Source organism: Protopterus annectens, chromosome 13.part0 (genome assembly GCF_019279795.1).
Source record: "Protopterus annectens isolate FY-2018-M chromosome 13.part0, PAN1.0, whole genome shotgun sequence".
NCBI classification, from domain to species: domain Eukaryota; kingdom Metazoa; phylum Chordata; order Ceratodontiformes; family Protopteridae; genus Protopterus; species Protopterus annectens.
The window spans coordinates 934,520,843-934,592,931 of NC_056747.1; the positions used below are offsets into that span (position 1 = coordinate 934,520,843).

At 39.0% G+C, this 72,089-nt stretch overlaps 1 protein-coding gene across 2 annotated transcripts; it reads left to right on the top strand.

The window, feature by feature from the left end:
- Positions 1–25,959: 25,959 nt before the first annotated feature.
- Positions 25,960–44,590, top strand: LOC122787798 (T cell activation RhoGTPase activating protein). Of its 2 annotated transcripts, none has more exons than XM_044054702.1 (10): positions 25,960–26,073; positions 27,347–27,432; positions 27,541–27,597; positions 28,460–28,526; positions 28,951–29,114; positions 30,883–31,044; positions 31,872–31,981; positions 32,912–33,101; positions 37,211–37,322; positions 42,618–44,590. In XM_044054702.1, exons 2-10 carry the CDS (start codon positions 27,406–27,408, stop codon positions 43,946–43,948), a joined length of 2,220 nt encoding a protein of 739 aa, XP_043910637.1. In that variant the 5' UTR covers positions 25,960–26,073; positions 27,347–27,405; the 3' UTR covers positions 43,949–44,590. The 2 variants fall into 2 exon arrangements, with proteins under 2 accessions (XP_043910637.1, XP_043910636.1); XM_044054701.1 differs by having other exon boundaries at positions 27,351–27,432.
- The last annotated feature ends 27,499 nt before the right edge of the window (positions 44,591–72,089 follow it).

Here is a 72,089-nt window from a genome sequence, read left to right on the forward strand (position 1 = left end):
TTTTTGAGGTAGTCACGAAAGCTGTAGATGAGGGAAAGGTGGTTCACACAGCCTATCATGACCTTGCCAAGGCTTTCGACACCATCCCCCATTCTGGAATTATAGCTAAACTCACTAAACTAGGTATAAATCCCTATGTCACAAGATGGGTTGCGAACTAGCTCACTGACAAAACCCACATTGTAAAAGTTGCAGACTCCAAATCTGACTTCAAACCAGTGACAAGTGGAGTATCACAGGGTTCCGTCCTAGGACCTCTCCTGTTTGCTATCTACTTCTCTGAAGTACAGGCTAACACAGAAGGCCTCCGGCTAACGAAGTTTGCAGATGACTGCAAACTAGGAGCCATAGTCAAGTCCCCAAATGATGTGGACATCCTACAGAAGGGCTTCACTGAGACAGATGCCTGGTGTCAGAGGCATGGCCTCAAGCTCAATGCCAAAAAGTGCATTGTCATCCCCTTTGGTAAAAACTCTGTACTCATGATCTACCACATAAACAGCAGTCTACTTAATGCCAAATGTGTGATAAGAGACCTTGGGACTCAGGTGAACAGTAGTCTCTCCTTTGATAATCACATCACCACAGTAGTCAGGAAATCCTTCTATGTGGCACACCTCATCACAAAAGGGTTCTCTTCCAGGAAAAAAAGAGGTCATTGTTCCCCTCTACTCGGCACTCATTAGACCCATTATAAAGTACAACGTCCCTTTTGGAATGTACCTCACAAGACATCTACAGCAACTGGAAATGCCACAGAAGTACCTCACAAAGAGGATTACTGGCCTCAAGCAGATGCCCTACACTGACCATCTCAAAAAACTCCAGCTTTTCTCTGTAGCATATTGCCTACTCCGAGGAGATCTCTGCCTAACATATAAAGCTATGCTAAACCCAGAACTGTTGGACATGCAGCACCTAAAGAAATCCCAATCCCTCCAAGCTACATGCTCTAGGGACCTAAACCTTGTCACCACAATAAACAGGACATGCTGGAGGGATAGATTCCTGTCCCAGAGACTTCCTATACTCTGGAACAAGCTACCCATCTATGTCAAGCAAAGTTCCTCATTAGCACTCTTCATGAAAAATCTTGATGAGTGGATGGGAAATAGAAAATACACTCCGGGGATCACTTCTGTGGCTCTGCTCGACAGCGGCACAGGAAATTAACTTTCTTGGGTGGCATCAGTGAGGGAGCCTTGTTGGCTAGGCTTAGTTAGGCCCTTGGGCCGATAGCCTAGTACCTACCAATGAACCTATGAACCTATAGCCTTCACTGGGAACCTAATCTTAGTTTCCAAGCTTAACTGGACAAAGACTATACCAACATGTCTCAGAAATATGTCAGTTCTGTGGCATAAAAGAATAAAGTCCTAACTGTATCTTAGAAGGCCTGAGATCAAACAGTGGTCTGCATGCTGGAGGAGGTCATTAGAGAAAGAGAGGAATTAAGGGACAATGTCCACTCTCATATATCGGTATGGGAGGGAAGGGACATGTTTGACAGAAGAATATCCCTTTATCTAACGTGTAATTTTCTAAGAGAGGAATCAAGGGACAATGCCCACTCCCATATATGTACATGTGAGGGGAGGGACATGTTTGTCAGAAGAACATCCTTTTGTCTAATAACAAGTGCCATTTCTTAAGACTGAGACAAGGGACAATGCTCACTCCCATATATTTGTATGGGAGGGGAGGGGCATGCTTGACAGAAGAACATCCCTTTATCTAATAACAAGTGTCATTTTCTAAGAGAGGGCTTAAGAGAATTACATCATAGGCCTATCTGAGTAACAGTCTTGTACAAGGCCTGTTGTATACTCACCCCTTAAACATTGTTGGGAAAGTGCAAGGAAAATGCAGAGACCAGACTGAGGATGAAAGCACAGATATGAAGCAGAAAAAGTATAACTGCTGAAAATCTAACAGTTCTTAACCACCATTAGTCTTGTTCCATCCCACTGCCAGTTTCAGAACAGTTTCGGAATACCCATGGCTGAAAGTCCAATGATGGGTCACCACTGCATTGTTTCTGCTATATTTACTGCTAAAATCTATTGTAACAAGGGAAAAATCATATACCATAGAACCTTTTGACATGAAAGTACAATCGAAATTATGGAACAAAATGGCATATGCTGACTGAGTCTGCATTACTCCAGGACAGAGTTTATCCATCCAAAGGAAAAGAGTCAGTGTCACCTAGCCCTGTGGATTAGCCATAGAAAAAATATTCATGATTTTTCTACTTGTAAACCAGTCTGGATGCTGTGCAAATGCTCCAGTTTGCAAAGTGACTTAAATGCATTCTGTATTCAAAGAAAAAAGGTGTTCCAAAAATGTCGAAGCTACTCTACTAAGGGGTGCCAAGAATCCCCACTGGACAACTCCAGCTGATTTCGGGGAAAAACAAACAACTTTGTTAAGAGAACAGTATAACAATAAAGCTGTTCTTTAACTTTCACGTGTGAATCAATTACTGACCCAAAATATAAAGCTGAACTCTTTTCTCTATGCTTTGCAGACTTATCAGTTCTTGCTCTATTATGACTAATCCAGGCTTGACAGCACAGACGTTTTTGGAGATTTTCCACCAGTCTCCAGTTAAATAAAGTCTCACCATCTAATGTAAATGACTGGAAATGTGAAACACTCTGGTATTAATGAATCAGTCCTCTGAAGCATACCATTTATTTTTCTATGAAGCACATCAAACTTGAAAAAAGTACAGTTATGTAAGTAAACTTACCATAACAGTAAATGTTCGAATGATCACTGCTTCAGTAACCTTAGCTATATGGGTTATATCCTGCTATGGATGAAACAGCCAGCCAGCTTTCAAAGCTTCAGGGTACCTTCCCCATATCCAAACTGTCATGCAGCTAGAGATGAGCTGACTAAAGAGACAGGTTTGTGCACCAAGCCCTTCAGAGTTTACTTGTCAACAAACAGAGGGAGACTGAGCCTCAAAAGGATGATGCTAGGAATAACAAAAAGTAAATATCTCCACTATAGCACAAACAACACACCAGAAAACAATGGGGAAGGAGGGAGGTAGTGGCTGCTGTAACACTGCTCATTCAAACATCTACTGTTATGGTAAGGAGAAGAGTCCAGTAGCCCCTAAAAAATAGCCCTAGCAAAGCCTGAGCTAGACCTGGAGAAGGAATCAAGCTTATAGTGTTTTGTAAACATATGTACAGAGGACCAAGTTGCTGCTTTTAGAATACCTCTAGAATCCAACCCTTTCCAAAAAACAAGGCTCCGGTAGAGTGGGCCGTGACCCTGCCTGGAATAGTTTTGTTGTGGTGAGTTTAACAAAAGGTAATAGCCTTAGACAACCATTTGGAAATAGTTTGCTTTGAAACAGGTTGTCCCTTCTTACCTTCAGGAAATAAACAATTGATCCAAAGATCTGAAAGATTTAGTTCTGTCAAGATAGTACCTGAGTTGTCTGAGGACATCCAAGGTACCCAACATCCTTTCTCCCTCATTTTTAATTCAGGAAAGAAAATGGTGAGGTGGATAGTTTCATTTAAAGTAAACCTGGATACCACTTTAAGTATAAAGGAAGGATTAGTCCTCAAGAAAATGAGATATGGTTGAGTCACGATAAGAGCTTGCAACTCAGATACATTCTTTTGCTGAGGTTAGACCAATCAGTAAAACAGTTTACCTGTTAAGAACCTCAAGTCAGACAGATTAGCTAGTTCAAATGGAGCAAGTGTTAGCTTCTCTATCAAAAAAAGTAAGATCCCAAGGAGGGGCCACCAGTTTTCTTGGAAGTCTGTTATGCAAAACACTTTCAGAAACATTTTGATATGAGATTGCATTGAAAGAGGAGGATCCCTGGGAAGATATGCTGAAATGGCTGATAAAACCCACCAACCCCCCCTCCCCACCAAAAGGGCAAATATCTATCCCAGCAGAGTGCTTCCCCCCTGACATCTCAGATGCTCAGGTAAGAGCCGCCCTCTCCAAAGAAAAAACACAGCATCAGTGGGACCTGCCTCTTAAACCTGGTCGATTTCTTTGAAACAGTCACCAAGGCCATTAACGAGGGGAAGGTGGTCCACACAGCCTACCTGGACCTCGCAAAAGCCTTCGATAAAATACCCCACTCGGGCATTATAGGTAAGCTCACCAGCTTAAATATAAACCCCTATGTCACTAGATGGGTTGCAAACTGGCTCAAGGACAGAACCCACATGGTTAGAATTGCTGGAGTCATGTCAGACTCCAAACCAGTTACAAGTGGCATCCCACAAGGCTCAGTCCTGGGACCTCTCTTGTTTGGTATATATTTCTCGGAGGTACAGGCCAACAAGGAAGGACTGTGGCTGACCAAGTTCGCAGATGACTGCAAACTGGGTGCCATAATAGACTCTCCGGCCGACACAAGCATCCTCCAAAAGGGCCTCATAGAAACAGACAACTGGTGCCGGAGCAATGGCCTCAAGCTAAATGCCAAAAAGTGTATAGTCATCCCCTTTGGCAAAAACAAAGTGCCCACAAATTACCACATAGGTGGTAATCCATTAAGTACAGAAGAAGTAATTAGGGACCTGGGGACCCAAGTTGATAGCAATCTCTCATTTGACAACCACATGGCCAAAGTGGTTAGAAAAACATTTTATATAGCCCACCTAATCATGAAGGGATTCACATCTAGATCAGGGAGGTCATCGTGCCTCTTTACTCATCCCTCATCAGGCCCATAATTGAGTACAATGCCCCTTTTGGGATGTACCTTACCAGACACCTGCAGCAACTGGAAAGACCCCAAAAGTATCTCACCAAGAGGATCAAAGGGCTCAAACAGATGCCATATGCTGCCCGGTTAAAGAAACTCCAGCTCTACTCAGTGGCATACCGCCTGCTCAAAGGCGATCTGTGCCTGACGTATAAAGCCATGTCCAACCCGGAATTAATGGACATGCTGCACCTCAGAAAATCTAAATCCCATCGAGCTATGCCTCGAGAGACTTGAACCTCAGCACTGAAATAAATAGGACATGCTGGAGGGACAGATTCATAACCCAGAGGCTCCCTTCACTCTGGAATAAAATCCCAGTCCAGGTTAGGCAGAGTCCCTCATTGACTCTCTTCAAGAGGAATCTTGATGAGTGGATGGGAGATCATAGGCTTACCCCAGGTATCACTTCTGTGTCACAGTTAGACAGAGGCACAGTATACTAACCTCGAAAAAGGACATAGAAAAATTAATTTAAAATGGGTGGCAAAAGCCAAACACACTCTGGCTAGGCTTATAAATGCCCTAGGGCAGATAGCCTAGTATGAACCTATGAACATAAATGAACCTTGATGGAGGAGTAAGAAAGCCATAGAATAATAATGCACACAAATATTGTAAAACCAGAGAACAACTAGACCTGAATGGGTGATGGTTATGTTGTTGGCACCTACTAGAATATCTGTTCTGTTTCCTAAGATATAACTTCTAGTAGCAGGCTTTCTTGCTTCCATTACTACCTGCTGCACATCCTCAGTAAATAGGTACCTAAAGGAATTAAGAACATATAATACAGGCAGTCAGCTGAGGTTGATTGGGGTCAGGGTGTATCAAACATCCCTGTTTTTGTGTGAGTAGATCAATTCTGTAAGGAGGTTTATGGTAATTGCACTTGACCGTTTCCAAAAGAAGTGAGAACTACTGCAGCCTGGGCCAGAAGGGAGCCACCACAATCATCTTGAGGATTCCTTCTGAATCTTCAGAAGTATTCTGAATATCAGTGGAAAGTTTGAAAAAGCATACAGGAACATTCCTGTCCAAGGAAAAGAAAATGCATCTGTATTCCAGGCCTTCTGGTATAGAGTCCTGGAGCAGAATGTTGTCAGACGATTATTTAGAAAAGAGGCAAATAGGTTTACTTTAGGAACTCCACACAGATGGATCAAATATTGGAAGATTCCCTGATCTGGTTTCCATTTGTGAGGGTCTGCCCTTGTTCTGCTCAGCTTGTCTGACACACTGTTTTGCTCTCACAGAATGTAGGATACCTACAGAGTGAAACTGTGCTGTGAAGATATATCCCAAGCTAACATCGCTAGTTTGCAAACGGGGTACAGTCTGGTCACCCCTTGTTTGTTCATGTACTATGCGCCTGTGGTATTTTTTGCAACAATTTGAAGAGGTCCCAGGAACCAATGATTCTTCAAAGAGTTGAGTGCCTTGATTACAGTAAAAATCTCTTTTATATTTATGTGTTTGCATCTGTCCTTTGTGTGCCACACACCTTGCACTTTTATGCCTTCTGACACTGCTCCCCAAACAAAGTCACCAGCATCAATGTGACTGACTGCTTTGAAGTGTATGTGTGTGTGTGTGTGTGTGTGTGTGGGGGGGCTAAACGGAAGACCTGGATTTAGGGCAATTTGCTTTTTTCACCAGCTGATTTCTCTTCTGGCAAACACCAGCACTGGGATTTGAAAAGATAAATGATGTGATAAGTGACCTTGGGACACAGGTGGACAGTAGTCTCTCCTTTGATAATCACATTGCCAAAGTAGTCAGGAAATCCTTCTACTTGGCACACTTCATCACAAAAGGTTTCTCATCCAGGAAAAAAGAGGTCATTGTTCCCCCCTACTCGTCACTCATTAGACCCATTATAGAGTACAATGCCCCTTTTGATATGTACCTCACAAGACATCTACAACAACTGGAAAGGCCACAGAAATACCTCACAAAGAGGATTACTGGCCTCAAACAGATGCCCTATGCAGACCATCTCAAAAAACTGCAGCTTTACTCCGTTGCATATCGCCTACTCAGAGGCGATCTCTGCCTAACACAGAAAGCTATGTCAAACCTAGAGCATTTAGACATGCTCCACTTAAAGAAATCCCAATCCCTACAAGCTACATGGTCTAGGGACCTAAACCTTGTCACCACAATAAACAGAACATGCTGGAGGGATAGATTCCTGTCCCAGAGACTTCCCATACTCTGGAACAAAGTACCTATCTATATCAAACAAAGCTCCTCATTAGCACTCTTCAAGAAAAATCTTGATGATTGGATGGGAGATAAGAAATTCACCCTGGGGATCACTTCTGTGGCTCTGCTCAACAGTGGCACAGGGAAATAATTTTCTTGGGTAGCGAAAGCCAAGGTGCCTTTGGTTAGGCTTATATAGGCCCTAGGGCCAATAGCCTAGTACCTACCTATGAACCTATGTTGGTGCTGGGATCAAAGATATTTCAGATATCATGGTATCTTTCTCATGTGGAGTCTTGCCAAGATATCATGAGAATCGTAGATGCCATGAGACCCAAAATCCTGAGGCAGTCACTCTCAGTAATTGATGTCTGATTGGAAAACCTGAGGAATAGATCCTTCTCTTCACTGTTTCAATATTTTAGACAGAAAGGCTCTCCCGCTCAGGGCAGCCTGATACTCAGCCAGTATAACAAAGCCTAATGATCTTGTATGTGCTGTATACAGCGACACAGAATTGAATTCCCCCAGAAGAGAACAGTCTCCATAGCACAAAGTACTCCATGCACATCCAGAAGGAAAAAATGCAGAAGAAAAAGGGGAAATCCTCAGCCTGAAGGGAATCTGAAACAAAAAACAGAACTAACAAGAGGGAGTTGGAAGGAGGGAGGGAGTGAATATTGCAAAAGTGAAGACAAAGACAGCTACTGTTATGGCAAGATTTTACACAACTGTACTATGTCCTTCTATATCACTGCTGCAGTATTCTACACAGAAGGGAGAGTAAAAAAGCTCAAGAAACAAAATGGAAGGTGAATGGCTGAAAAGAACCCCCAACAAGCCAATATAAAATGGTTCTAGCAAAACCTGCTCTGGCTCTAGAAACCATATCCAACCTACAATGTTTAGTAAAGGTATGCATTAAAGACCAAGTAACAGCTTCAAGGTTGGAGTTGGTATCCAACCTGTTGAAGACAGCACCAGAAGAGACAATAGCCCTAGCGGAATTAGCTCTAACAGGAGTAGACAGAGATTTGCCATTAAAAATATAACAAAAGGAAATAGCTTTAGATATCCAAGAGGAGATGGCTTGTTTAGAAACAGCCAAACCCACTCTCCTGTGATGAAAGGAAACAAAAAGTTGATCAGACTTATGAATGGCCTTAGTTTTATCCAAATAGCACCTGAGCTCTGAGAAAATCCAGTGAATGCAGGACCTTCTCACTAGCAGACTGAGGAGAAGGGAAAGAGGAAGGGAGTTCTACTGACTGAATCAAGGACAACTCATTTACTACCTTGGGCATAAAAGAAGAATTAGTAAGACGGGATACCCTGTCCCTGTGAAAAAAAAACAAAAAAGGAAGAATGGCCATAATGGCCTGGAGCTCAGACATAAAAGCCAGCAACAAAACAGTCTTCCAGGTACAATGTTGTAAAGAAGCAGAATGTGCAGGCTCAAAAGGAGCTTGAGTCAATTTTTCCAAAACAAAATTAAGGTTCCAAGGAGGAGGAATAGGCTTCGTTGGAGGTCTAATATGCAGGATGCCCTTAAGAAATTGTTTGACCTCAAAACAAGAAGCCAAATGAAGATTCAAGGGCAGATAAGCAGAAATGGCTGACAAATGGGCCTTCATGGAAGAATAGGCCAGTCTAAACTGGAGCATCGTACACAGATAAGAGTGGATCAGAGGGGTCCTCCACTGAAAAAGTGCCCTGGTTATGAGCATGGCACCAGACAGAAAATCTTTTCTATTTGGACATGTAAGAGTTTCTTGTTAAGGGTTTCCTTGCCTCCTGTAAAACCCTAACTACACCTTCAGAAAAGGCATACCTGAAAGGGATCAAAACCCTATCATGCACAGTGTCAGTTAAAGCATGGACAAGTGAAGATGGATGAGACACCCCTTGGTCTGTCCGAGAAGATCCAACTGGTGAGGTAACGTGTGGTGATTACCCCTGGCCAGATGCATTAAGAGGGAGAACCAGTGCTGTCTTGGCAGAAATAGAGTCACTAGCAAATTTTTTTGAGGAGCTCAGCTGAAGGGAAAGCATAAAGAAACACCCCCTCCTGTGGAAAAGAAAGGGTTTCCAACTTTCATGCCAGATGGCATGACACTGGAACAGAAGAGAGGAAGCTGCCTCTTCAGAGGGGAGGCATAAAGGTCTGCCTGAAGAATACTCCACCAAAAGACAATGTCCAGAAACATGTCTCTGTGAAGCATCCATCTGTGAGCCTGTGTTTGGACATTCTCAGAGAGTCTGTCACTAGATTGTGCTCTGAAGGAATGTATACTGCCTGAAGGGTTAACTGATAACTGAAAGAGACCCTACCAAACCTGAAGAGCTATTCTGCAGAAGAGGTAAGATTTTGTGCCTCCCTGCCTGTTGACATATCACATCATTGTAGTATTGCTGTCTGCACTTTGAAAGGGTTGGAGACAATATTGGGTCAAAAGCTTGAAGCACCAGAATCACAACTCTCATCACTTTGACATTGAAATGGTCTGACTTCTGATGGGGGGGGCACTGATCCTGAATTTTCAGGTGACCAAAAGAAGACTCCCACCGCATGTCTGATGCATCTTTGAACAGTTCTTGAGAAGGAACTGGAATCTGAAAGGGCAGGCTTGGGTTGACAGCAAACTGTGGAATCCGCCATTCGAATTCTTTCTTTAGACAGGAAGGAGAGCTGCACTGAAGTCCAGATGGTGACAATGCTACAACCAAACTAATTTAAGGTACCACTGAAGTTTCTGTATATGTAGTCTGGTAAGATGGAACACTGGAATAGAAGAGGCCATGAATCTCAGGATCTGAAGAAAATCCCTGGCTGGCATGGCAGTCAGCAGAAGAACAGACTGAAAGAAGGCTGTTAAAGATAAAACTTTTGGAGGTGAAAGAGACCAAAATCAGCACTGTCTGAATTCTGCATCCCAGATACACATAATCCTGAGAGAAAGTTAGGACAGACTTTTTGAAGTTGATAGTGAACCTCAGACTTTGAAGAAGAGAGATGGTGAACTCCAGATCCTGTAACAGGTGACTGGGCAAAGGTACCTGAAACAAGAGGTCATCTAGATAAGGAAAGTTTGAATGCTTTGGAGCCTGCAGAAAGCAGTCACAGGAGTTATGCATTTTGTGAGTACCCTTGGGGCAGTAGAGAGGCCAAAAGGCAAACTAGAGAACCGAAAATGAAAGGAAGACATGGATAAATATAGAAACTTCCTGAAAATGGTGTGAATAGGGATATAAAGGTAAGCATCTTTCAGATCCGAAGACATCAGAAAAGCCTGGGGTAGTAAAAGAGGAAACAGGGTTTGAAGAATAAGCATCCAAAAAAGGGACCTTGAAAAAGGTGTTGAGCAGGCAGAGATCTGGAACAGGTCTCCAAGTGCCCTCCTGTCGAAGAACCAGAAACATCCTGGAATAAAAACCCTTTCTCACTTGGGAAGGGGGGAGCAGGTTGAATGGTTCCTTGTTTTACCAGGGACCCTAGTACCTCCAGGAAATAAGACGTTGCTCTAGAAGAAGTTCAGGAATCCCTGAAAAAGGAAGGAGAGACTTCCATGCCATGAAGTAACCCTGATAGATGATAGAAAGAACCCAAGAGTCCGAAGTGATGAGATACCAATTTAGAAGGCAAAGGAAAAGTTGAAGGGACAAAGGAACCCGGTCTAAGAGAAGAGGAGGATGTTGAGCAGGATTATCAGATAAAGGAGGCTTCTGGGCCACAAAAATCTGAGAAGCCTTAACACAGGGGTCCCACCTACCACCCTTCCTGCCCTTGGAGGCTTTGTGGGATTGCCTAAGAACAAAAGCAGATCTAGAAGAATAATTCCTCTGGAACTTAGAGATATCAGAGATAAAAAATGTTTAATGTCCAGCAAGGCTTTGTCTTTCTCTTGAAGAGACTTAAACTGGTCAGCATCAGCAGTCCCAAAAGGATGTCTATTATCCAAAGGAGCATACAACAACTTGGCTATAAGGTTCTCATGCAGAGACTGGAGACAAAGACAAAAATAGCACCTCATGACAAACCCTAAAGTCACAGCCGATGAAGAGGCATCAGTACCATCATAATTACACTTAATAGAGTGGCGAGCCACTTGAGAAGCAGAAACTAAAAAACATAAGGCAGAGAATTTGCCTTCAGAATCAGGCTAGTTAGAAATAACCTGGCAAGCCTGAACAATCAAGTCTAGAGCATACCTGGTCATGTGTGTCTGGTAATTAAAAGCCCTAAAGGCCAAAGTAGAAGCAGTATAAATGTTATTACCAGTTATCTCCATTACCCTACTATCCTTATCAGAAGGCAAAAGTTTGGAAGAGGGCAATAGCTTGGAAGGTTTGCCAGAAAAGACTGACACTACAGCAGGATCATCAGAAGGAACTTTAAATAACAACTGACAATTCTCAGGAACCTTATAGAACATCTTAGGTTTCTTAGGAGCAGGAGGCTGAGAATAAGGAGATTTTGAAGTAGTAATGAAAGTGTCTATCAAGGTAGCCAACATAGGAGTAACTGTCAATGGTTTAGAAGTATCCACCTAAAGCAACTCATAATATCTTCTCTGAATATCAGACACTTGAGAAGAATCCCACTTAAAGTATTCCATCATCCCAGCGATTGTGTCACAAAGGACAATTCCTCAAAAGGATACTCAGGGCTAACAGACTCTTCCTCATCAGAAACATAAGCTAAAGGTGAAGGCATCCATGAAGAATAGGACAAAGACCCCTCATCAGACACTGAATCCTCATCTGAGGAATCTGGGTCCCTAAGCCATTTTGAAGGAGTAGAGGTTGATGGAGGAACAGGAACCAAAACCCACTGAGGAAGCTTCAGGGCCATCAAGGCACAAAACAAGCCGTGAGTAAAATCTTGTCATTCCCTTTGATGATCCTTAGGATTGAGCAAAATATGCTTAATTTTTTGTCTTTTCTTGGAAGGGACATCAGCCCTAACAAATACCAGAGGTTCTGGTCCTTTGTGACATTCGAGAACAGAATGCAGATCCTCCGCCCTGACCAATATCTGCAGAATCCCTCTAGGACACTCTGAAATAATCGGTCATGGAGCAGACACCTGCAAAGCCTCAGAGGATGTGTGAAAAGATGGCTCCATGCTGGCCTCTGACAGGGTTGTGGCAGCAGAATCTGATGTAGATATCAAGCAACCTACAGAGCTATTACCTTCTTCTAGAGGGATGTCAGGTGGAACTGGACAGCTAAAGAATCCATACAAAACTTCTTGGCCTTATTATCTAGCAGGAGTATTTCTGGGTTAAAGGATTCTGCCATGGTACCCTGGGCTAACTGTTTAAGCCATTGGTTTTCAAGCTAAATGGCCAGGGAAGACAAATGGGTTTGAGTGTCTAAGGCATACATGCCTTACAGATACTATAAGAGATATGGTCATGGGAATTACCCAAGCAAAAAAGACACTGTTCATGACGATCCTTTTGGGGAATCTGCTTCCGACACTGACATTTTCCCTTCTTAGATGACATGTACTCTGGGTAGCAAAATAGATTACAAGACCACAAAAAAGAAAAAAAAAAACAACCCCAACGGGGCACTTATCTGGTGGCTAGGTATTCAGCACAGCAACAAGACATTCAGAACAACTAGCAATAATGGCAAAGAAGTCCTGGGTAGCTGCGTCCATATATTCCTTTTATGCCCTACATTCTCTGCAGGGAGCATAAGTTTGATATGTAGCTCATACAACATCATTAGGCTTTGGTATACCAGCTGAGCATTTGGTTGCCCTGGGCAAGAAATTACTTTTGTTTGGAATAATGCAACCGTGATATAGAAGGACATCTGACTGTTTAAGCTATTTGATCAAAGAAAGACAGCTAGCAAAGTGAGGTGGAAGGAATCAGAGCCTGCACTCTTGGTTTCTGTAAGCAGATTGTTTATAGACCTGAGCATTAATCCTCTCTGCTAACTGCCAAACATTGAGACAAACCAACTATGTAACAATTTTAATTGGCTGATGAATTGAACCAACTCTGTAACAATTTGAGTTAGCACTAGCTCAAATATATGAATGTATCTGTGCCTGTTTGCTAAAAATTCATTTCACTATACCAGTTTTCTCACATGGTATTCAACCCAATATATTTGGCCAATACACACATTTTCCAGATAAGCAACTTGAAACAAAACTTCAGATTTCCTATCATTGTACTGTTATCTAATACTTCTGGCCCACAGGCTTCACTTTATGCCCTGATTAGTGCATGCAGATTTACTCATGCTGCCTTGCAAGTTTATACTTTTAAATGCAGATTCTGGTAATATAGTAATTTGAGTTCCAGTGGATGGTTTAATATTTTGCTATTAATAATGAGATTTTCAGACCAGGAAATGCTTTCAGTATTTTCAAAGCAATGTATTGTGTTTTCTTTTTTTTTTTTTTTTTTTTTTTTTTTGCATTTGCCCACAGACATTTTATCCTTATTGTTATTTTCAATTTAAATATTATACTAGTTTGGTAAAGCACTAATTTCATTTGCTAATTTCCTATATAGTCTTGCCCAATACTTCTTTCCTCTGTGTAGCCTGCAAATCTAGCAACACAAAACATTTCCTTTTCTCATGCTTGAAACTATGACTAAGACAAGACCTTTTCATTTTTACTTTTCACCTTTTTCTAGGAGCATTCTTGGATATCTTATGGGTTTCTGTGTTGACACTTTTATAATTATTATGCACTTTTGACGTGCTTTATTCGTATATTATTTTAGCTACAGTTCTACTCTAATACGTCTGTATTTCTTCAGTAAGCTTTAGAGCCACGTACTACTAATTTATCTCCAAATGCTCAGTGTTTTATATAAAGTCATGGCTGAGTCTCTCAACAGTTTGCCCTTTACTTGGTCATTTTTAATACCACATACAATACTTTTGCTGATTAATGAGTTATCAACTAGCCAAATCCATAGTCCTTCGTTCTGTTCTTTACAGATCATGCACACACTACTATGTGTAAAATGATAGTATTGTTGTACTTATATTTGCCTCACTTGTGTGTAATCATGTATGGTCTGTAGCTTAAAGAAATCACGTTGTATGTTGTGTTTAAAGCAGAGGGCAGAATACTATTCAGTGGCCACACAGGGGAAGTGTTTTGCTGCTGCAGATGTATGACCAGGAAGTTGAACTCCCTGGACACTGGTGCTAAATTGTCATGGTAGTATTCAGCAGGAGAAGGACAGTGTCCTTAATGGTAGGTCAGTTTTTGTTTTTGTAAAGCCACATTCTATTTTTTGTAATTAGCATGTAGTGATAATTTTTTTCTCCTAAATTGCAAACACATTTTAAATGGCAGCTGCATTCTGTGGGCTGCTACAAACCAACTGCACTATTCGACTTGGTATCAGTTCCTGGTGATCAGTGCAGCCGCAGATCATGGAAAAACCTATCCAAACCTTCTCAATTGTTTACTGCCATTTAGGCATTTCAGTTAATGAAATGTTTCAGTGCGTGAGTGTGTGCACGCATGCATGTGTGTGTGTGTGTGTGTGTGTGTGTGTGTGTGTGTGTGTGTGTGTGTGTGTGTGTGTGTGTGTGTGTGTGTGTGTGTGTGTGTATATCTGTGTGACAGTACAAATGTGTGTGCATTAGTATGTCCTTGCAAGTGTGTTTGCATATCTGCTTACCTGTCCTTTCAAGAGAATGCATATGTGTATATATGAGTACACATATCAACTCCCTAGCAGCAAAGAACACACACACGTACACACGCACACACGCACACACACACACAAGCACACACACACACACACACACACACACACACACACACACACACACACACACACACACACACACTGCTCCAAGCCACAGTTTTACAGGAAAAAAAGCAAACATTTCACATCATCAAAGCAATAAGCATGATGAAGTACAGTCAGAAGGTACTGCAGCTATAATGACAAGTAACTATTTTTCAAAAGTTGATTAGTTAAGGGAAAGGGGTACTGAACTCCAACAAATGAATATTTCTATCAATGTAAAGCTCACACCACTTATGGGGCCTGCACTCCAAGTTTTATTATGGATAATTTTTCTTTACACATAATCCTTAACTAAGTCACATAAGCTGCAGTAGTGTCTTGGATCCCTGCGTCCTAGTAAAGACATCATAACTACAGATGGCAGATTTGTCTTTGGCACACACAATAAGATTTACACTTTTGTCTTATAACTGCTGACTTCTACTGGACAAATAAGCTGGTCTTGTAATGGGTGACCTCACTGCTGGCATTGGGGCAGACAGAAGAGGTTATAAGGATTATTTGGTTCTAACTCATTGGGACAACAGAAATAATGAAGGACCAGTCGCAAATACATGGTTCATAAAGAGAGAAAGTCACAAGATCACATGCAGGGGTAACCAGCATTCAACTCAGGTAGACTTCCTTCTAGTAAGGAAAAAGTATCAGGTTCGAATCAAAGACCATAAAGTCACCTTTGGTGAAATGGTGAGTCCTCAGCATAAACCACTGGTAGCCATAATGAGGTACAAACAGTGGTCTGAGAAGGCTCCACGATCTGCAGGGAATAGTCAAGACAGGTATAGAGAGCATTTAAATAAGGGAAAACTGGTGATAGAATGAAGAAGTCCAGGAAGTTACCAAAAGAAAGGAGTGTAGACGGAAGTACGATATGTAAAACGTTGGACTAGGCTAACAATGAATACTGGTTGGCTAAAATGCTAGGAAAGCAGTCACACTGGCAAAGAACATGCCATCAGAGAGCCTCCAACAGCTTCTATAAAGTGATTCAGTAGATGGCACAAAGAAGCTCTATCAGGTTGTAAACAAATAGGATAGTCAGCTGACACCATTCATAAAGGACACCAGCAACAATCTGCACAACAGTCTAGAGGACATCAAGGGTAAATGGAAGGTATACTTCAATAAGCTTTTGAATTAATACAATCATATAGAAGCTGAACTACCAGATGCACAGCCTATTGTCAAGGAAGATGGAGGACCCACCCTAGAAAAAGTACAAAATGTAGAAACTAAAGTCAGGGAAATTGGAAGTTCAGATAAAGTCACAGCAGCTATGCTCAAAATATTTGGTGTTTTAGGGAATATGTGACTCCTGAGGGTATTTGTGAAAATATGGAGAAACACACATGACTGTTGAATAAGCACTCTAGTGCCAGTTAAAAGAGCAAAGATTATATTTTCAACTGCAGGTAGTATAGCGTGTCAAACTCCTGCCATACTGCATGAAAAGTGCTGGATAGGAAGATTCATAAATGAATACACAGAGCAACAGAAAATAATATGGGACATGAGCAGTTCAGATTCAGATCAGGATGCAGTACAATTGACCCAATCTGTGCAGTGAAACAAATGCTAAAGAAGATGGACATGAAGAATGAGTCCATCTGGGCATTCCTAGATATAGAGAACCCATATGAAAAAGCCACCAGAAAGTTGATTTGGGCATTTTTTTATTGGTTTAAGTCCAGGAAGCATAGGTAGAAGAAACACAGGGTATGTATAAGAACCTAATGACACAAGTCTGAAAGGATTCAGATTCACCGAGAGGTTCAGCTCTGAACCCACTTCTGCTCTTACTTGTGAGGGGCAATATCAGCAAGGAGGTCAGAAGGATGAGACCAACAAAGCCACTGTATGCAGATGGTATGGCATAACAAGCAGATTCTTAACAGCAAATAAGAGGGGAATGGAATGCAAAACTCAAAGCACACGGGATAAAACTTAATATAGATAGGGCAGTGGTCGTGTTAGCAAACGGGAAATTGGAAGAAGCTGAAAACTGAGACAGAAGGGAAACATAGTGGAACAGCTTAACAGCTAAAAGTATCTGAGATGTGTGGCTGAGGAAACAGAAATCTGAATAAGGAGATCAAAGCCAGAATCTAAGGTGCTGCAGCCACCTGGCATAAAATATCGTAGACGGCATGTAACAGAACAATGCCAAAGAAGTTGAAATGTAAGGAGTGCAAAACAGTGGTGCAACCATTGTTTCTGTATGGCACAGACATCCGGGCAGTGCAGTGAAAGCACAACAGCTGAGGAGGCCTGAGGTGACAGAGATGACGTTCTTGAGATAGGAAGTAGTATGCATACTGTTATACAGGGGAAGAAATTAGGACATCAGAGCTGAGGCCAAAGTCACTTAAGTTGCACATAAAATCAAAAAGAATAGATTACTGTGATTCATTCTTGTGCAGAAAAGCAGAAGATGAGTTGATAAAACGCATTTGGAAGTGACAGAAAAAAGTAAGAGACACACTTACATACATCTGTATCTGCACCAGGAAAGCCATGAACTGTAAGTTTATGGTATATATTGGTGGTGGGTAAGTTTTCATGTGTGCCTCTCATTTATTATAGTACTGTATTTTGCCTATCCTTATATTTCTAAGTGTATTCCTGCTGTTGTATTTGTTGTGTTTCTGATGTAAATAGAGATTTCAAAATTGTTTTACTTTACTTACTTTTTTGTCTTATTTTTTATTTATTTTTATTTATATTTGAAATTTTATATTAATTTAATCTCTCTTCCTTCAGTAAGCTGTCAGTGTTATGGTACAAGCCTGAGTATTGAAATTTCATGCAGTGATACTCACTTTTTCCTCTGTGCTGGTCTGTATGACAATAAAGTTTGCTTCGACTTTGACTTTGAGATACCTAATCAAGAGCTAGAAAGAAGGACTGTATGAGAGAAGATCTATAACATTAAGGCATGACTGCCAAACTAGGCAGGCAAGTAGCATTAAAACAAGACAGGTAAAGATAGTTGGCGTGACATCTTGACCTCATGTAAAATGGGAAAAAGAGGTTTGATGATGACGATACTAAACTTCTCTTCCTCTTCCTATTTGATGTTAAAATACATTTTGGAGTCTTCCCCTGTGACATGAAGAAATCCTGCACTTTATGCTTCTTGATCTTTTACAGTAACGTGGAAATGCTGTTATGTTGTACTTTTTCTGGATTTGTTGTACTGACGTAGAAATGCTGCATATCATACATTTCATGGATCTTTTGCAGTAACAGGTAGAAATGCTGTACCTCGTGCTTCTGGATCTTTTACAGTAACATGGAAATGCTGTTATGTTGTACTTTTTCTGGGTTTGTTGTACTGACGTAGAAATGCTGCATATCATACATTTTATGGATCTTTTGCAGTAACAGGTAGAAATGCTGTACCTCGTGCTTCTGGATCTTTTACAGTAACGTGGAAATGCTGTTATGTTGTACTTTTTCTGGATTTGTTGTACTGATGTAGAAATGCTGCATATCATACATTTCATGGATCTTTTGCAGTAACAGGTAGAAATGCTGTACCTCGTGCTTCTGGATCTTTTACAGTGACGTGGAAATGCTGTATGTTGTACTTTTTCTGGATTTGTTGTACTGATGTAGAAATGCTGCATATCATACATTTTATGGATCTTTTGCTGTAACAGGTAGAAATGCTGTACCTCGTGCTTCTGGATCTTTTACAGTGACATGGAAATGCTGTATGTTGTACTTTTTCTGGATTTGTTGTACTGATGTAGAAATGCTGCATATCATACATTTTATGGATCTTTTGCAGTAACAGGTAGAAATGCTGTACCTCATGCTTCTGGATCTTTTACAGTGACATGGAAATGCTGTATGTTGTACTTTTTCTGGATTTGTTGTACTGATGTAGAAATGCTGCATATCATACATTTTATGGATCTTTTGCAGTAACAGGTAGAAATGCTGTACCTCGTGCTTCTGGATCTTTTACAGTGACATGGAAATGCTGTATGTTGTACTTTTTCTGGATTTGTTGTACTGATGTAGAAATGCTGCATATCATACATTTTATGGATCTTTTGCAGTAACAGGTAGAAATGCTGTACCTCGTGCTTCTGGATCTTTTGCAGTGACGTGGAAATGCTGTATGTTGTACCTTTTCTGGATCTGTTACACTGACATGTAGAAATGCTGTGTGTTGTACATTTTCTGGATTTTTTGCAGTGGCATGTACAAATGCTGCACATTGAAACTTTTCTAGGTCATTTGCAGTGGCATGTAGAAATGCTGCACATTATACTATTTCTAGAACCTTTGCAGTGAAATGGAAAAATGATGCACAGTGTACCTTTTTCGGATCTTCTATAGTGGTGTATAGAAATGCTGCACACTGAACTGTTAATGGATCTTTTGCAGTTGTATTTGCAATAAGATCCAGTTCAGATAACTGGATTTCCTTACTGCTTTCCATTTAACCTTACATGGAATCATTTGTATGTACGTAGCTGATATGTCAGATGCACTACACTGTGAACACTGAAGGTAGAACAGCTGAGTTCTGATATTGTAGCATATGAGAATAAGTACCCCAAAATTTGCAATATGAATTGGAAGAGTGCAAAATGCAGGAAAAAGTGATACAAATCCCATGAATCGGGGGAAGTGAGAGTGACCAGAATGGTGATCTGGAATCACTCCAACCGGCAAAAAATGAAAGTAGGTTGCAAAGTTAAGAGGTAGAAGGACAAGGGCAATGACAGACTGTGTTAAGGGGACAGATTGAGCCCTGCCCAATGGAACAACCTCTCTCCTCGAACTGAAAGCCAAGATTCTCTTCAAGGACTTAAGTTATCCCTTACTGAACATCTCCACAATGAAATAGCTTGTAAGTGTTAAAGAAATAATGGTTAACAAGATTAAGCTGCAGAGTGTCTATGCATCAGTCGTGTTCTAAACTCACACAGACATGTAGCCAATACTTTTACAGATGTTCAATCAGTATATTTTAAACTAACTTATATATTGTGTATAATGTATATGGTCTGCAATCAATGATGCAGCAAGCATCTCGACTCTTGGTTTACAATTTACTTACCCTGCAAAATGCTATGTCAGTGTGTATATTCTGTTTCACTAGTCTTATGTCAATGTGACTATCCCAACGAAATTAAGGGTATATTTGTTTAATAGATGTTATGTCTTAAATTTTACTTCAGTAAACGTAAGATAACCAGTGTGTAGAAATGCATTCTTTTAAAGTGTGCATGTGTTTCACCAGCTGCTTTTTAAACAAATGTATAACTGCTGGCACCCATTTTAATCTCTATAATCTTGTCTTATGGCCCCTTAGTCATGACCGAAAAGGGTCTTTGGACCAGTTCACTCACCTAATTAACAAACAGTAAAGAAATGGAAGGACTGAAACTGCAAAGGATGAGTGAATTTCACTGTGTGTTTATGTACAGAGTGTGTGCAGTAGAAGTGAGAGCCCGTGCACGTGTGTGTGTGTGTGTGTGTGTGTGTGTGTGTGTGTGTGTGTGTGTGTGTGTGTGTGTCTTCAGGTTTGGCCAAAAACTCCACATAGGAAATGCAATAAAAGCAGTTTACATGAGCGAGGAACATAGCAGTTGTCCACTACAGCTATATATCTGTGGTACAAGAAACAGGGTGTGACCAAAACCAGGAAGGAAACATGAAGGTATACACAGATCCAGGACATCTATAATTGCAAATGGTGGATTTGGCACACTGCAAGACAACAACACCTCTAAAATTACAAAAAAACAGCCAGTGAAATACATGCATGCACAGATAAGCAGTGACTACATCTCTTACAGTTGTTTAGGTAGTCCACAGGTAGATAGTGGCATACCCTTCAATGAGTGTTGTAATTCCCTAGAATATTTGTCATTGCCTGTCAGATAGTCTAGAGGCATATATTTAGAATGGCTAAGGATGATGATACATATTGGAGTATCCCTTATTACAATTTTTTTTTATGTCTAAGTGACCATGATTCACCTCAAAGTTAGACAGTGTATTGATAATTTCCTCAGTTCTGTTTTAATTATAGCATTCAAAGCAGGATACTAATTAGTACATTGCTTTGGCCCATGAATGCCTCTAGATGCTATGATTCAACTGTGTTCTGGGTTCAGGGCAATGATCAACAGGCACATGGATCAAAATATAGGTGTATATGCAGGTTGAGATCTGTGTTTTTGTAATTCCTTGGTACTCTCTTGGTATGGTCATGTAGACATACCATTTTCCTACATTTAGTGGAGGCTCAGGCTGACACCTCGGTAGAAGGGGTAGCAATGTCGCAGCAGCTATCTCCTACCCAGGTTCGAGAAATCCAAGCAGTGTTGCAGGAGTTTGGAGGCATGTTCACCAGGAAACCAGGGAGCACCCACCTGGTGCAGTACCAGGTGGATACAGGACAGGACCACAAAGGCCTATCAGGCAGTCCCCTTATAGGGTGCCTGAGAGAGTCAAACAGACTCTGAGGGAAGAAGTACAGGAGATGTTGGAACTAGGGGTGATTCAAGAGTCCAACAGTTCCTGGGCCTCACCAGTGGTGTTGGTGCCAAAGAAGGATGGCAGCACCAGGTTCAGTGTGGATTACAGGAAATTAAATAGTCACACAGAGTCAGATGCTTACCCCATGCCTAGGACAGATGAGGCCCTAGAGCAGCTGGGTGGGGCTAAGTATCTTACAACCACTGATCTTAACAAGGGTTACTGGCAGGTGCCCTTGACTCCCAGTGCTAGAGAGAAGTCAGCCTTTGTGACTCCTTTTGGCTTGTATGAGTTCACAAAGATGCCCTTTGGAATGAAGAATGCCCCAGCAACTTTCCAGAGGCTGGTAGATCATATCTTAGCAGGAGCAGGAGGGCTTTCCCTTGCTTACAGGGATGATATTGCTATCTATAGCCATTCCTGGCAAGAGCACCTTCAGCATGTCCAGGAGATGCTGGGCAAACTACTACTAGGCAGGGTTGACCATTAAGCCCAGCAAATGTCAGGTGGGTATGGCAGAGGTCTCCTGCCTAGGACATAAAGTGTGGAGTGGTAAGATAAGGCCAGAACATGCCAAAGTGAAAGCTATTCAGGCATGACTTGCACCTGTTACCAAAAAGCATGTGAGGGAATTCTTGGGGACAGCAGAGTACTACAGAAAGTTCGTTCCCAATTATAGTACCATAGCTGCTCCCCTCACAGACCTGACAAGGAAGAACAGGCCAGATAAGGCAGTGTGGACCCCAGCATGTGAGCAGGCATTACAGAAGCTTAAGGAAGCTTTGGGAGGACCCCCGGGGTTAGCCAGTCCAGACTACAGCAAAGACTTTGTTGTGCAGGTGGATGCTTCAGACTATGGGGTGGGGGATGTATTAGCCGGATTTCTTCAGAGGGAGAAGAGCACCCAGTGGTTTATCTCAGTCATAGACTCCAACCCAGGGAGGAATGCTATGCAACGGTAGAAAAGGAATGTCTAGCCATAGTGTGGGCACTACAAAAACTTCAGCCTTATCTGTATGGGAAAAAAATCACTGTGATGACAGATCACAACCCTCTAACATGGTTAAACAAAGCCAGTCAGCAAAATGTCAAGTTGCTAAGTGTTTTATTGCTCTGGATTCTGCTAGCATATACATGTGAAATGTCTTGTATTGTTGTAAGTTTCTGAGGAGGTGTTAGATTGCTAAATAATGCAGTTTGTGGCCTGAGAACTCGGACCAGGTGTTAAGATAATGCAATATGAATACTGGGAAAACCTAAGTGTCAAAAATGATGCAATTTTGGATGGCCTTAGAGACATGTTTGTTAGTAATGTTTAAATACTATTTCTCACAAGAGACTGAAAGCATTTTGACTTTGGACATCTAACTTATCAGCACTCTGCCTTGTGCTCGCATGTAAGTTTTAGCACTGTGATTTCTTGTAGCAATAGTTAAAGATTAATTAGGTATTTTTTCTTTGAAATCAGACCTGTCCTACTGTATTATTTTAAATTTCTGTGTGATCTCTGAACTCTTAGATATCTCTGTGGTGTAGTAGTTTTGTCTTGTGTTTTAATTATTTATTATTAAATATTTTTAAAACCTTCTACCTGTGGATGATTTGTGTAGAGATAAGCTCTAGAGTACATTGCATATTTATAGAGGTTATTGTAATAGGCCACTCTAAAGTAAGCCTTGACTGTTAGTCATACTACCATTGGATATTAATATTGCACAGTAATAATTGGACACCCTTTTAAGGACCTTTTAGTAGCTGATATTATTAACTGGGTGATGGCAGCAATTACTACTGTATAGTCTGGGTAAAGAGGCACAGTTGGACAATCTGTGTCAGCCTTTCCCAGGAGTGCCTGGGAAGTTGTATAAATACTTATCTCAAAGTGTGTGTGTGTTGTGTCAGCTGCTTGGCAGGGGCACGAAGCACTGGTTGGACAGAGCGGGTACTGGAGGTTTTAGCTTGCCCAGTTAGGCTGAGATCTAGACCCTATATCTGTGCCAGTGGGGAGTCTTATTGGGGACCTGGTGAGCAAGGGAGCAACCAGCCCAGACTGACTGTGATCTCTATGTGCACTTAAGGCAAATTGTACTTTACTGTGTGTATTAGTTATCCTTTTCTTTTCTAGGAGACAACCTCCCTGGTGTTAGAGGTGAGGATTGAGGCTCCTTTATTGCTGGGCAAGGGCACGGTCGTCACACCATGTTACCTCTAATACAAGAGGTTTTAAGGAATCACACAGTGGAACATCTAGCTTGGTTGGGTTTTTCTTTTAGTTTTTACTGATTGTTTTTTTCTGTGTGACCTTGGTACTCATTGTTTTAGTTTGTTAGTTGTGTTATTTTGCAGACACCCTAATGGTTATGGACATCAGCCGGATACAGCAACTCTGTGTTTTCAAATGTTAGGTAAGCAGTTTAATGATGCTATACTGATGAGTCCATAAGAAGCCTGAAACATGCATGTCCACAGCTAGTGGCGTTTGGCTTTATTGGCCTCAATTTGTTTATAACAGACTTAAAAAAGAAAAAAAGTCATGGGCATTCAGAACTGCTGTAAAACTGAAACACCTGATGTCCTTAAAGGATCATTTGCATGTATCCCATGTTACCTCTAATACAAGAAGTTTTAAGGAATCACACTGTAGAAAATCTAGCTTGGCTGGGTTTTTCTTTTAGTTTTTACTGTACTATAGTAGATATAAACTGCAGATACATTTGAGATTACCGGGTATAAGGTGGCCTTAAAACTAAAAGGTCTAAGTTTCTTGTCAACCACTTTACTAGCAAGCATATCAAATGTAGTTTTGTAGCTGAGAGATAGCAAGTAAATGGTATGTACAATTATGAATACTTGGCAAGCAGTCATAAGACCAGGATGGAGCAGGATGAAGGGAAAAGCAGAGTTAAAGAAGGATGCAAAGAGGGTACAACATAGGTAGGAAGATAGGGAATAAAACAAATTTCCCTTGATGAAGGCATCACGGGAGATATGCAAAATTCTTCTGAAGGGCATAACAATGTTCCTACACTCCAGTTTTTTAATGCATACATGATACTGTCCAACAAGACTTTGTACCAATTATCAATGCCAGTATTAGCCTTTATCTACCACAGTTATGTTTAGTTATTATGCCATTTTACTTATTTTTAGTGTAAAAGTGTCTTGCTGCTTGTCATTTGCAAGTATTTAGGGTAATTATGATTCTACGTACATGAACTGTAGTCAATAGTTACAACCGCAATGAAAAAGATAAGTAATGTGGTAAAAAGAATACACAGATGATTGTCTCAAGAAAGTTACCCTCTTCTTTGCTTCACCTTCTTGGTCTGCTTAGAAATGACTCATCACTAAAAACAGCATGGAATGAATCATTCTGATCTGTTAGAGAGGCAGCCTTGCAGTATGAAATGCCATATTATTTCTTCAGCAATGTTGAACGATCATGGCAAATTCAAGAGTAATAGAGGATTACACTTGTTGAGAAAATTTTGATGAATAAATAGGCAAATTAATTTTTAAATCTCATTGGTAATGTTTTAGGAATTTTAACTGTAAATCCAAAAATTAAATATCTGCCCTCCTTCTGAATGACATTTCAGACTTCCACATAAAGATTTATGTTGAGTCAAAATGCTTCACTTTCTACAGTAAAGAGTAAAACATTTTGTATTTTCAGTCTGGTTTCACACGTCTGTGGTTCAGGAAAAAATGTGGGAAGTCCTCAGTGTCCCTCCTACATCAGGTGAACAAGAGAATGACATTTTAGCAGGGCCACAGTTGAGGTGAATAGCTAATGGCATTGGTAATGGGAGATAAGAAAACAAGTAGCGTAATACGTCCATCCCAGTCAGTGGAAGCCAATGACAAGATTAGTTACTTAGCAGCAGTTACTCCCAATTACCTTCCCCTGGCTTATACTGTCTGACTGAGCAAAGCTTAGCTATGGAAGTAGGTGGAATTAAGATGTGTGTGTGTGTGGGGGGGGGGGGGGGGGTTACTCATGTATCTTTTTCTGTTTTCTTCATTAGAATGACGATGCCATGCCTTCACTCACCAATCAGCAGATCTGTGTAGATGGAACATCAGTTGTATAATGTTTGTAAGTCAATGTATGATGGACTTGACACCCATGGTTTGCAATTATTTATTTATGTTTTTGCTTTTGTCTGTGGTATTATTCTTTATTCATTCATGCTAGTGGAAATAAATCAGAGCTAGAAATGGCTAAATATGAGTATCAGAATAGTCGGTGGCAACTAGGTTAGTTGCAAACAGTAAGAAGCATCTGGCTGTGGTTTATTTTACAGATGAAGAACTTTAATATGACACTTAATACCAATAGCCTTATTGGCCTGAACCTACTGTACAATGTAGTGGGTACTGTTCTTCGATTATATCAGTTCCTGCATACTATGTAAGGACAAAGAAATACAGTCCTTCCTACAATTAAATACGAACACAATAAAAATAGTTTTGTTACCAGTGACGTATGGCAACCTGTACCTGCAAATAAAAGTAAAAGGTTACACTTTCCACATGTCAAAACTAATCAAATAAAAAAAAAACAAGCAGCAACCTCAGAAGGAAAGAGGAAGTCTAAGCTTTTGCAACCCTCCGTGATGTCTCTTCCTGTCTCCATTACTCTGTGAATTTCCACCTACCTACACCCAGTTCATATATAGACCTCGTGGTGGGGGTAGCACTGTTTAGTCTAACTCAGTGGATTACTAGCAGAGCGTCATGTGCTTTTTACCTGCAGTTTACCTAAAATAAAAGAACTCTTGATAGACTAGCCTGGTAAGTAATTATAATAAACATTTATTAAAACATAATGCTCCTTCATGTCTATAATAACATTAAATGCATTTTTTTAATTTTCTGAAAGAAGGTACATAACCATGTAGCCTTTGTACTATTATCTATTCCATCACTTTTATCTTATCTGTCTGCCTAGCTTTGTCTCCATGTATTATCATTCCATCACTTTTCTGAGTTTCTCTCTCACTGTCTAAAATACCTTCCCAGTGTACCTGCTTGTCTGTTTATGCTATGAACTTTAAATTAAATCACGATTATTTAAAGGGATTATGTATATTATTTATACTACTGTCATTTCCCTGACTTTTTACATAAGTAATTTTCTTAACTGCCTACTTATATATACATGAAATTATACATTGTTTTTCATTAACCGCTTCAAGCTGCATGTGTGTCATAGAACACTTAAAGTGCACTTGTATTGCTTACCCTCCTGCTTGTCCTGTTTCAAATGACATTTGAGTATAAATTATCTAATGAAGAACATATACTGAAACATATTTTAAAACTAACACCAAGCATCATTCGCACCCTTCTCATTTACAGGCAAAGTGTGTGTGTGTGTGTGTGTGTGTGTGTGTGTGTGTGTGTGTGTGTGTGTGTGTGTGTGTGTGTGTGTGTGTGTGTGTGTGTGTGTGTGTGTGTGTGTGTGTGTGTGTGTGTGTGTGTGCGTGTGTGTGTTTTTACCTGTTTGTCTGTCTTTGTACTTGCCTGTGTAAGTATGGATCTATGTATTCCTCTGCTCAGTGCTATTGCTCGTCTATGTGTACGTGGATTTATGAATGCAATGGATACATCACAGTATCTGGATGTTTTCAAGCATAGTTAATAAGTTATTGATTAATGCGATTGGATACTTGTTAACAGATACAGAATTTGTTGTGACATAAAAGTTGATTATTGCAAGACTGATATTTGTCCTTCTGACACCACCCTTTGAAAGTAAATATACTATCCAGAAATGAGGCTGGGCATACTATACTAGAATGCAGGGGACCAGAAGATGAGAGACTTAAAAGCAAATGTTCTACACTGCCCTCTGCAGATTTCACACAACTACTGTCAGTATCTAGCAGTACACATTGCATTTTTACACTTTAGATTGATGAAGTAAATGTAATTTATTCTGATGTTATATTACTGGCTTTAAAGTACGTTGACTTGTAAACGTAATGTCAGATAAGGAACTTTTTGATGTCAGAAAATGCTGCAATTTAAACAGACTGTAATTTGTTCCTGATTTAATTTGGAGACAGGTAAACAAAAGAGGCAGAAAACATACTCCAGAAGGTGTACTCACCACAAACACTCATGAAGGTCATAAGTGTCTGCAATGCAGTAAGTGTTAAATAATGCTCCCTATGTAAGATTTTTTATCTGCATGCCACTTTGTTTACAAAATATGTAGTGTGTACTAAAACTGTGGTTTACTATGTTTGCTTCTAGCAAAAACCAGTAAATGAAACTAAAATGGATGACTACACAGATGCTACCAGAGTACAGGTAAGCACCTTAGTTTTGACCAAAATAGTTCAGTCTTAATAAGTCAACAGGGAATGAGGGAAGTAATTATGTTGTAAACAATCTGCATCAGTTTTGAGATGAAGAAAATCAGTAAGGTAGTAAATTTAAGACTTGTAGAACATCAACTGCTGTTACAATAGAGTGGAAGAATGAAAATAAATAAAATAAAATATTTGATGAAACAATTTCATTGTGTTTCATAAGTTCTTAACATTCAGCCTCAGACATGAAACACACAGATGACCAGATTGGTTTAATACTGTAGTACTAATGTTATTCTGCAGAGTTGGGGAAGCAGGTTACTAAAACAATGAGGCTAAATTATTTGGATGAGAAGTTAAACTGTTGTCCAATCTGCCTGACCTGTTGAGAGGTTGGGATAATGTTGAAGATCTATTAGCACTTGTTTAATGAAGGACTTGAGTCTTGGCCAAATTTCTTTGGTCTCCTCTGAAGTTAGAAATTTGTGTATATGACTATAGATAAATAAATATATAACTGTATAACTATACATATATATATATATATATATATATATATATATATATATATATACATAACTAGACACACACACACACACACACACACACACACACACACACACACACATACACACACACATATATATTCTAACTCAGTAGCTACATCTTATAACAATAATATTGTGTAAGGACTGACCAAGCGATTATATGAGTGTAAAAGATGTAGCCATTGTTATCAGTGCTAGCTGAGATGTTATAGTCAAGGCATAAAGAAATCAAATTTCATTTAAAGCATTTATGTGTTACAAACTTGTGATGAAGTAAGCTATGTTAAATTCTGTGTTTATCTGTGCTTTCAGGGTGAAGCAATGAAAAAAGAGTTGTGTGCATCTGCTGAAACAGTAAATGACCCTTACCGCACCATAGGTGAGTTTGAAAACAAACAGGCATTTTGCAATAACAAAGTCCTAGATGTACTTTCGAAACCACAGACCCACCCACTTTACCAGCTACAGTTTGTCCTGCTTATGTACAGAGCACAACCTAAGAAGTGTAAAATTCACAGGGATTTGATATTTTAAACTAGTAGCTAAAACAAATTGGTTGTAGGCTAAAATAATATTTATTGATTTTTACATCTGTGTACTCAAAATCTCCAGATTGTGTTGATAACTATGTATGTTGCTTAGGCAACACTGGCCTAACTTTACAAAACAGGAAGGGTGGTAGCGGTTGGGGCTGATGGGATTAAACTAGAACTTCTTGTTTTTTATTTCTGTCTTGTATCTTTGTAGTTGAGTTTAGTTAATAAAATGCTGAAACAAACAAACTTGTTTACTTTATTTGGCAGAAAGCAGTAAGAAAAGAAAAAAGGTGATCTCCTGGCCATCTGTAACTGCAGTGCTGAGAAAATCTTCTGCATCAAGTCAGTCAGACCCTGATTTGAAAGCACAGCTCTTTGGACAGCCTTTGTCAATCATTTTTGAGGATGACACACTTCCAAAACCAATTTTTGTAAGTACAATAACAGTAAACCACACTCACTGATTCTTTTTTTTACTTATTTATTTTTTTATTTATGTATTTATTATTTTTTATTTTTTTTACTTTATATGCATTGCAATATCCTTTGATAGAAATGGACCTAAACAGGGAGATTTGGATATGGTACAAGATGGCAAACTGATTATACCAAGGGCAGCTTTTCTGAGTGCCAGGATCTGGGTCTAGGATGTTGGACTGCACAGTTACTATCTAGTGGTAGGAAATGGTAAAGCAGTAATGGGACAAGAGGAAAACCATCTTACCAATTAAAGTACTGGGAACTGCTGTAAAAGTTGATTAACAGAAATGCGTTGTTACTGCTTATACTAAGAGCCCTAAGCAGCAGTAGTCCCACCTGATATCATTCTACACCTTCCATTTTAGTCTGATAACAACTGTCAACAGCCAAGTTCAGTAATGATGCTAGAAGGACTGCTCACATGACTGGCCTTAATGAGTGGGGATATAAATAGGAATGGATAATGCAATGAACAGAGGTGGCTCTTCATTTACTAGTACTAGAGTTAATGAAGATTAAATTATACAAAATACTCACTAAATAAGGAGGCTTAAAATAAATAATATTTAAACCACTCCAGGTTAAACAGGCAACAGTTAGACCACGTGCTCCTCCCTTCTACACAAACACACACACACACACACACACACACACACACACAGGACTTAAGACATCTTTGTTTGTTTATTTATCTATTTTTTAAGAATTCCAGTAACTTCAGAAAATAGCACAAGTGTGCTCTAATCTTAGTACTCCCAGTCTGGGTAGTCAGCACTGTATTGCCTAGAGGTGTAGTCCTCAATGGAGCCCAAAATATCCAGGTTTAACTACTTGCATTGGTTCATGAGAAGTCAACTGGTGATAGAAAAAATGGCTGCAGACAGCTATCCTATAAGAAGGGGAGGGAGTGCTGATACATGCTGTCGACCCCCAGTTCAAACTGAGGGTGTTCAATAGCCTACCAGAATGTTGGAGATATACCAGCAGATGTCCATGGGTTCCAAGAATGATGTCAACGCATGTCATGTGTAAGAGTGGGTTTGGGATAGGGCAAAAGTAAGTTCTTCACAGCAGGGAATTAGGGGTAGGGCAAAAATAAGGTCTTCAGATCAGGTTATTGGGGGTAGGGCAAAAATAAGGTCTTCACATCAGCATAATGACACTAAACTGGGGCACCATGATCTCCCATCTGATCTTAAAATGTCAGGTCAGATCCAGGTATACAGCTGATCCCAGAGATTAAATTGAGGAGGGCACCAACAACACCAGATCATCAGATGTGTGGGGTAAAACGAATTTAATAAAAAGGCTTCCTATCTAGAAACATAGTTTTCACAGGATTGTGTTAAGGATCTGCATAATCCATGAAGTTGCTTGTTGATTGTCTGATGTACAATATGTTATATGTTTTCTTAATTAACCTCTTTTAGGTATGGAGGTAACATGGTACTCACAATGCAGTCTTGCCTTTCAGTCCAGTTATCATGAAACAGAAGATCTCATGTCTGAGCCTTTCTCTTTAGATTTGCTGAAATATCCTGTAGTTCACACAGCAACAGCAGAATGAGATAAAAGAATAATCTGTGAAGCTTCCTTAGCTTGTTGTTGACAAATATTCTGTAAAACAAAGAAAACTGCTGATATGCAAATAGTTATAGAAACATATAGATAGTCATGTTTATCACAATTGTTATATTATGATTCCATAAATTCCTTTAGGACATTCTCATGATGCTGTTCCTGAAAGGCCTCTACACTGAAGGAATATTCCGCAGGGCAGCCAATGAAAAGGCACGTAAAGGACTAAAGCAAGAGTTAAATAGTGGAGTCAATGTTCCACTGGAGGACAAATCTGTGCACCTACTAGCTGCTGTTTTCAAGGTAATTATCATGTCTGTCATCCTGAAAATAGTTTACATAATAGAAGGCATGTACGTCACAGAGAGAACTGAGGAACTGAATTCTATGTGAGTTCCTCTGTGTGTGTGTGTGTGTGTGTGTGTGTGTGTGTGTGTGTGTGTGTGTGTGTGTGTGTGTGTGTGTGTGTGTGTGTGTGCGTGTGTGCGTGTGTGCGTGTGTGTGTGTGTGTGTGTCTGTTTGCATGCTTACAGTGCAATGAAACCTGATTTGGACATAGTTATGCCACATTCACTGATATCTGAGAACTTTGCAAAAGCAAGGGCACCATAACTGTAGCAAAACAATTGGTGATGTGGCACTCATGAGCTGGAGTTCCTATACAAGGAAACACACAGTCTTTAATACTTTGCTTATGCTCATATCCTCCCATGAAGTGGTCATTTCATTATGGTGCATTAACCTTCCAGGCCATCAGTGGATTACTCTTTACAAACAAACCAAAAAAGATATCAGCACTGTGGTTTAGTGTGTACACGTACAGCTGCATGACAAAAGGCCTGCTGGACATTGACCACAGTTAGTTACTTACGATTTAAAGATTAGCTGGGTAATCCTACTAAAAAGATTATGCCAATTGTGAGGAGTTGTTGTTTGGTTAAGAGTTTATCTTTTGTAAGACAAAGTATAACCCCACCCCCAACACCATCATAACACTCACTTTTTTAAAATGCTTTCAGACTATATAATATAACTATTTATTTATAATTTCTCTAAGTTCTTTGTTTCCAAATATGTATCCTGCCCTCCCTGGAATATTTTATGCTGACATCATTTCTGATACTTTGCAGGATTTTCTGAGATGCATTCCCCAGTATGTGCTACATTCAGAACTTTATGACAAGTGGATGGCCGCTATGGAAAAAGAAGACACTAATGAGAGGATTGAAGAACTAAAGAAGTAAGTTTTACAAAGCAGTCATCACTGAGAACGGACAATGATAGAAATGTTATGTGACTGGATGACATATGTAACTTACGCTGTGTATAGAGGCGGAGATAAAATACACTTTGCTGTTGTTTTAAGCTAAATGTTTACTCGTACCAGGATACTGCGTGTATGTAACAAAAAGGTGCACCTTCTAGAAAATCAATAAAATACATTTATATTTTTAAAGTAAAAGAAAATAAATCACAAACATATCAGCTTCACAGAAATTGAAACCATCGGCTCGGAGAGAATAGAGTACTTTATCCTATACATATTGGCAATATTAATGGAAACCACATAGACAATATATTGTAAAAATGCTGTACATATAATTTGCTGTCCCTGCCTCTGAGCTGATAAAGATGTACCCCAAGCTAAAATGTTCCTGTGGAAATTAGATTTGCGCTTCCACAGACCACTCAGCTTGTGTTACACTGTACAGATGTATACAGCCTGCAATGGAGGCCAACTACTTCATGTCTGAGTTCTTAGATATTCACTGACCCATGCATACACTGTATCGGTTATATAAACATATTGTATCATAACAGTATTAATAATATGAAAATGGTCTTTGATAAGTTGTATCCACTTCAGAAGGTGTAATTAATGGCTCTGTTCTTACTGTAAAATGAAAGTGAGTAGTGGGATTCAGGAAGTCGATAATACCACTGGCCATCACATTTTTATAACAATGAATTTGCTATGATATTTGTGAATGGGTACTAGTGAAAGTTATTTCTTTGTGGTCACCTAGTTTCATTTGCTACCAGAGATGCTTAAGTGGGAGTTTTGTCAAGTTCTGCCTTTTGGAGGAAGTGAAAGTTGGCGGGCTTTTTTGCAAATAAAAAAAAAGGAAGTAACAGCTTGGCTAACATTTTGTATTTGCTTTACTTTCAGAGTGCTGGACAAGCTACCAAAGCCTAATCTGATATTGCTGCAGCATTTATTTTGTGTTCTGCATCACATCCATGAAAAAGCGCACATTAACAGGATGGATGCCAGCAACCTTGCCATCTGCATTGCACCAAACATGCTGAACCAGGACAAAATTCTGCCTTTAGAAGCCCAGAAAGATATAAATGCAAAAGTAAGCTTTACTTTTTGACAATGTGTGCTATAATATCTTCTATTTTACTTATATCTACATTGTAAGGTAAATTTGTTAGCTCAGGGTAGTTTAAATCTGTCATGTCTTTTTCCCACTCTGTATCAAAGTACTGTAAACTACATTTTTCTGTATGGAATACTTTCAAGTAAATAATCAGCCCGCTTCAATTTTAGAATAGTATCACCGTTCATGTTTTCATCAATATTCTGTTCTTCCCAATTATTGTTTTTATTATGAGGAGCTTCTAAAAACTCAATGCCCTCTTGGAGAAAACTGGTCTAGTAAACCTCTTCTTTTGCCACCCCTCCCCTCATCAGCATGGACATCTACACTATTCAGAGTTTGTGTACCATCCAGGTATGAATAGAAAAGTTAACCTGGCCTCTGATCAGATCTTCCCACACTCAACATACCAATGGTCTGTGGGTTCTTTAACAGTCCACACCCCCTAGAGTGTCCTCTAATGTACATGCTCAGTGTCACTTCTGCTGAGTAAAGAAAATATGCAAAGTACTTAAGGCAAGACCTCTCAGCAATACACCTTCAGGTACCATGACATTCTGCTTCACTTCCTGTCAGTAGTTGCCCAATGCAGGATTTGTCTTTTAAGATCTAGACCTGCCAACCCTTCACAACTGTAGGTAGATAAAGACCTGCCAACCCTTCACAACTGTAGGTAGATACTAAAACAGTGTGTGTGTGTGTGTGTGTGTGTGTGTGTGTGTGTGTGTGTGTGTGTGTGTGTGTGTGTGTGTGTGTGTGTGTGTGTGTGTGTGTGTGTGTGTGTGTGTGTGTGTGTGTGTGTGTGTGTGTGTGTGTGTGTGTGTGTGTGTGTGTGTGTGTGTGTGTGTGTGTGTGTGTGTGTGTGTGTGTACATGTGTTTCTGTGTGTGTGTGTGTGTGTGTGTGTGTGTGTGTGTGTGTGTACATGTGTGTGTGTGTGTGTGTGTGTGTGTGTGTGTGTGTGTGTGTGTGTGTGTGTGTGTGTGTGCATGTGTGCATATGTGCATGTGTGTGTGTGTGTGTGTGTGTGTGTGTGTGTGTGTGTGTGTGTGTGTGTGTGTGTGTGTGTGTGTGTGTGTGTGTGTGTGTGTGTGTGTGTGTGTGTGTGTGCGCGCGTGCATGCGCATATGTATGCATGTGTGTGTGTTCATGTGTGTCTTACTGTTGATTTGAATGCATAAACATTGCATGGTCATCTGCAATAGCAGTGAACCTTATGTATCAGACCAGTGTACCAATTCACTCTTGTCCTGGATAACTCTCGGCCTTAGTAGTATAAGACTGAAACTCCTCCCTCTTAACCTCCTTCTCAAGTGTCATATGTGGACTCAACACAGCCTACTGCAGACTCCAGAATTTTCATATTTAATGTAACTCTTGCTTCTTTGTAGTTTAGATGACTGGCAGTATGTTGTTCCTATATGTTATTTTGGGTTCACACCATAGTGTCATAAAGAAGTAACAAAATGTAACATTCTTTTTTTCCATTATTTAACTGTGCCAAAGTCTCCAGCATTACCATGTGTGCATTTCTCTGTTTGTGTAACAAGTTTCACTACCCATAAACCTTGTCCATTGAAATAATGGTTGCTCTTTGCTATGTATAACATTATTAACAGACCCATGTTAATGGTTTATGACAACACTGATATAGAGGCAGTAGCACTGCCAATGACATTAGTACCAATAGAAGTAATAATACTAATGTTGATTTTGTGTCATTGATATTTGTACCAACAGAAGTAGTAATACTAATGTTGATAATGTGCCACTGACATTAGTACCAACAGAAGTAGTAATACTTACGTTGATACTGTGCTGCTGACATTAGTATCAACAGAAGTGATAATACTAATGCTGATACTGTGTCACTGACATTTGTACCAACAGAAGTAATAATACGTATGTTGATAATGTGCCACTGACATTAGTATCAACAGAAGTAATAATACTTATGTTGATAATGTGCTGCTGACATTAGTATCAACATAAGTAATAATACTAATGCTGATACTGTGTCACTGACACTTGTACCAACAGAAGTAATAATACTTATGTTGATAATATGCCGCTGACATTAGTATCAACAGAAGTAATAATATTAATGCCGATCCTGTGTCACTGACATTTGTACCAACAGAAGTAATAATACTAATGTTGATAGCATGCCACTGATATTACTATCAACAAAAGTAGTAATACTTCTGTTAATACAGTGTCCCTGACATTTGTACCAAAAGTGCTACTAGTACCAATGCTTGTTGATATTGACAAAATATAAGAACAGAACAACCACTGGTGCTTCAACCCAAAAGAACACAGGTTTAATAAGGTTAAGCGCTCTTCATCTCTACAATAGCAGACTTCCTCAGACAATTCAACAAAGCAAACACTCTATTTAAGTACATGTCAACTTAAAAAAATCAATCAATCAATCACATATAGACCTAAGGTGTCACTAGGTACAAAATACAAAGTGTAATAAAATTAGATAAAATAAGATAAAATAAACTAAAGTAGAATGAAATGAGTAGAAAAACGTTGTCGTCTCACTACATTAAAAACTGTTCTTATGGTGGTTGTACACATAATACTAATACTAAATACTAAACAAACATGTTTACAAGTGGTATTAAATTATATAAGGAAATGAAAAAGAAACATAGCTATCTAAACACGACATTCCTGACAAAACACGTCTAATAGATACCTATAAAATGAACCCTAAGCAAAAAAAGAGAATTCCTCTAACGTATTAAATTTCTCAATTTTAAAATGCATGCAATAGAGGTGACTTCATTTAACCCAGGAGGGTTATATGAGTTCAACCTAAATTGCCAGAGAAGCTCCTGTTTTTCTAACATTAAATAGTAAGGACCCCCTTTTATACTCACTGGTACTTGACTAATTACTTTGAAAAGGATGTGGTGGGTAGGATGTTCTGTACAATGTCTAGCTAAAGCATTAGTGGGGGTCTTTTTCCTAATGTGATAGACATGCTCGTAAATTCTCTCTTTTAAACTCCTGTCAGTCTTCCCAACATAAAATGCTGGGCAGACTGCACAAGTAGCCAAGTAAACAACAGATTTAGAATTGCAATTAAATCTACCCTTCACTCTTATTCTGTTGGTACCAATTCCAAGTTGTGTCCCTGTGGCAATGTATTTGCAATAATTGCAACTTTCACACTTGTAAGTACCTTCCTTTCTACTAAATATCTGGGGTGCTATTTCTAAAATGTTCTTTAGATTTTTTCTGTACACAAATGATGGACAACTTCCTAATTTCTCTAAAACTTCTTGTTCCGTCATAAGTAGATTTCAGTTTCTTTTCAAAATAAATTAAATGTCCTTTGTTTCTAAACAAAAAGAAGTTCTAAAACTACTAGGGAATCTCACTGTAGTAAGTCTCACTTCTGGTATAATGTCCTGAACTGGGTTGTTAGTTACTTCTGATGTAATTAGTCAAGTACCAGTGAGTATAAAAGGGGGTCCTTACCATTTAATGTTAGAAAAACAGGAGCTTCTCTGGCAATTTAGGCTAAACTGAGACAAAAAGCGCTTAATCTTATTAAACCTGTGTTCTTTTGGGGTGAAGTGCCAGTGGTCATTTTGTTCAATTTTTGTGGTATTTCTTCTTTTTTTGGACTATAAAGTATAAGAACAGACAAGCACACCTGCCGACTCAAAGCAGCTCTTCCATGATACCTAATATGCTTTTGTCAGTGCCAGTTTCATTCAGTTCATTTAGCACCACCCTGTCACACAATTGCAGCTTCTGGGTAAACACAAATGCCCATGGTTTGTTTTCCATTCTGTAGGAGTTTTGAGAACTGTTTTCCATGAAACCTTTATCAGCAAGGATGGGCTATAAAAAGTGGCAAGAATGAGAGAATCCTTTTATGTCATCATAACATTGACAGTTGAAAGTAGCAGCCAGTGGTTTAATGGAAGTACAACACAAGCTTACACTATGAAAGAATGTAACATAGTGCACACATAGTATTAACTTATAATCTTCATCAAGAAATGTATTCTAAATTAGTAGCAAATGATTGACCTTCTTCTCTACTTGTTTGTTCCTCAGGTAACACCTCTGGTGACATTCCTAATAAAGAACTGCTGCAAGATCTTTGGTGATGAAATACTGCAGCTGCTGGGAACACCTTCTGAAAGTGCAGCAGAACTCAGTGTCTCAGGTATGTGCACTCTAGCATAAGAACATTTCCTGATACTTTCTTTGTACCCTAGGCTTTCGAATACTGGCCAAGGCTCTTGCTGCCCCCATAGTGCCTTTTTTAGGCAAGGCTCAAAAGTCAAACCCACCTCCATAAACAGCAAAATTAACAAAAAACTGAGGGTTATGCTACTCAACGCCAGGAGTTTAAATCTCAAAATGCACGTCCTCAAAGCACTCCTCAGTATGGAGAACATTGACATCTGTGCAGTAACTGAAACCTGGTTCAAGGCTCCAGAGAGCACCCCAGCACTACCAGGCTACAACTCATACCACACGTTTCGGCCACAGAACATGGACCGAAATACAAAAGGAGGGGGTGTATCCATATTCATCAAGGATACCTACACCTCCAGGTTAGTGGCGCAGCATGATACTTCTGAGATCATCCATGTGCAACTAACATTGGGCATATCTGCAATGCAAATTGTGGCCTGCTACAGATCACCCTCCATGACCCAGGACAACCACTCCACCTTTCTGGAGACAGTGGAAAACATGAAGGTCCTACCAAACACCCTGATATTGGGCAATTTCAATTATCTTACTATTCACTGAGAAAACTACTCGAGTACAAACTCCTAGGCCCAGCACTTCCTGGAATTCTTCAACTCAAATGCCCTGGATCAGCTGGGGTAAACTCCCCTACCAGAGGTAAAAACATATTGGACCTGGTCATCACCAACATGGGCGACAGGTGTTCCACACCAGAGGTCAACCCATCACTGCTTAGATAAGACCATAAACTAATCACACTGGATGTCCACACCCCACCACCACCCCCAACTAAGGAAATCACAGTAAAAAACTTTTCTAAAGCAAGCTTCATCTTACTTAAGACAGAGGTGGTAAGTTTCACAGCCCCCATGCTAAAGGATAATGCTGCCCAAGATGCAGAAACCTTTACAAATGCACTCTATGAGCACCTACAAGGATGCATGGATCATGCCATCCCTAGCAAAACCAAGACTCACTCCTCTAAAAGAAGGAGACCAGTTTGGTGGACCCCTGCAATAAACAGGCTATACAATAGAAGGAGGAAACTTGTTCAGAAAAAAAAACAAACCCCAAGAAGGAAAGACATCCTTGATCAGTATCAGTAAGAAACTCAGGTCCCTCATGAAATCATCCAAGGCTAACTTCGAAAGAAAAATAGCCAAGGATTCAAAAGATAACCACAAAGCCTTCTTTAGCTATGTTAAGAATCTAAGTGGCAACTCGCAGATATGCTCTGAACTAGTGCAAAATAGCACAGAATATACTGAACCTACTGATATTGCCAACATCCTGGCAGATAGATTCAGTGCAAACATCACCCCACCCCTCTCATCTCCAAAAGGGCCCACACCAACAATACCGGAAAAGTGTAGTGTCCCAAAAATCACAGACGCACAGGAGAAAACAGCCCTTTCAAAAGCCAAAAACACAGCATCAATGGAACCAGATGGTGTCCCAGGCTTTGTCTTGCATGAACTACAGAACAAACTAACCCCTCACCTAAACACGCTGTTCAACCTCAGCCTTTACACAGGCTATGTGCCCATAGAATGGTGCACAGCAAAGGTTATTCCTCTCCACAAAGGAGGGGCCACAACTGACCCTGGTAACTATCGCCCCATAAGACTGACTAGCCTGGTCTGCAAGGTTATGGAGCGCATCATCATGGAACTCATAAACAAAGACATTGGGAACCTCCAAACACTTGACCCAACCCAGTTCGGCTTTGTTAAGGGCAGATCATGCCTACTAAACCTGGTTGACCTCTTCGAGACAGTCACCAAGGCCATAGATGAGGGAAAGATGGTTCACACAGCCTACCTTGACCTTGCCAAGGCTTTTGACACCATTCCCCACTCAGGCATTACAGAAAAACTCACCAGCCTGAACATAAACCCCTACGTCATGAGAAGGGTTGCCAACTGGCTTACAGACAGAACTCACATGGTAAAAATAGCAGGCTCCAGGTCCAACTCTAAACCAGTCACAAGTGGTGTCCCGCAAGGCTCGGTCCTGGGACCACTACTGTTCAGCATATACTTCTCAGAAGTACAGGCAAACACAGGAGGACTATGGCTAACCAAGTTCATTGATGACTGCAAACTGGGAGCCATAATTAACTCTCCGGCTGACACGGACATCCTCTAAAAGGGCCTTACTGAGACGGACACCTGATGTCAAAGTCATAGCCTCAAGCTAAATGCCAAAAAAATGCATAGTCATCCCATTTGGGAAAAACAAAACACCCACGAATTACCACATAGGTGGCAGCCCCCTTAATACAGAAGAGGCAATAAGAGATCTGGGGACCCAGGTAGATAGCAATCTCTCCTTTGACAATCATATTGCCAAAGTAGTTAGGAAATTCTTCTATGTGGCCCATCTGATTACTAAAGGGTTCTCATCTAAAAATAAAGAGGTTATAGTGCCCCTCTACTCGTCACTCATTAGACCCATCATAGAGTACAATGCCCCGTTTGGGATGTACCTCACAAGACACTTCCAACAGCTGGAAAGACCACAAAGTACCTCACCAAGAGGATTACTGGTCTCAAACATATGTCCTATGCAGCCTGACTGAAAAAACTCCAGCTGTACTCAGTGGCATATCGCTTACTCAGAGGTGATCTCTGCTTGACTTACAAAGCCATGTCCAACTCAGAATTGATGGATATGCTCAACCTAAAGAAATCCAAGTCACTGCGTGCCACACTCTCTAGTGAGCTAAACCTCGCCACAACAATAAATAGAACATGCTGGAGGGATAGATTACTGTCACAGACACTCCCCGTGCTTTGGAACAAAATTCCAGATTACATCAGGCAGAGCCCCTCACTAACACTCTTCAAGAGAAACCTTGACGAGTGGATGGGTAACAGAAAATACACCCCTGGGATGACTTCATTGGCTCTGCTTGACAGAGGATCAGTTAATTAATCAATGGGGCAGCAAAAGCCGACACACTCTGGCTAGGCTTATAAATGCCCTCGGGCAGATAGCCTAGTACCTATCTATGAACCTATGAACCTATAGTTACGCAAGTACATATATAAATGACAGCTATTATTATTATTATTAGTAGTAGTGGTACATTGTATTCACTGGGAGGGGGGGTTGTTACTAGTGGTAATGATGGTAGGGAAAACAGCTTGTCCCCCCCCAAAGATCAGAAGTACAAACAGCTGTCTGCTATTAGTCTAATCCTGTTTCAAATGTCTTGAATGGCTTTACAGTGTTATTCAATTCAGTTTACAAATGAGCTGTTGTACTTCTACAATTTCTTCTTTGTACAAAACATTCTGTCTTTAACTTCCTCATTAACAAGTGACATTCTGTTTGTATAAATTCTAGCAGAATAGTCAGATTATACTAAACGTTGTCCCAGGGCCAATGAAATAGTGAGACATTATTATCAAAGTCATTTAGCTTTCTACATTGATCTTTATGCAGATATCATAAAAACACATTCAGTAATTATCTTACAAAAGTTACAGCCAGGTATGGGAAGCAGTACTAAACCACCAAAATATGATCCTTTCCCACACTATGCAAAGCTGTTCTAATCAGCATTGAACAGCAGCAGGGGGTAGTGTAAGGGACAGTTCTAGATTGGATAGAATCAAAAACTCCAACAAGGAAACCTTGAAATGTGTTTGTATCCAAGAAAGAGATAGCAAACACTAGAAAGTTTTGTTGTAGGAAGCCTAGGTCCAGTAGATGATACCCTATTTAACCAACTGTTTGTAGAACACAGTCTTGCAGCCAGGATCTCAAGCATGTACAGTTCCCACTTGCTATCACTCACAGTCAAAACTGAATATGTGTTCTGGCACGCAGCAGCACTGTGGAGAGAGTGAAGCTGGCGCACCTTATCACAAAACATATTCAAGTATGTGTGTCAGCTGTGGGGAGGGAGGGAAAGGAAGTGGGAGTTTAGATTAGGGTTTGGGCAGTGACTGGGATGAAAATTTAGGTTTAGGGAGCAGAAGAACAGTTTTTGGTTTAGGGCATGATTGGAAATTTAGGTTTAGGAGCAGGAGGAGAGATTTAGGGTTAGACATAGACTGGGAAATTTAGGTTTAGAGAGCACAAGTGAAGTTTTAGGGTTAGGGAGTAAGGACTCAGGATTTAGGGTTAGAGTTAGGGCTGTGGGGGACTATGTATTTTACTACAGTCAGGTGGTAGCAGGGATATGTAATACAGTAGGATCGGGTATCTCACAAGTTAATAACATGTGAAGCCCTGTAGCAGACGCAACAGCAGGGACAGCTAAGCTTAGATGCCTTAAGAGTTTAAACATTTTCTGAGAAAAGACAGAGAACAAACCAACTACTACAAACTTTTTATAGAGGACTTCTTGGATTTTATGAAAGTAGCAGATGTTAGTGAAGAACAGTTAAACTGGTTATATCTGAATATGAATGCCAAAGTAAGAAGTTTTTATTTGAAAAATGCTCTTTTTACATGGCTTTCTGTATCTACATAGTCACAAAGTGCAATCTTCATAAATCATATAAAATAAGAACATTGCTGTTTCCTATGGCCATATTCTGCTATATAATAACAAAGTAAAGGAATGAGGTGAAACACTGCCTTTTTTGATAACACCTAATTAAAAAAAAAGCATTTTGGTTATTTAAACAAAATTAAGGGTGGTGACAGAGACCAGCAAATGCTTCCTTTTAGGAACTGCTGCTATGGGAACTATTAAACAATGAAAATATTCAAGTTTGAAATTAAATAAATATCTTATGACCAGGAGAGCTTAGTGTAACCAAAGAAGAGTACATTATGATATTTAGTAAAGTCTGGCTAACATAATTGCTTGCTTCTGAATTAAGTAAAAATGATTGCACTATGACTGCAGTGAAAGTGGTGTGAAAATCATACCTCCACTGAGGGTTCTTAAATGAAAGCCAGGTTGATGAATGTAGTTTCAACTTTCAGCATTGTTTTTTCATGAAAAACTCATATACAAATCAGTACAACATTATAGTTGCAAAAGAATGCAGCATGTTGTTTTTAATTAAACCATAATATAGCTGTTGCTTCAAATGGATGCAAGTGCTTAGATTTCTGAAGAATGGTCTTCATCAGTGGTTATGGCTAGAATAAGTTATATTTCTCCCACAAAGAATCGGCTATCCTTCATGTTGTAAGTGGGTTGCTAGAATTAGCCATTATTGTGTATTTTGAAATAAAAATGCATTAAACAGTAAGTTGAAGTATTACTGAATTCCCTAATTTCTTATTTTGCCAGGTTTATCTTTGTGCCAAGAAAATGACTCTGCCTGTGACATTACTTACCAAGATGGCGACTGTGATCCTGATGAATTATGTATTAAGACCAAGATCAGCTCAAGTTCTGAAGATGAATTAAGTTCACAACTGTTACTGTGTCATAGAGGTAAAGAACCAATAAGATCATTACTGTCTTCTGAACAGTACTTAAGCAGAATGGAGAGAAGGTGTTCTGAGCCAAATATTTTACCTTCACAGGAGATTTCAGTCTCAAAAATGAGCAGTCAAAAGCTTGCTCGAAGTCATGATAACTTCCCTGTTGAACAAGAAAATTCACTCTTTCAGGTTCAAGGCTTAAAAAAACACAGACTGGCTAAACATCTTAGAGAAAAGTTGCCCGATAAGAAAGTAATGAAAGAAACAGAAGGTGCTGCCTTGCAACTAGATGTGTCCCCTACAGGTTCATCCAAGGCATCATCCACATGCTCATTGGACAGCTCTCGCTCAAACTCAGACAGCTCTGTGTTTACTAGCTCTCCTCCCCCATCTCCATCAGCTCCGAAGAAAAGTCCTGCTACTAGGCATCAGTCCTTCATTGTAAATGAGCTGCACAATAAGAGCATCAAAAAGACATCGATGTCTTTCTGTTACGCCAAGAAGCCTCTAGGCCAAACAAGAAGCTGGGGTCCTGGAAAGTCACTAAGCTTTAGAAAAGATAATATCAAAACAAGTTCAAAACAGGAAAAACAATCCTCCTGTGACATCGTTCAAGAAGATTCAGCTAGCTGGACAGAGCAGGTAAAGCCAACTGTACGACCTCGTTTATTGTCAGCTGATGAAGTATTTCAAATGGTTGACAGCAAAATTCCAGGAAAGCCGCCATCTTATGCAGAGGCAACTCAGAATGAGCAAGCCTTACCTGTTTTCCCTAAAAATATGACAGTGGAAGCTATGAGGCAGACACTAAAAAGCAGTCCTGCAGCATTACCTTCTTTCCTTCATAAGGAGTTACCTAATTCTATAATATTACGGAATGACACACTTCCCAGGAAAGACAGACCGTCTTCTCTCACAGACTGTTTTATCAGCAGTAGGACCCAGGTCCAGGATGTGGACTATCTTTTCTCAAGGACTAGTGTTAAGTTTGATCACCAGAAAGAAATAACACCTGACAATGTCATCCAAAAACCCATTGATGCAAGTTTGTACATGGTGGCATCTGCATTTCGGCCAAGGACTATGTCTGAAAGTACTGTTAAACAAAGAGATAAGCGACCACAGCAGTGCTGTAGCCAGCAACTGCTAGAGTTCTGTAAACAGATTCCACATGCTAAGGAATCATATGTGTAAATGTGGAGGACCAATAGCATTCCCTGTGTAGTTCTGTTATGTGTATATTTGGACATGTGTACATACATTGTAAATATGTTTACATCTCAGAAAAAAAACAAAAACAAAAAAAAAACAACTGCCATTCCTGCAAAGCTATCACTTTATTGAAACAATAAGCTTAATTGGTCAAAACATCAAGTATATACACATATAAATATATATATATATATATATATAAATATATATATATATATATATATATGGACCTCTACAGTGTTAAACTATTAGAACTGGACCATGGGACAAAAATGAATGTACAGGACTTGAATGTGAAAATGTATTTCTTGTATGAAGTATGTTTGATGAAATGTAATATAATTGCCTTCTTATATTTTTTTACTAAAGTCGTGAAATATTTAAATGGATCTTCTCATATAGAGAGAAAAACATCAAAATGTTGCAACATTCATTATTTCAATCAGATCTTCTGTGAGACAAGCACTTCTTCTAGCACTTTCTTACTTTGTTTCATGCAAAAATTTGTATTATATTGTTACTTCTATGTTGCCCCTCTGTATGTTTTTCATGATATGTGTAAATTCTGTGTTTTCTATTTAAATGTTCAACTACTTTCACTACAGTAAAGCACCTTGAATGTTATGATTTGTGGTTTATAATTTGACATTTAGACATGCATTACTTGACTTTTCAAAGTAAACTTTTATCCAGCTATTTTCTCCCACAACCATATTCTGCTTGGCAAGTCACACACTCCTCCTCCCACTTTGCATTATACCATCCTGTTGTTGTATGACAGTTCACAATTCTAACTCAACAAGGTGAATCCCAAACAAAGTAATTTTCATCCTGTGTTTGATATCCCCTTTTAAGTTTGCCAACACAGACTGTTAAAATACACAGTGGCTGTACCAATTTGCCTCCATAAAATTCTTAACATTGCACAGATATAGGATTCTGTCCTTTGCTTCAATGCCTTAAATAAGGTTCTCTTATTTTATTTGTTTATTTATTTATTTATTTATTTAATAACTTATTTGACATTTGTTTACCAGGGTGGTCTGACTGGGTCTACAGAACCCATTTTCAGCAGAGGCCCGGGGAGAAAAGCTCCACATACAGTACAATAAAAATACAATAAAATCCAATAGATGTTATAATATAGATATACTACATATTTAGATGATTCTATAGAGTTAAAAACATTATAGACAATAATAGTCACTCTCACTATACATGATGTAGTGTCCAAAAAAATAGTATGTAGGTAGTGCAATGTGTGATACTAACTGCTATAGTACATGACCAAAAATAAATAAATAGAATGTTAGTTTCAGTTAGGAAAATAATAACCAAAAAGTTATTGACACAGAAAGATAGTGAGAGCGTTAAAAAAAATAGAGGCATTACAGCCTGAGCAGTAGCCTAAGGATATGGTATAGAAACAGAGAAGGAGTTAGAAGAGCCTTAGGATCCTGCAAACTGAGAAGGATTGATATGTGACTGTGGATTATTTTCAGATATCATATTGTAATCTAAATGTCATCAGTGGCAGTTAGCATAGAGTTCCAGCAATCTAAATCCCCAGGAAAGAACAACAGGATTATGAAGTCTCAGTTCTCAGTCCCAGGACAGCCCTAGAACAAGTGGCATCCTTTTGTAAACCAGGGTGGTTATTTTTCTTGCATACCTCTTGTAAGTCTATAGTTAGTCATATCAGATACAAATCAAATCCTACATCTCTGATCAATTGCATATGCATTTAGGAAACAAATTGCCTTCTGAAAGCATTGAGAATAGAGTGCACTGAATACATACAAGTCTGTCATGTTGTTTATGCAGATTGGTTCTTGAAGGCTTGTTGTTAATAGCTGGGAGCACCTATCATGTGCAAACATTCCCTGCTCCTTTGAACATTTTTGTGCTTTACAAATGCAGTGACTAGAGTTTCTATGTAAGGTCCTAAGTGTCCCAAAACAAGGTCAGCCAATATAACAGTACAGCAAATTATTAACTGTATCATGACTGAAAGAATGCTTTATTTCTGGTTGCCTGAGACCATTATTTGCAATGTAGGTGATGTGTGTGTGTGTATGTATGTGTGTGTGTGTGTGTGTGTGTGTGTGTATACCAGACTAAGTTTTGCCTTAGTTGGTGGCTGGCAGGAAAAGGAAACCAACAGTGCTCAAGACCTGAGTTCTGGTTTTTCTACGAAACTGAATTTTCATTCGTGGTAGACAGAAAATAGCACAACGTCAGCTATAAAGTGTAGTTTCCTGTGTTACAAGGTGCCACCTGTGCTGAGCATGAAACTACCAAGCAATTTTTAAAATTAGTTTTGAAGACTTTTAGGTAATTTTTAAAAAAGAGTGGGTTCCATAACTGTATTGCATTTATACAACATAAATTAGATTGGTAAGTATTAAATGATGTTTGCAATTAACTCTGAATTACATATTAATTAATGCCTTCTATGAGCAACTTCCTACCTATACCTCATGGTAAACTGAACAAAGGTCAAGTCATGTATAATCAGCCAATCTGTTAGCAACCACATGTTCCCTGATACAAGATATTAAGTACAGTCATGAATATAACAGCTTGGTTTTACTGCTACTTGCAGAGTCTGCAAAAAAAAAAAAAAAAAGAAAGAAAGAAAGAGAACCATAATTTGCACAGAATATTCTTTTCAGATTTATAGTAACATTTGATAAAAGTCTCTTCACTAAAGTGTACTATACTCCATTAAAAGCACTAGTACCTGGATTTCAGTATAACCTTTGAGACACTTATACATGAAAATCATGTGGCAGCTGACAGAAGTTTGGATAGTAATGTTACCTGAGGAAATTAAGTTATTGATTAAATGGAAAGGTAGAAGGGGATTGACATGTTTAATTGAGAAGAGGTTTGCAACATACTAAACAAGGATGAAAGTATGTGGTATAACTATCAAACTAGCTCTGGCAGGACAATACTTAGCAGAATTTTAATCATCAGAAATGATGTGTAGAAAAGCTGGAAAAGTAATCTAGAAATGGTGCAAAGTCCAATAATAATATAATAACCCGCCTGGGGTATAGGGTATGTGGGTGTGGGGTGGGCTGGGTGGCGTGGGCGAAGCCAATATAACCAAACGAAAGCAAACAACAAGTTAACTAGTACCTATACCCATGATTATTATTTATAGATGACATTATTTAAGAAAAGAATAATACTTTTTTATTAAATAATGGCATTGTCGCCGCTCGCACGCAGTCCGCATGGCTGATGTACTGCGCCTGGCCCTACTGATGCGCGGCGACACTAGTACACAAAAAGCAAAAGCAAAAAAAAATGGAGATCTTTTTTGATCTCCGTTGCTTTTCTCGATGTGTTAAATGTGATACACAACACTAAAAACAAAAAATAAGCAATCTTTTTCTCTCTTTCTTTTTTACTTTTAATTTAACTGCTGCATAGCTATGTTAAATGGATTTAACAAACTTTATTTAAATTGATTTTTTTATTGCTAATCGCTGTCATTAATTAAACCATTAAAACAACACAATACAATTAAATAGTTTACAAAATGGAAAAAGAAAAGTCAAGCGGACCAAGACTTTCCCTTTAGTATAAGTCGAACTCGATTTGTGGGCATGGCTGGCCAATGCGTTGTTTTTAGAAGTCATGGTATAATATAAAACCTAACATCAGACAAAATGTAAATCTAATTGAATTTTTACATGTGCATAATAGCTAAAACCTTTAATCAACATCATTTATGATTGTCTATTCATTGGGCCAAGGTTGTAGCTGCAATGGGTCAGCCCACTCACCCAGTTATCAAATCATAATAAATAAACACATAAATGATTCATCACACCATTCTGTTAACTCTTTGATGTTAGCTATTTTCTGTTAGATTTTGCAAAAAACATACTACTTTTTAGCCTGGGGTCAAACCAGCGATACAAGAGTTCAATCTATATATTTATTCTTTTTATGGTCTTCCTCTGTCAAGAAGCATACACAGTTTACATTCCTAGTAGATGGTGCATAGTTTAAATGTTTAAAACAGAAAAATAGACTTGGTGGCTAAAAAGACTAGTTGGTCTTTTTATTTACTTCTTTATCATAACTGCTCAAGAAACAGCTTTCCTTACACTTTATAAGAAATGCTTTATGTCTGTTCCATGCTTTCCTGAATACTCTCTGATTCAGATACTGCTTTCTACTTGGAAGGCCATACCACAGGATCCTAGGAAGTTACTAGGCTAATGGGCCTTGCCAAGTTCTACCCTTATTTCCATGATCAACACATATTGCCCCTCTCCAAGAGGGACACAGGTGTAACCCCTGTGAATTTAGGTTACCCCTCCAATCGTCCAGATTGTGTTTGAAGAGGGCCAATGAGGTGCTCTGTTTGACATGAAGTGGGAGTCTGTTCCAAAAGTGTGGTAACTTCTGGGAGACAAATCCGTCCCACCAGTAGGTTCTATTAATGTTACATACCAGGTTAGGGTCTTTAGAGTGACTAACCTGGTTACCATTTGACTTGCGGATATGCAGCATTTCTAATCAAGCAGGGTCAGAGATTGCTTTGTATGCAAGGCAGAGATCTCCTCTGAGTAGTCTGTAAGAAACAGAATAAAGTGGCAATGATTTCAGATGATCCACATAGGACAGATGCTGAAGACTTTGAATTTTCTTTGTAAGGAACCTTTGTGGTCTCTACAATTGCTGCAAGTGCTTGAAAAGGTACATACCAAAAGAAGTGTTGTAGTCAGTTATTGGCCTGATGAGGGAAAAGTACATGGAGATTATAACTTCTTTTTTCTGGAGGCAATGCCCTTACTTATAAGATGAGCAATATAGAATGCCCTTCTTACCACTGTGGAGACATGATGATCAAAGGTAAGGATGCTGTCAACCTGTATGCCCAGGTCTCTCACCTCTGAGTGTGTACTTAAGATGTTGCTATTGATGCGGTAGTTAGCAGGAACAGTGCTCTTAGTGAAAGGGATGATAATACATTTTTTGCATTGAGTTTAAGACCATGACTTTGGCACCAATCATTTGTTTAAGACCCTCTTATAGGATGTTGACATCATTTGGAGATTCTATGACCGCTTCCAGTTTTCAGTCATCAGCAAACTTTGTCAGCCACAGACCTGTAGTTTTTGCTTGTACTTCAGAGAAATAGATTGCAAACAGTAGTGGTCCCAGGACTGATCCATGTGGAATACCACTGGTTACAGGTCTGCTGTTGAAGGTGGATTCCCCTATTTTGACAATATGGGTTCTATCAGTGAGCCAGTTAGTGACCCATCTAATGATATAAGGATTGATACCTAGCTGGGTGAGTTTGTTAATGATGCCTAAGTAGGGAATAGTGTCAAACACCTTGGCTAAGTCTAGGTAGGCTGTATGCACAGATTTTCCCTTGTCCAGGGCCTTGGTGCCTGTCTTGAAGAAGTCCACTAGTTTTAACAGGCATGATCTCCCTTTGACAAATCCAAATTGAGTAGGGTCAAGTGTTTGCAAATTACCTATAAATTTGTTGATAAGGTCCACGATGATTTGCACCATGGCCTTGCAGATAAGGCTAGTCAAGCTAGTAGATCTATAGTTCCCAGGGTCAGTGGAAGCACCACCTTTGTGCAAGGGAATAACAGTGGCTGTCTTCCATTTAGCTGGGATGAAGCCAGTGCTTAGACTATGACAGAAAAGAGTACCCAATGTTTTTCTAATTCTTGTTGGATCCCATGTAGGACACAGCCTGGGATATTACCTGGTCCCATAGATGCTGTGTTTTTGACCTTAAAGAGGGCATTTATGACCTGCTCTTTAGAGATATAAGGTAGGGGACAGCTGGTAGGGATGTCATGGGGTACGTGTGGCAGGGACAGGGGAGTGATTTTTTCACAAAACCTGTCAGCCAACAGGTTAGTTATGTCCACATGCTCAGTATATGTGGTATCATTAACTACCAGTTCGGCACAAATCTGGACCCTTCCTTTTAGGTTACAGAAGTAACTAAAGAATGCCTTATGGATTTCCTTAGCTGAGGAAGCTAATTTGGATTCATAGTTTCCTTTGGAGGACTTTACAAGAAGCCTTATTTGCTTGTTTAAGCTGAGGAGAGAGTGTTTCCAGTTTAGGGCTCACTTCCTTTTACTCTTAGACAGCAATTTCCTCCTCTTATTGTAAAGTTTATTAGTGGCAGTTGTCCACCAGACAGGTTTGTTCTTCCTTGAGGAGCATATTTTGGTCCTATCAGGTATGGATGAGTCAATGCAGTTATACAGGTGTTTGTATAAATCATTGGTGTAGAACTCAGCATAGTTGCCAATTCCATCTGAGGGGAGAGGTGCAGTGAAGCTATTTATATCATCCCGTAAGATTTTATAATCTGCTTTGGAGAAGTTTTTTAGTTTAGTTGCTGCTGGGGGGGGGGGGGCAGGTGCGATAGTTACTTCAAATGAGAATATTTGTGGTCAGATCTCACCAGGGAAGACCTCACAGTAGGGGTGCTACAGTGGTCCATCATATTGTTATGCACCAGATCCAGGATGTTGGCACCCCTTGTAGGCGTGTCAACAAGCTGGTCCAGGGAATTGGAGTTACCAAAGTCAAGGAATCTTTGGGCAAGTGAGTTTCAGCTCAAGTAATTTACCCAGTCAATGGATGGATAGTTAATGCCACCCAAAACCATGGTGTTTGGATGTATCTAGATAGACTCAAGTAGATCCAGACAGGCAAAGTAGGTGTCCTGCTATATGGAGGGGGTCCTGAGCTGGCAATGACTTGAATAGGTGTCCTACCAACAGTTAATTGCACCTGAAGTATCTCCAGGGAATCATACTGTTTAAGCAGTCTGGAGGTGTATTTATTTTTAACGAATATTGATAATCACCTCCTTTAGTTTTGATACCTTCAGTTTGTAGTCTGAACATGTGAAAGGAGGTGTCACCCACTATTGCTGGGGTATTCTACACAGCCTTGAACTAGGTCTCTATGACTGCACAAATGTCTGCATCTTCCCCAGTGAGGACTGCATCCAGTGAGTGCAGTTTTACGTTAAGACTCCTAGCAGTTAGCAGCATAACCTTGAGGGTGTTTTTAGATGGAGTTTTTAAGTCAGGAATTTTGTCCTTGAGCCATTGCCTAAAAGAGGCACTATGGGGTGGCAAGAGCCTTATCCAGTAGCCGAAATTCCAGGCGTGACAGATGAAGACCATCTCTAGCAAAGCACTGAGGCTGTCAATCATGTCATCCCAGGCTGACAAATAGTGGATCCCCTTAGAATGACACCAGAAACTAAGCCAATAATTGAAGTCAATCATTTTCTGTTTGTATTGAGGTATCATCCTAGGTGAAAGTAAAATGCTGCTTAAGGCTAGAGACATACCTGCCTGACACATGTAGTCCAGGAACTCAGTCATGTCTCTCTTCATATAGTCCAGACAGGTATGTCTGACATCTTTCACACCAGCAGGGACTATAAAAGAGTCATAACAGTACCTGTTGCTGAGAGACTTGAGTGCATGTGTGATATGGCGCATCCTGGCACCTGACAGACAGCTGACCATGACCTTTTCCGTGTCCAGCCTGGTGAGAGGGATATCTGTGTGTCTCATGATAGAATCAACTAATGACTAATATGTTTGTTTTGTGGCTTGCCTTAAGGGCTTGACAAGTGAGACACTGGTGCTTGAGTTATTATGTGTATTGTGTTCTGCAGAGGAAGTATTATGTGTAATGTGCTTGTGTTTGTGTTTGGGAAGTCTCTGGTTCTTAGGCTTGTTTCAGGTGAGGACCTCTGCATATGCAGGTATGTGTGATGTGGGTTTTGGTGGACTAGGAGGTGAGGTTTACAGGGTGACATCCTGCTCATTGTCGTATGTACTGACTGGTGTATGAGAGAGCATGGATTCAACATTCTTAATATAATTGCATCTCTCACATTGCATTTGTGTGGACTAGGAGTTGTGGGCTGTCAATGAACATGAGGCAGTTGCTACACTGCCTCACAATGCCCATGTCAATCAAGCTGCCTGGAGATACTGTGAGAAATTGTCTGTCCATAGTATTAGGTAAATATAAATGGTCTGGAAAAGAGGTCACACTTAGGAATGGATAGTGGGAGAGAGGTGTGTTGGTACTTCTGAGGCTAGGCTTAGTGTTCCACTTGACAGTAGAGCAGGGCCACAAAATACCTCTGGAGGACCACAAGCAAAGGGCTAAGGGAAAATTTAACAAGCAAAACTTTTGCGTCTATAACCACCAACGGTAACCACAGCTACGTGGCAGTGCACAATGGTGTGCTACATGCCAACAAGTGCAAATACAGGGCTTAAACAAAACAAGAAATTACCCTTTTAACTCAAACTAGCCAATAAGGATTCTCTTCCCACCCTTTTTATGAAAGACATACTCTTTATATATAAAAAGGAACCATAGCCACAGAATCGATTCTGTAGCTGTGGTTCCTTTTTATTCTGCTTTTTGGGGTGGTTTCGTATATATATATATATATATATATATATATATATATATATATATATATATATATATATATATATATATATGTCCAAACATTTTGGTCTGTATCCTGCTATTTTGTCATTTTTTTTTCTCTCTCATGTCTCTCTAATTGAGCATCCTCTTTGATTTTACAGTACTTAAAAGGTTTTAGCATCCTATACCCAACCTTCTTTTCCTTCATGCATCACTTATACACATATTAACTTGATTTAGTCTATTTATATGGTTTCTGCTGTGAATATTGATTATTGCTGTTGCCACTTATAAAATACCTCTGCCACATGTTGTTATAAAGAAGAAATCTGCAAAAGTGCATGCAATATTCTAGATGTTGTGGTCACTATCTATAAGTGAAAATTAAACAATTCTTGTCTTGTGTGTAATGCTTCCTCCATAATGTCGGTCCACCAGTCATCTAGGATATAATCTCTCATTGCTTCCTTCTTGTTACTTTATCTGACATGCCCATCTCCAGATGCCTTAAAATGTTGTTGTTTTAATACTTATTCTGTGATTGTGATTCTGTTTACTGGGTTTATCATTGACAGACTGATCATTTTGCATTTCATAACATTTAATTAAAATTGTTATGCTTTGCACTGTTTCTCCAATTTTATCAAATTCCTTTTGCTCAAATCATGTCTTTTTGAGCTACAGCAGAAATGAATATACTGACATTATCTCTAAAATGCATGTTTTTCTGAATTGTCTTTAGCAAGTTTACTTACAAAGATATTAACAGTTATTGAGCCCATCGTGACAGAGGTCACTAGCGCATCCTTCCTTCCTTCTGAGTGAACTCAATTTGCAGTCACTTTTAGCTTCATCTAACACAACCATTATGTTTTACCTGTTGTGTTACCATCTCTGATGCTTCCTGCTTAATATCTTCACAATCTCCACAATTTTTGTTTCTTGTGCTATATTGAATACCTTTTTTAATATTTAAGCACTCCCAAAACTTTCTCTCTGACTCACAGACTTGTACTTCCATTAATCCGTTGGCTGCTACCTACAACTGTCAATGTTATGATGACACAAAAGGATTTTCTCATTCTTATTTATATATATATATATATATATATATATATGTGTGTGTGTGTGTGTGTGTGTGTGTGTGTGTGTGTGTGTGCACGATATATATGTATATGGTTTACTATCAAAATAATGAAAGCCCTAACCACAAAAGTTCATATTCCTGTACCAGAACAGTGGAAAACATCAAGCTGACTGCTATGAATGTCGATTCGTTCAGAAGGCAAGAATCGACATTTGTCATTTTCTGTACGGCTCGCCATCTGACAAAAGCACTGTTGAAAAGGAATAAACATTTATGCTGTTTTGCAGAGGAGCAAGCCCCCCTGCACCCCCATAGCCCCTGCTAATTATATATTCTAACTCCAAGATTGAACTACATTGAAGGAAAGGGTAATTTTCCCGATCCCCACTGTTGTGTGATCCATTTGAAATAAGCGACGCTCAAACCCTCAAACACAACTACTTGTCAACGGTTCATAATCAACATGATTTTTTATCGCATTTTTGTGTGTTTCGTTATTTTGATAGTAAGTCTGCACACACACACACACACACACACACACACACACACACATATATATATATATATATATATATATATATATATATATATATATATATATATATATATTGTCAAAAAGTCTAAAATGGACGACAAAGGAGCTCGGAAACGGTCAATGTTTTTGTATACTGGCCCAAATGGAGAACCTTTTCCACTTACTGCAATATAGTTTTCTGGTGGACGGCTTATGAGAAGACAACAGAATTTGTCTTGTGTCATCTGAGAGTGAATGAAGCCTGGCTATTTGGGGAAGTGTATCAGCCAAGCAGTCAGCTTTAGAGACTGCAATGAAGGATGGAGGTCCCCTGACGGGTGTGTCAGGAGGTCTAGAACTGGGTCCAGGATCCATGGATCCTCCAGCAGATGATGGTGAAGAAAAGGGGACCAAATTTGTCAAGGCCAATGGGGGCCTATAAGGATAACAGTCCTTCCCAGTGACTTTGCTTTCTGTAAAAACCTGGGTATCAATGGAACTGGAGGGAATGCATATAGGAGACCCGGAGGCCAATCATGTACGAGTGCGTCTCTCGGGGGATTTCCCGGAGGTGGGATTAGGGCAAAGTAGCTTCTGCATTTGGTATTGATGTGACTGGTAAAGAGGTCACAGCAAAGCTAGCCCCATTTGTGGAAAATCATGTCTGCAATGTGTTGGTTCAGAGACCACTCGTGAGGCAACAGGATTGCCCTGATCAGCTTGTCCGCTATCACGTTGGATTTTCCCGGGATGTGTATTGCTAACAGAAAATGCTGGGATGACACAGTCCATTGCCATACCCTGAGAGCTTCTTGACAAAGGGGATAAGACTTGGTTCCACCCTGTTTGTTCAAGTACCAGGCCACTGACATGTTGTCTGTCTGAACTGCAATTGTCCCTAGAGTAAGAGAGTCCTGAAAGTACTGCAATGCCAGAAGTACTGCTCTCAACTCCAGAACATTGATATGCAGATGTGACTCTTGATCCATCCATGTGCCTTGGGCAGTATTTCCCTGAAAATGCCCCCCCACCCTATCAGGAAAGCATCTGTGGTCACAGTGGCTACTGGGGGGAAGCACAAAGGGTCTTCCTATTGTGACATGAAGAGACGTCAACCACCACCGAAGGTCTCTCTTGCAAGTGTATGTGATGAGAATCATATGATTCATTGGCAATTTCTGGTAAGACCATTGAGCAAACAGGAGCCATTGAAGAATTTGCATATGCATCCTTGTGAGTGGAATGGCTAGAATTGCTGCCGCCATCAAACCTAGTACCTTCAAGACCTCTGCGGCTGTAGCTCTGTTCTTCGACACCAATGAGTTGACATGTTGGTGAAGAAGTGAGACCCCTTTGACTGGAAGATGTAAAGTGGTGGTTGAGGTATCTAACTCTGCTCATATAAAAACTGTATGCTGTGATGGCGACAAGGCAGACTTTTTGAAGTTGACTGTAATGCCTAATTGGTGGCAGATTGTCAGAGTAGATTGTGTTGCCTGAATCAATTGATGCCTGGTAGTAGCGGTGAAGAGCCAATCGTCTAGATATGGAAACACCTGGAATCCTAGATGCCTCAGGAGAGCCGTGACCACTGTCATGCATTTGGTGAACACTCTGGGGGCTTTAGTGAGACCAAAGGGCAGGGCTCAAAACTGGTAGTGACTGGCTCCCAGCTGGAAAAGCAGGTGATCTCTGGAATGTCTGTCCATCTTCATGTGATAGTATGCGTCCTTGAGATTGATGGAGTACATCCAATCACCTTTCCCTAGAAAAGGAAGCATGGCCTGAAGCGTGACCATTTGGAATTTCTCTTTTTTTACAAATTGGTTGAGTCTGCTGAGGGCCAAAATAGGTCTCCAGTCCCCTATTTTCTTTGGAACCAAAAGGAATCTTGAGTAAGTTCCGAATCCAATTTGGTCTGCTGAGACTGGCTGGATGAGTCTTTTTTCTAGCAACTTGTGGACCTCTATAGTTGCTTGTTCCCCGTGACTGGATGGAACATCTGGGATTCTGTTGACAGGAGTGGAAGGGGAAGAGAACGGTATGAAATGCCCTCTGGAAATGATGCTTTGTACCCAGGTATTAGATGTTATGCTTAGCCAGGCTTCTGGGTACAAAGATAAGCGACCCCCGACTGCCTCCAGAGCCAGACAGCCGGGTCTCCTTTCAGGAGTGCTGGTAGGGCTGACTAGGAAACTGGCCTCGGTCACCCTGCTATTGTGGACCCCCCTGCCACGCGGGTGGCATCTTCCATTGTAACCCCCTCCTCTGCCTCTAGAGGGGGTTTCTCCACGTGTGTCCTAAAAGGCTCCCTGTGCTTTTCGGAACCACATCTTTCCGCCCTTAGGGCCCTTGGGATAGGGCCGAGTAGGGGTAGAAAAACGGACTCCAACAGCAGATAGAGTCTTGCCTTCCTACTCACACCTGGTTAGAGTTTCCTTTACATTGGGCCCAAACAGGGATGAGCCATCAAATGGTGTGTTGATAAAGGAAGACTTGAAAGGCTCCACAAAGGATCAGAGATGTATCCAGACTTGTCTACGCAGGACAATGCCTGAACTAGCGGCTCTACTTGAACCATCAGCTGCTTAAGATATGAGACGCATGGACGAGTTTACAATTGAGTTTAGGGTAGTGAGCTGGGTGTTAACTTTGTCGGCCACTCCTGCAGCTACTGTACCCTGGAGAGTATCTCCTAGCTCTTTCAGGAGATCTCTTTGTAGTCTTGTAAAATGGGTTAAATAGTTCAGTGATCGAAGGGAAAAGGTCGCTGAACTAGACATGCATTCCCCATATCTATCCATGATCCTAGAATCTCTGTTAGGAGGATGGATAGATGAGGACATCTCAGACATTTCCTTTTTGGTGGCTGCCACCACCACCATGGCATTAACAGGCACTCCCTTAGTCAAAAAGGCTTTGTCCACTGGGGCAGAGATGAACTTATTTGGCTTCCGAGGGACAGGTTCCATAGCCGCTGGAGACACCCACGCCTTATGAGAGATCAGCTCCATGAGCTCATCATAAGGCAGAGACACCCAAGAGGTGGAAGGTTGAGACCCGAAAGCCTTCAAGAGTACTGACTCATTTTCAGTAGTGCTTTTGGACTGCCAACCGCTCCTCTGATTAAGGATCTCTAATATCTCCGCAAAGGAAATATCCTCAGAGGGGGATTGAGGGGACCCTTCTGACTCATCCAAGTCAGTGTCAGATGTCAAAGACTCCTGTGGGTAGTCCAAGTGCCTCCTCTTGCACAGTTTCTTCCTGGGTACCTCCTCAGTGGGGGTATCTGGGGAGGTCTCAGAAGAGCAGGGGGTGCCCTGTGGGGCTACTTGAGGCTCAGGGTCTCTATGCTTGGGTTGACCGGTAGAAGCAGGAGTGGACACAGGTGCTTTAGGGGAGGAGGAAGCCAGACCTGATGCTGATGATGTCTTTGGAGACAGGACTCTCCTCATGGCATCGAATGCATTATGGCTCTGACGAGAAGGGCTAGATGGATCCAAAGGGATCATCCGATCCTCCCGCACCGAGGCCATGGGCTCTGAGCCCGAGAAAGGAGCTGAGCTCATCCGAGCCGAAACCCTGAGAGGAAGAGTTGGCACCGACAAATCAGTATGACTATCCTCTTTGGACCCGACAAGAGAGTGTCAGCTCTTAGAGTCCCCGGTCGGTGCCGAGGACATCCGAGTAGATAGAACCGATAACACCAGAGCAGGTCTCAGATCCACAGGCTCAACAACCATCAGGTTGGGCTCCCTCAGCTCTGAAAGTCCAGTACGGCTCAGAGGAGGAGCAGTCAAGTCTGGGTTAATGGTCTTCAGCTCCGACAAAGGCGTCGGAGCCAACAACAATTTGGCAAGGTCTGTTGCCCGTAAAAGCTTCTGCACTAACCGGTCCATATCCAGATATGAGAGGCTGACAGATGATTTCAAAGAGTGCACTGAGGGTGCTGATTGGAGCAGAGGAGATGAGGGAATCTCAGAAACTGGCTCCAAGGCTGTGAGCTGGCTCCAAACAGAAGGGACACTCTGTTCCAAGGGCAGTGGAACCGATGACCCTACACCCTCCATTTTTTTAGCCTTTTTCGATGCTTTGGAGTCACCTGAAGACATGGATGACTTTGAGGATTTACTAGCACCATCCTGGTCACCCAGTGCTTCTGGGAAAGGATGCTGAAGTAAACCCCTATCCACTAATGTCCTCCTTCTCTCTAAAAGTACCCTGGAAGAGAAGGAGTGACAGATACTACAAGAGTCTTGGAGGTGTAATGCCCCCAGACAAATAAACACACTGAACATGCTCGTCAGTGGCTGACATTTTTTGTCCACAATCCAGACATTTTTTGAAGCCAGATTTAGGATGTGGCTTCTCTTTCTCATCAGACATCTCTATTATAAATTTAGACAAATTTAAATAATTGAAACAACACACTCAAGAAATTATCTAACAAACTACTCCTAAGAATGTGGTTAAATACAAGGCCAACTACTAGGCCAACTCTGGAAAAAAGCAAGCCAACACAGGGCACTTATCTAAAACTATATATATATATATATATATATATATATATATATATATATATATATATATATATATATATATATATATACATATATATAAACTATCCTTACAAGAAAGTCAAGAAAAAAGTTTTTAAAACTTGCAAATTGATGAATCTATCGAATAAAATTGGTCCGAACTATCTGTAACACCGAGATCTGTGCCGCGGCAAACTTGATCTGAGGTAATGCCAAGAGTGCTTCATGTGATAAGAGGCTTGGTCTTGAGCTTCTGGCAAACCTTGAGCTTTGCTATCAGCTATGTCGGAGCCAAGGATTGGCTCCAAACCCATCAGTGAGAATAAACGGCGAGATTTAACAACTTCACATTGTATAGTTATCCCCTTTGGGAAAAAAACATATACCCATGAATTACCACATAGGTGGCAGTACACTAAACACTGAAAGTGTGATGAGAGACTTAGGGACACAGGTGGACAGTGATCTCACCTTCGATAACCACATTGCCACAACAGTCAGGAAATCCTTCTATGTGGCACTCCTCATCACAAAGGGCTTTTCATCCAGAAAAAAGGAGGTCATTGTCTCACTGTACTCATTCCTCATTAGACCCATTATAGAGTACAACACCCCATTTTGTATGTACCTCACAAGACATCTGCAACAGCTGGAAAGGCTGCAGCAATACCTCACTAAAAGAATCACAGGCCTAAAGCACATGCCCTATGCTGACCATCTACAAAAAACTCCAGCTAAACTCTGTGGCATATCGTCTACTCAGAGGTGATCTCTGCTTAACATACAAGGCCATGTCAGGCCCTGAGCTGTTGGACATGCTCCGCTTAAAGAAATCCCAATCCCTCAGAGGCACATGCTCAAGGGATCTAAACCTTGTCATCACAATGAACAAAACCTGCTGGAGGGATAGGTTCTTGACCCAGAGACTCCCCATACTCTGGAATAGACTGCCCATACATGTCAAGCAGAGCACCTCCTTGGCCCTCTTCAAAAGGAACCTTGACGATCGGATGGGAAATAGGAAATTCACCCCGGGGATCATGTCAGTCACCCTGCTAGACAGGGGTCCAGGGAAGTAAATATTGTAGGAAGAAATATCCAGGAAATTGTTATGGCTAGGTTTGTATAGGCCCTAGGGCCAATAGCATAGTATCAATCTATGAACCTATAAAAATAAATAAACTTTGAAATCTAGACAGTTCAGAGGTATGGAAGAGATGGGGGCAGTGAAAATACATGGGAGAGATGGGGGCAGTGAAATTACAAGAAAAATCAGGTACATTAAGCAAAACTAAAGAAACATAGCTGATTATACTTGTATTTCTACCCCTACACTCTCTCTCTTTCTCTCGCATGTACCTCTGAACTGTCTGGATTTCAAACTTTATTTATTTTTTTTATTAACAAAAAAAAAAAGGAAAAGTAAAAAAAAAACAAGAGATTTTCCTATCTCTATTTCTTCCTTTCCAAAGCACTGATGTCCTGTGTATGTGTGGGAATGTAAGTCCCATATGCATGCACAGTACATCAAGAAAGCCCCAGGATCCTGAAAAAAGTGGAAGAACACCACATTGCCATTCCATAAACATGTTATTTAAAAAAAAAAGTATTTTTTTCCTTAAATAATGTAATTGTATAATAGCAATAACAAACTCCTGGGTGTGATATGTTGAAAATGTATACACAGTCACCTTTGTTTAATCACTCGGGCATCACCTTCATGATTAAACCATACCAACTATGGGTAGATCTTCAATATACCACACCCAGTCATTGGTTATTGCTATAATAACTCTATCGGTCAATAACAAATAACTTTTCCAGGCCAGCAGTTGACATCCCACTTCTACACAGTGCTAGCGCACACACAAATGCAAAAATAAAATTCTAACTGGTTAAATATGAAGCTACATTTAAAATAAAAATAAACTCTCAATGCTTTCTTCTGTATCCTTTTTATTAAAAGTTTCAAAATAAGGGTATACAAATACAAATGCAATCTAGTGAACAATGCATTCATAATCCAATAGGTATGTGATAAATGGTGATAATATAAAAGATACTGTAAAGTAGACAACAAAATTACAATCAAAATTTTTAGAGCAGTGATCAGATTTTATCCCTGTCCAACCTACACCAAAATACCTCTTCCATTTACAACATATACTGTAAATACTGACAACCATAATTCCTTTCAATACAACTGTGCTCACCAGACATGCAGCTTGAATCCAGCAGTGACAATAGTGTTTTATTGTGATAATGCCCATCAAAGTTTATAAACATTAACAGGTGCCAAGCTTCTAATCTGTATTCTTTGCCCTCCATGTCCATATGGTATTTTTTACTCCCTTCTTTCTCTAAACATACTCATAGGACTACTTTCTTATCTAATATTCCTTTTTTTTGCCTTACCCAGTAGCTGTTGTCACTGCCCCTTCATTCATAATCTCTACACCATGCTCATGTTCACCACAAAGTCTAATAACTCATATCTTTGGCATGTTCCATCTCCTTATCTCATTTATGATTCCCTGAACTACCCCTTAAAACCACAGCTTAAATCTTTCTCCCATATAGTTTCAAAATTAGTAATTTTCAACTGTTATGCAATAATTCTTTCACTCATCCTGCCAATAACTGGATAACTGCCTTTTCTTCTTTGCTCCATTGACCCCTCTCCCAATTTCCACCTCAAACAAACAAAACATCCATATGTACACAACCTGCCTACCATATACCTTTGAATAGAATAGAATTTGAATAGATGGATTCCATAATTTCCCGCATAAGACATATTCTGAATGGTTTCACTTCTGAAGCTCAAAAATCTCGAGACCAGTAGAACAAAACACCACAACCATGAAAACCCAAAATACCGACATTCAAAACACCAAAAACAATACAAAACAAAAAAAACACGGAACCCTCGCCCGACATGAAATAAAAACACTAGTCTAAGTTTAAGCAGGAGGGCAAGCCCCTCTGCACCCCCCAAGCGAGGGGCTGTGCCCCCCACACCCCTGCCACTTAGATATATCAACTCTGAGATCACAATAACACAAAACAGCAACACAACAAACCTACCAGTACAAGCCCTACACTCCCATTATACACACACCACACTTGTAAAACAATCACCACACTCAACACCTACATACACAGGCATGCACACACACACACACACACACACACACACACACACACACACACACACACACACACCCTTACCTACCTACCCTAAACTACACCTACAACATCTAAATACATTACAAAAAAAATCCCTATCCTAAATCCTTAAATACTACACACTAACCTACATCTCCGAACATAACCGTGCATCCACCAGCATCTTCAACACGCAGACACCACTACTTCTTAAAGAGAGAACACAATACAAACAACTGGAAGTACTTACTGAACATTCAACATTCTCAGATTTGACAAAGTGCAGTTTCAAACAAAGGCACTTTCATTCTTCTGGTCTCGAGATACTGAAATCCGGTATTTCAGTATTTTGAACTTCAGAAGTGAACCCCCCTGGACATCCCACCACATATACATGTTTTCCATATTCTTATAGATATATCAGCTGCCTATTCATACATACAAATCAGGAAATCTTAGAAGCAATCCAAGCAGAAAGTCATTGTGAACATTTCTGACTTTTATTATCCCACTGAATTAAGGCTTACATGCCTGGAATTTATACATACAAAACATGACTATATCTGATGATCAGCATTCATTTTTATGTAAATCTGGTGGGAGTTCAGGATATAGTGTCATATGATAATAATGTACATACCAAAGATAATTAATAGCATCAGATTTTTTTATATAGTCATTTGAAAATCTGCTTGTGATGCCCCTCCTCTGGGCCAGTAATCATGGAGCCTCAATCTTACCACTGACACTGGTGAGGAACTTCACTTGGAACAAAAATAGATACACACACATTATTTCCAGATGTAACTCTCTGCACCAAGCACAATTTCCCTTAAGAGCATACAGGGAACACACTCCCATCCTGGGGCTGACTTTTCCCTTCACTCTCTCCAGGCCCTAAATAAGACTCTCCACTGACACAGCTGTAGAGTTGAGTCCTCAGCCAAGTGTTCCAAACTAAGTCCTTCAGCACTCTCTCTCTCTTTCTGTGAAACCAGTGCTCTGTGTCCCTGCTCCAAGTAGCTGACACACACACACACACACACACACACACACACACACACACACACACACACACACACACACACACACAATGTTTGAGATTTGATTTTCACACACACATACCTGCATGCCCCCTCTGCCCAGACTATAAGGTAAATACTGCCACCAGAACACTCCAAACCCAGCTACTCTAAGGCTCTTACAAGGGTAACTAATTGTACTGAGTAAAACTAATACTAATACAACTGGTAGTGTTTGACCAGTGCAGCGCAGCCTTCAGGAGCGGCCAAAGTGTCACTAAATATAAGTACTCTCAAAGGTTAATATATTGTCTAAAAGACCAGCCACAATGAAATGTTTAAATACATTTAATAATAAATAGTAAAATAACAGGAAAATACTAAATATCTATTTACAATAAACAGAGTTTCAACCACAGGAAATATTAAAAATAACACTGATGGAAAGATTCACACAGATACAAAAAAACAATACTTAACTAATTTCACTATATTTTCCTGACTGACTAAAGAATTACTGTCCCCTAGTTCACTTACTAGAACATGGCAAGATGAAGTAAGTTGGTGAGGGTTTTTTCTTTGTCAGATTTCACAAACAGACTGCCCTGAGGCTTCTGTCTCATTTAGTATTAAAACATTTCAGTGCTGGATTACACAATGCCATTACCTACATCTGGTCATCTGACTCTGGTTCCCACACTACCCCCTTTATTTGAAACTGAATCAGAATCTAGTAGATATGTGTCATAAAACACACACATAAATCTTTGCTAAGGTGTGTTATAATATCTGGAGGCTATAAAACCATTTCAAAAACTTCTACCTTCCAGGGTATCAATTATCTTACCCCTAAGGAAAAGACAGTAGGATTTCTAGTTCTGGTTTTCACAGACATTTTGTCTTTGGCTGTCATCAGAACTTTAAGATACAATCTTTACGATCTAAAACATCGTAATTTAATTTCAGACTATTCTTCAAAGTTAGCTGGACTGAAATTAACCTCCTTTCTTCCAGTATCTTCTGTTACAATATATTATTTTCTACAGTTACAATACAGTCTGACATACAGTTGTGTTTCTTTTCTGTCCAACAGGACCCACTGTTGGTACATTTTTAACACAAGCAGCATTACAAATACATTTTCAACACAAGCACCTGTAAAATCAGTTTGATATACTAATGACATATAATTTTTTACAAAACTCCAACTAGCTATGCTAGCCTATGTTACACATCCACTGCCTTACTACTCCTGGTATAGCTGGCACTACCTCACATCATCACAGTGCTGTTAACATATGGACATCTTTACACCTGCACAGAGTATAATTGTCACTAAAGATTACCTTGACAAGTAGACTGGAATTTTCATAAGCCCTACACAACATATTTCAAAGCAATATATCTATTATATCTTGATTCTACATTCAGAATGTTTAGACAAACTGCACATGGATTTTAATTCTGTATGTGGAAAATGTGTAATTTATCTCTCTGAACCTAAAGCCACATCAATATTGTGCAAAATAATCTCTGCTTCAGCAGAAGCCAGATACGTCACCATAGACCAAATCCAAAGTGAAGGCCTAGACACACTCTTCTAAATACCACCCTTAAGGATATCTGGTGGGACTCCTTCTTTCTAGCCTAAAGAGCAGCATCAGAAAGTCATACTTTAAATATCTTAAAAAGGAGCTATGATAGTAATACACTTTCTTACATATAAAGCAAAATGCCAGGCCTTTAAAACCTTTAATGTAGTAACATTTCACTTTTCATACTACAGTACAGAGTGAAAAGTAAAATGTTACCACATTAGATTTTTTAAAGTCTTTCATTGTGCATATATCAGAAAATCACAAATGATTTTATGTCATTTATATAGGTGGAAAGTTTAATTCCTAAACAAAAAATATGTGTAAATTGCATGTGTTGCCAAGTGAAATCCAATTATGGAACTGTTAGGAACAAGACAAACAGCAATGTAGCTTTCAAACTAAAGATGAGATGCAAGACTTAATTCAAAATATTGACACCCAGAACACCAATGTGCAATTTTTGTGAATGTATCCAGATACCATGAGTTTAGGGAAATGCACACAAGATGAACGGCAGTAAGACTGAGGATGGCAGACTTTCCAGGACACGTATTAACACAAGAAACCAGATTACTATTAACTGAAGCCCTAAAGAAGTTAATGGGAATAAAAGGTAAACCCCTGTACTTACAGGTATTATGCATTTAGGATAGGATGTGATCAGTCAAATGTCTGGCAAAGGAGACTATGTATTACAACAGGGTAAAAGTTCATTAAAAATCATGATATAATTCTGGCACGATCTGCCTATCATTAGCCATAACAGTAATTATATTTAAATTGGTATTGAATAGAGCAAGGAAATTGATATGCCAACTCAGTTGCAAAAGAAATAGCAGCACTGAGACTGATAATGTATATGGCTATAATAGCAGGCAACCCAACTATTGTGGATATACCTTAGCTGCACCTGAATGCAGTGGAAATAGAATGGACTAACCTGCTTAGCCTCATTCCAATGTGTCTCTTACAAAGTCACTGTTTAGGAGTGCAACTGCCTCTGATATATCAATAGTCTGGTTTTCTTATTCAGATTGTTCAACCCAGTTAAATTTTATGCAAACAATTTAATTCACCACCTAGAAGTAAAAGTGCACGTTATATGTCTTATACCTGTTGGCATTTTTTTGCCAATGATCTGAGGCTGTTGCATAAACTTCATCCTATACAAATTACTATCTCAGACATGCCCAATATGTCAATCCTGACATGAAGACATAGCCTTCCTTGCATCATACAAAGCTTAAATATGTAGTTAAAAACAAAAATAGAATAAATCAACCTAACATACTTATATAAGACATGGCTATCCATAAAACTCCTAATGTTACAGGAACTTCATCAGAGAACTCTGTTTTTCAGATAGCTGTGTCTACATATTTTTGTTTTATTGTCCGGTTGTAGTGTTTTTTTTTTGGTTATCAACCAAATTTACTTACTCTAATTCAATCCTTTCAAACCCATTATCACAACTGTCCTGGCTGTTCTCTCATTACCTGGCAAACATACAGCTTTATGCCTGTAGTGTTATCCATGGATAAAGAAACTGTGAGATTTCAACAACCCCTTCCATTTTCAGCTGACCTTGTAATACCAATGTTCACATATTTTAAAACTCTTCATGATTTCATTTCACTTATTTTAAAACAAGAGGCTTACATTCTTTATGGAGAAAATAACTTGTTTAATACAATAACATCAGAGTTTTAGTCTAAGATCAATTTATTGGTATACGATCCTATAAATGGGATGTGTTGTTAAACTGAGGACCCATCTGCCTCAGTTGGTGATAGATCAGGTGGATATAAAATCCCATGGTACATACTGAATAGAGTAGGGACTTTACTGATAATAATATGATTCATAAACAGTCCACAGTATGTTTTTACATGAACGTATAAAATCATCCTTTCAAACAATATATACAAAATAATTCAAACCTCTTAACCTCAACTTTTATTCCACAACTATTTTTTTTAATTTTCCTCAAATCATTCAAACAGCCTAAAATTTGTTAAGAATATCTTATCATACCTGATACACCATACAGATTAATATTGAATTTCTAACATCAATATTTCCATTCCCATTATTTTCATACATTCCATAGTTAATCATGGTTATACTCACATTTCAAAAACAATCTTTTTCATATCTCTTTTAAAACATCCATACTTCTTTTCACTCTAATGCATTCTAGCAAAGCATGTTTGGTAGTTTTTTTTCTGTCTTACATACTTTGCAATTGTCTTTTATCCTTCTGTCTATACTTCATTTGAACTTTCACAAATACATTTTCAGCACCAGTCTTCATAGAAGATCCTCTATTTTATTGTTTTCTATTTGTCTTCATTTAATTCTGTCAGGAGTTTAACAAAATATTATTTCTGTGCAATATTTTATGTCTTTTACTGTTTGATCTATATCTATTTTCCATACCTTTCTCTTTTTTTTCACAATATTGTTTAATTTCCAGATCCTCATAACAATTTTTCCTTTGAAATTATATAACTTCTAAACAGAGATCCCATACCCCTTATTCTTGTATTTATTTAATATTAACCTTAAATTGGCTAACAGTTTCTCTATTTTTATGACTAACTCCCTCTTCTCCATATTATTATGACAATATATGTGATATTATTCTCAGGTATCACAATTGAGTCATCTGTGTATGCCATACATGTAACTAAGTATCCATAACTAAGTATCCATAACCTTTTGTATTTCCCACTTTGCTGCCTTCATATTATCCTTAATTTGAATAATGACTACATTCAATATCACTTCAAATAGTATTTTTTGCTTAGCAGACATTCCTGTTTCATTCTTCTGTTTATCTGTATCCATTCTATTTCTAACATTTTATTCCATGTTTTGTTATTTACTGACCTGAGATTTTTTTCAGTTTTCCCATCCAGTCCATATTCTCTTATAATATCCCACATTCTTTCATGTTCAGCAGTTTCATATGATTTCTCAACATCACATACAACCAATTTCCATTCTGACTTTTCTATTCTTATTTAACTACTTTTTTATACTAATTAATATATACATTTTTTCCCTATAAATCATATACCCCCTTCATCTAATACTGCCTTTATGAGCATATAAAACTTTTTTTTCTATTATTTTCTGAATAAATTATAATCTAGGTCTATAATTCTTAGTTTTGTCTCTAACACTTTTGATATTGAAATTTAATCACACCTTTATAACATTTATCTTTCAAAATTTAACCACACCTTCACAATATTTATCTTTTATTTCATGTTGTAATCATCCATTCATTTCATGATCACATTCCTTTGTTCCATTACCAGTCTTTAAAAGAATTTACCATATTCCATCTGATCTTGGTGTACCAGTTCTGTTAAATTATTGTTTTACTTAATTCTTCCTAAGATATTGTTTTATCTAATTCCTCTTTTGCATGTTCACTAAATTTTAACACTCTCCAACTAATCTTTTTGCTATAGTTTTCTTCACAAAACATCTTTTCAAATATTCTGCCACAACCTTTTATATTATCTAGATCTTTATATATCCTTCCTTCATTGTCTACAATAAATGTCATATGTCCTTCATCTGCCTTCACTTTTTACCAAAAAAGGAAATACTTCTTCCCTTTTGGTAAAATAAATTTGCTTTTTGAGCATATTCTTTACCTTCTCCCAGTGTAGTACATAATTCTCACTCTAATTTCCTTATTTCTCATTCATCCATATTTACTGAATTTTACCTTCTTCAATACATTTTTTCATATTCTAATTTTCTGATATTGACTAATTTTCCCCATTAGCACACCTATATCTAAATATATTTCTAAACATGTATATGTATGTGTGTGTGTGTGTGTGTGTGTGTGTGTGTAGTTATATATATATATATATATATATATATATATATACACACACACACACACACACACATATATATAAATATATATGGATAGATATAGATATATATGTGTGTGTGTGTGTGTGTGTCTCTATATGTGTGTGTGTGTGTGTGTGTTTATAAACAAAAACTAGCAAAGGAGATAATACTAATGTTTCTATAGGAAGACAAACCCAGAGATCACACAACAGTGAGGAAAAGGAGAAACTTTGTTAAACTTGATGTGAGATCATCTTTCACTACTAAGCTATGGATGACATGTGAGTCACTTAACTTTAAAATTCCAGTTTCAACAAAGCAAGCACTCATGTATATATATTATGTACATGTATATATCTATATCTATATATGTATATAGATACACACACAGACACACACACAGACACACACACACACACACACACACACACACACACATACGTGTATATGTGTTTGTGTGTAAAAATATATATAAAATGAACAAGCAGTTGCAATGCAAGAATTTGTGCACAGAGAAAACAAATATAGACACTCAAACTCCAGCACGAACTGCAAACAAAAGGTATTTACTCCAATACTGTGTTTATTGCGATCAGGGTCCTACCATCTGCACCACAACCTATTGTTTAACCTGTAGGCCAGTCTGTTCCAGACATTGTGTTAGGTAATACATGTGCCCCTCTATCAAATTTTATTTTTCTGTTGATTGAAATTCAAGTCTCTTGTTCTAGTGGTAGCACTGCTACTTGATTTGCTCAGATGTATGAATTCCAGGAGAAAGGGATCCCTAATGGCTCAGAATGCAAAGCAAAGATCTCCTCCTTAACAGCCTACAAAACAAAGGATAAAGGGACAGGACTTCAAGCCATTCCTGGCAGTTCAGGCTTTTTAGACCAACAATCTTCTTGGTTAGGAACCTCTCGGGCAATTCTAATTGTCTAATACTACCTAGATAGCTAAAGCCCAAAAGAGGTACTGTACTCTACAGTAGGTCTAATTAGGGCAGTATATAAAAATATCATAACCTCTTCTGACCTGGAAAGTATGTCTTAGGTAATAGTTGTGCTAGGCAGAAAGATTTTCTGACACTCTAGTTAGATTATGGTAGAATGAGATGGAATTATTGACCCAGGTTCCCATACCACTGTTTTTTATTCCTCAAATCACACACAATACATAATGTAGAACTAATTATAAATTGATATAGCACTATAAAATTCTCATTTCTAATTTCTAATTAGTACTGCAATCCAAGAACATAACTCTTTATTAAAGCTACATATTACCTTCTCTCATGATGTTTCTATTTGCATTTGTTATATGTTTAAACTTCTTATATATCCTCTAAATATAATACATCACGCACTGCTGCTGCAAACACTATTGTATTACTGAAATCCTAGGCACAGCATTCTTGATGACAGCAACATTCAGTGCTATAACACAGAAATCATCCTTTGCCGTTGTTACTTTTTTTAATATAACATCCCTTTTCTGTAACTTTGTTACCAATAGTCCCACACTTTTCATTGTCATCATCTCCTTTTAAAATGGCTTTCATTTCTAATAGCTCACATTCATTATGTACATCTGTATCATAATGCATTTCTCAGGAAATAAAAGGTAGCACACTCCCCTTTGGTGTGAAGGCTCTGGATTCTATTCCCACACCAGATACTTGGGTTAATTTTTCAATACTGATATTCCAGTGCAGCATAGAGGGTATTATATTGCTGAGTGTGCCACCCCACAGATGAGCTGTTAAAACTGAGTCACCATCTGAATGAGTTAGCTGTAACTGAGGTGGATATAAAAGATACCATGACACTTTCATTATTTACACATCTTTACATTATTTACACATTCATATTCATTAACATATAATTTTCACAGAAGAAAATTCCATTTTCACCATTTCTAGAAAAAGAAAACACAAAAATTGATGTTTCTAAGTTATCAGCTGCTTTTTAGTTCATCTATCCCCAATCCTTTCTTCCACAACCATCTTTTAATTTCATTTAGTATATATTTTTCATCTCTGTTTTATTATACAATAATCCATCATATCTTCTCCATAATCTCCAGATTGCTATAAACAATATTTTTCCCAATTCTTCAATTTTGCATTGTTTTCTTTCTCATGTTTTTCCTATACCATATCCATTGTTATGGTCTTAAATACTTCCTATTTATATTCCTTTTTAAAACTTTGAAAATGTTCATTTTTTTACAGTCTAAAAAAAATTCCCTGCTTCTTTCTCTTTACACTCATCCCATTTTCTTTCTTCCAGTGCTTTATATTTCATATTACTTTTAACTAGTAACTTATTAACAAAATTCAATTTCTCCACAGGAAATCCCTTGCTTCATAAAAATTCTCAACCCTTTACTTTCTATTCTTTATAGCATTTCTTGCAACTTCTTTTAATTCCTACCAAGGATATACCATATGATATCTCCATAATATTGGTGTACAATAGTTTTCTGTTTTCATCAATCATATTAGTTTTCACCTTCCATAATTGTACTTTATTCTCATATTATTTTCCTTAATCTTTTCTTGTTTATCATTATTTCCATACGTCTTCATACCTTATCGTTCCCCATCATTTGCAACACTCCTTTGCCTTCAACTTCTCTGTATTACCCCAAAATGCATAGATGCTAAGTATACTAGAGTTTGTTTTTTTTTTTCAGATTCCAACCTCTTTTTTTCACATCACCCTCTCTTTTCATTGATCCAGTAATAAAATTAAAAACATTCAACATTTCTTCCTCCATTTTAGCTGGAAACATTTACATCTCCCCAAATGTGCTAGTTTTCCTAATATGGATGTAACTAACATATAAACTTTTTGTTGAAAGATAAATTAAAACTTCCCCACCATGGTAACATTTTGTATTTCTTCCAACATTAATTCTCATCTGTTCTGTTACACTGTTATACTCTCCAAATTTCACTCCTAATACATTTATTAAGTTTCACCAAGCCATTTACTTTTTGTCTTATTTAACTGTAATGAGGATTGTTTTTTTAACAATTCATCCATCTGTACTACCACTTCCCTTAACCATATCTTATTTTTAGCCACAATAACTAAATATTCCACATAAGACAGATAGGATGATATTATAACTCATTCCTCCATCTTCTATTTTGATTTTTTCATTTCACACAAACATGACTGTATTATTACTCATTACCAATGCAGGCATGTGCATATTTAATATACATCTTTGTCCAATGTCTCTCCTATTTTTTATCTTTACCTGATCCATCCATTTACTGTAACTTTTACCCATAACATTTTATAGCATATTTTTTATCACATTCAGAATCTGTTCTTCTATCCCATACATTCCAAGAATATTTTATAGTGCTTTATGACTAACCTTGTCAAATGTCTTTGACACATCACAAATCACAAGTCTTATTTTCTTATTTACTTTTAAAATCATGTTTGCTATTTGTTTCACTATTATTAACATTTCCTTTGTCTTTCTCCCTTTGATTTTAAACGCCCTTAATTCTGTAGTCCAGCCAAACTCGTCTGCATCCTTTTTTTTATTCTTTTCATAAAGATTTTCTAAACTGCATTTCCAAGTGTTATTTGTGTCATTGATCTCCTTTTTTATATATTTTCTTTCATCTTTTTCCATATAAACATATTTATGCCACCATAAATCTTTTCATCTGTTATTCCTTTCCCTAACCATTCATTTAATAGTTTATAGAATTTTAATTTCTGGTTTTGTTTATTTATTTATTTAACATCTGTAACTGGGGAAAGTCCTACTTGGAACAAAGCCAATTTTCAGCAGACACTCAG

Bases quoted from the DNA above. Each gene is read 5' to 3' on its own strand.
- LOC122787798 (XM_044054702.1), top strand. From the start codon at position 27,406: ATGAAGGTCATAAGTGTCTGCAATGCA. The intron at 28,527-28,950 runs GTGAGTTTGAAA...TTTATTTGGCAG, and splicing joins TGACCCTTACCGCACCATAG to AAAGCAGTAAGAAAAGAAAA. The intron at 33,102-37,210 runs GTAAGCTTTACT...TTTGTTCCTCAG, and splicing joins AGAAAGATATAAATGCAAAA to GTAACACCTCTGGTGACATT.